Consider the following 72,089-nt stretch of genomic DNA (forward strand, 5'->3'; position numbering starts at 1 on the left):
TTATATTCTACCCAAAGGCATGTGTTGAGGAAATGTCCTTATTATTCCTCCTTGCTGTTTTCAAACCATTCTCCTTCCCTCCTCCCTAAAATCCTCTGTCTTTGAATATCATCTCATTAGATTGTATCCTCAACATGATTATCATCTAAGAGGGTCCTTGTCTCATTCTCACTGATTCCTTGATGATCCACATTTTTATTCCCTGTCACTCTTTCTGACATTACTTCTGACTTTCTTCATGTTGATTTTAAGATACACATGGATAATATTTCTAACACATTGGCCTTTTTCTTTCTAAGACTCCTCTCCTTCAGTAATGTTACCCTTCACCCTCCCTCAGTCATAACTCTGGTGGTCGTATTCTAGGATTTTTCATTGTCAATAACTGCAACCCCTCCATAATTTCAGTTTTATACATTTCTTGCTGACTACCTCCACTAACATTTCACCTGACTTCATCTGACACTTTAACAGTCTTTCAACCCTACCAGGACCTCCAATTCTTAGGTCCTCCCTCATTTTTATTCCCTAACATTCTATTTTTTTTTCTTTATTCATCTGAAATTCCATGGTCAATCACTGCAGTCACCCTTGACTCTCTCAATCCCATTCTTCTCCCTGGTTCTTGTCGGGTAAAATCTCAAAAATGACTATGTCAGACTTTCTGCCTATACCATGCCTGCCCCTATGAATGTAGCTGGAGTTAAATTCACAGCTTTATTATTCTCATTTTAAATCAGAACCAAAAACTTCAACCTGTTTTTAAAACTGACCAGTCATCATACCATATGCTCAGGAATCATACTGTATTACTGTAGTATACTTCATGCATTCTCCCACTCTCCTAAAAGATATTTCACATTTTTTTCTCTGCCTTCTGAACTTCTAACGTCTCTTCCTCTATCTCTGCTCTCAGCCGATCACTGTACCTCCTACTTTCCTTTAAAATTTGAAGTACTGGAAGAAAATTGCTACACATTGTCATCTCCACATCTATCTGCAACCTATGTCAGTAATCCTATATTCTGTTTTTAACCCATTCCACAGCTTTATTAAGCACCTCTGAATAAGCTAGGGCATAGAGACGCAAACATGAATCCAGCATGGTTCTTGCCTTCACAGAGAGCATGGTCTCAATATCTGGTCCAGCAGCCTTCAGGGAAGGTAGAATTCAATTGTCTTTCCTCTGGGGAAAAGACAACTTTATTACCTCTGCCCTGTTATTTACTGAAGGTTTAGAACTAGCAAACTCCTCTTTCAACTTTCATCCACCTGACAGCAGAGTGGATAATTAAATAGCACATAATTATTCAAATTAGCAAGTATTAAATTCAGCTTATAATAATAAAGAAAAAGAGCATGGCACTGCTGATTACTGCAAATGATTAAGACTTCTGAGTAAGCGATGAGTGCTTGTACTTAAGGGCTGGCTGGTCCCATGGTGATGGCACAGTGCCATCTGCTGGAGTGCCAGTCCTGGCTCAAAATGTGATCCAACCAGAGAACATGCTTCAAGAGTTGTGTAATTGGACTGACAATTCTGTTTCTGAAATCATGTCTAATTACAAAACTACTCAAAGATTTAACCTTCCTCAAGTCAGAAAAGAGGTTCAATCTGAGAGAAGAGACACAGTGTCCTGATATGAATCATAATGAATGTATAATTTTGAGAGCTAAAAGGGACTTTTGAGATCAGCTGGACCAAACTATTCAATTATTTTATAGATGAGAAGACCGGGGTCCAGATGTCACATATGTCTTCTCAAAGGTGATATTATAAGCATGGGATGGTGCTGGATCTAGAACTCTTAAATCAGTTATCCTTCTTCCACATGTGTATTTTGTTCCTTATTTTCTACACTCAGCCAGCTGTTTTCTGTTAGGTGCTATATTATGTATTATCTAAATTATATTTATATTTCTTAGCATTTATTTATTTATAATTTTCATTTTACTTTAAGTTCTGTGATACAGGTGCAGAACATGCAGGTTTGTTACATTGGTATACGTGTGCCACGGTGGTTTGCTGCACCTATCAACCCATCATCTAGGTTTTAAGCCCCACATGCATTAACTATTTGTCCTGACGTGCTCCCTCCCCTCCCCACCACTGACAGACCCCAGTGTGTGTTGTTCCCCTCCCTGTGTCCATGTGTTCTCAAATAAGTATGTATATTAAAAACTTAACCTCTTTATAAATGGATATGAGAGGTGTTCTCATTCAATTTCAGTTTTCATTTTACTGATGACAATTACCTAAGGAAACGTTCACATTTCCTGACTCCTAGCCAGTGCTCTTTCTCCTATTTCAGTGTTGTTTTAAAAGACTATCTGAAACACAGACATGGCTGGTTAATTACACAACAAAATAAAACGAACAAAAAGCCAACTAAATTGCATACCTTGAATTTCTGACAGCTTATAATAGCATTATTTTTAGTTTTTAAATAAAAATTATTATAGTTCTGAAAAGCTGTGCTCTCTCACAAAAGTCAGAATATTATAAATTTAGTTCTCCATTAATTCCTGGAAAAATTACTTCTTGCTGGTGCCAAAACCATGCTATAGTGACATTAAATGACAAACAGATGTTTTTGTATCGTGTTGTTCAAGAACCATGTTAATGAGATGAATATACTTGGAAATTTGGAAATATGCAATCAGATATGTTTCTATCTTACTAGATCTTACTTGTAAATGGGTTTGTGGAAATAAATTCAGATGCTATTTGAAAAGATGTGTCTCATGAGGTAATAAATATTTCTCTAGTAGAAAAGCAATATGGAAGGAGAAAAAATACATTAATGTTTTTCCCAGCCAATAATTTGTAAAACATATATTCTTCTTATTATATACCTTTCATAGGCAAACAAATCTAATTTTAAAACTAGTGATATGAATTTGTTTATTGGACAAGTGGTATTTAATTCCTATCACATGTTGGGCATCTGCCCGCAATGCTAGGTGCTGCCATCACACAAATAAAAGTGCCCAAGAACTCACGGTGTAGGGATATAACACCGTGTCAAACAAAAAAAAATCATTTGATGTTTTAAGATAATAGAAAAATCCTTCCTCATCCTGGATAAGAATCCTCTCCTGGTTTTCCTTCTGCATATCTCTGTTTTACTAAAGATATCTTTCATGAAATAGGCTGGCTCTAAACCTCCAGGACATGTTTGAGACACAAAAGGAACATAAAACGACTTTCCATTTTTCATTCAATATTTGCATATATTCATCTATCATTTATTTTTACAATTATCAGGGATTTATGATGGTTGCTTTCTCTAGATCAATCTGGACGTAAGTAATCTTTGTAATGGTTAGCTTTTCTTCCACTATTACAGCTATTTATATCTCTTGTAACATTCTTTCAAGAATCAATGTGGTGCAGTATGCTACTCATTTTATTAACAAATTAGAGGCTCTATGAATACTTTATGATGCCAGTTTCGCAAATCTATCCATGACTAGATGTGTCCCCAACCAACCTTTTGGTTAAAGTCTCTTATTAACATTTGAATGATTCTTTAAATCTGGTCCTCGTCTTGTCACCTGTCAGCTGTTCCACTGGACACATTACAGTCATAAATCTTATTTTAAAAGGTAGGCAGAGTCAGGCGTGGTGGCTCATGTCTGTAATCCCAGCACTTTGGGAGGCTGAGCTGGGTGGATCACCTGAGGTCAGGAGTTTGAGACCAGTCTGGCCAACATGGTGAAATCCTGTCTCTAGTAAAAATACAAAAAATTAGCCAGGCGTTTTGGCGCTTGCCTGTAATCCCAGCTACTCGGGAGGCTGAGGCAGGAGAATCGCTTGAACCCAGGAGGTGGAGGTTGCAGTGAGCTGAGATGGCACCAGTGCACTCCAGCCTGGGAGGCAGAGTGAGACTCCGTGTCAAAAACAACAACAACAACAACAACAACAACAACAAAAACAAAACAAAACAAAACAAAAACCCAAGTTAGGCAGCATCAAAACAAAAAAGTAAGGTAAACCATAATACTTAAATACACACGAGACCATTTTTTAACCATGAAATTGCTGAGATAATAATTTTCTAGGTAGACTTCTATATTTTGTTTTTATTGTTAAGTCAATGTAAGATTGCAATAGAATGCCTCTTGACTGGTAATGGAGATCAATATTCAAACCTAATACTTAAATCCCAAGTGACAAGAAGATGACTAAAAATAACACAGGCTGCAAAAGTCTGAGTCACATAATGTCACTGAAGAGAACAATCAGAGGTTTGGTGAAATAGTATTTTTGTGAAGCAGTCTGTTTAAAATGACCTGATGGTATTTATAATACTGAGCCGATCATCTCAAAAAATGATCCTCTAGATTGAATACAGAGAATTTATTCAATATAAGAGCCAGTGGAGTATAGACGTTAAAAACAGAGGTTCTGGAAGAAATTTCCTAGATTTGGGTGTGGGCTTTTACAACTACTGACTAGGTGATCTGGATCAAATTATTCTGTACTGAAGTTTTTCCATCAATAAAATCTCAATCACAATAATCCACACTTCATAACTTTCTTGTGAAGGCCAAATGACTTAGTATGTAGAAATCACTCACACCAATGCCTAAAATGCCCAACAGGATTATTTAATTGTATTCACCCTCAAAATTTTGCAGCAATGTGGACCTTAGCAGTAGTTAATGTTTTATGAATTCATATGATTTTTAAACATAAATAACAAACAAACAAATACACAAACATGAAACCACACAAGTAAGCCTCAGTGATCCTAAAACTGGAAAACATAGAATCTTATTCCTACCCATGTGTGTGAGCTATCTAACCTGCCTTAGTAAGATAAGTTAGATAGCTTTCAGTAAGCTATCTAACCTATCTTAGTAAAATAAGACAAAAATGTCCTTGCATTAGGGATGGTCTACGGAGAAAGTTCAGTCATAAGTATAAAATGTTAGAAAATGGATTCGTCACTATAGAACACATAAATATTATTATCAACACCATTGTTGTCTTGGTGGAAGAATGTAGAAATCTCTCACTCAAATAACAAGAAATCACTCATTTAATAGATTACTTGTAACGCTATTTAAAAACCATGTATCTTTCAGTTGAAAGTGCAGCACTGAGTCTGTCTTTATTGTTTTCCCCCAACAAATTCAATGGAAATGACAACTAAGTGTATTTGAGGAAATGCATTCATAGCGATTCTTAAAATGAGACAAAGTCATTGGTAACTCAGGGCTTTTGAAAATTTTCAGGAAGATAACAGATGAGATCTGAGTGACAATCTAAACATGAAACAAACACAGAGAGTGGCTAGGTGGCATGTGAAAGTGTTCTCCCTGCTCAGCTATGGAAAGGCTCCAAACTCTGGATAAGAAGGCACTAGGCATTTAGGGTGGAAAATGGGGATATAATCATGATTATTAATCAAAGGATTAACTACAGAAATACTGCCAAAGTCCTTGCCCTCCCCACCCCATGCACGCGCGGAGTCATTTTTGCCCAAGTTAAAAAAAAAAAAAAAAAATCACCGCAAAGCAAGTTTCTCAAACTCTGGTTGGTTAACCACTTATATCAGAGTCACATGATGGTCTCATTAATAATTCAGATACCTGATTTGATTGCAGATCTACTGAGTTGAAGTTCTAGGAGCAGAGTATTAGATTCTGTATTTCAAACAAATTTCTCAAGTTTTCTCCACTACATTTGGAGAACCATTGTGCCAAAGAAATGGAACCACCAGACTTGGATGGCAAGGTTTCCACTAGAATGTGGTAAAAGCCTAGAATAAAATTTTAATTCTGACCAAGGTGGAATGGGAAACAGAGTGACCATCCCACCTGAAAAAATAAAACATCTGACAGGTTTTTCCGAAATTGGACATCAGGCAGTGCAGCACAGTAATCACCAAGAGAAGGAAAACAGATGAGGGGAAGCCCACAGGTGCCTCAACTTCTGCCCAGCTTATTTGCTGCAGAACAGGGAGGTAGGTGGACCAAGATGGGGCCAACGATCACCCTGAGAAGAGAAGAAAGTGGGGGGCTGGGGAGGTGAAAGTGACTGGAATTCATAGGCCAGATTGCAAGAGAGGGGAGAAAAAGAGACAGAGAAAGAGGTAGAGATGATAGAGATAGAGATCGAGATTGAGACAGAGACAGAGATAGAGATAGAGACAGAGATAGAGATAGAGATAGAGATAGATAGAGATGAGAGAGAGCTAGAGAGATTTGCTCCAAGGGTTTCCCTCAATTCTTTAGCTGACTACTCATCGGCAAATGTGTGCAAAGAAATTACCTGAGGTCAGAGAAAGAAGCATCTAAAAAGAGCAAAAGGAAGGATTCCCGGAGCTCACATAGAGCCAGGAAGAATTTTTTTGTTTGTTTTCCTACCAGGAAGGAAAACATAATTTATAGGGTGCTGAGGAGAGTATTCAGAAGTTTCTTGCCTCTGTAGCAAGAAAAATTAGCCCTAGACTAAAGTTGCTCTGGTCCCACCTAGCAAGGTTTATTAGTAAGCCTCAGAAGGATTAAATAATTTTCAAGTAGCTTAAGTGCATTCTAGAACAAAGTCAACATTTTTGTAATAATTAGAAATATTTATCACCCAGTAAATTAAAATTCAAAATGCCTGGCTTTCAGTCACAACTTCCCATGAATATGAAGACAAAGGAAAGTTACAGAGTCAGTTCAGTGAGCGAAGGGAGCATTTTTTCAATAGATGGTGCAGAACAATTTTACAAGCCATATGTTAAAATATGAACCCCAACCCTTACCTCAAACCATATATAAAAATTAACCTTAAATGGGTCATTGTCCTAAAAATAATGACAAAAAGCTACATGATATTCAGAAGAAAACAGGAGGAAATTTTAGTGACCTTAAGTTTGACAAAGATTTCTTAAACATGATGCAAACTGTTTAAAAAGTCAATATATTGGACTTCATCAAAATTAAATAATTTTGTTCTTCATAGAACCCTGTTTTGAAAATTCAGAAAGCAAAGCCATCACCTAAGATAATATGTTTTGCTAATATATAGCCAAAAAGGAACTGTATCTAGAAAATACAAAAAACTTTATTATTCAACAATAAGACAAACAACCCAATTAAAATGCGCAAAAAATTTGAAGGGTGTTTCACTAAACAAGTTTATATATATATATGCATATTACCTGAAAAAGTGTTTAGCATCATTAGTTATTAGAGAAATGCAAATTCAAACCACAATAACATGCCACTGCACTCCCAGTAAATGGGTAAAATCAAGAGGTTTGTCAATATTAAGTCTTGGTGAAGATGTGGAGCAACTGGTTCTCATATACTGCTGGTGACAATGCACAATGATAAATCACTTTGGAACTTGATTTGGAAGTTCCTCAAAAAGTTAGATATTCACCTAGCATATGACCCAGCCATTCCTTTCACACACATTTAGTTTAGGGAAGAAAGCTTACATCCATACAAAAACTTACATTTGAATGTCCATGGTAGTTTTATTCATAATAAACAACAATTGAAAACAACTAAAATATCCATTGGTGAGAGAATGGATAAACAAATTATGATGTATCCACACAGTGGAATACTACTCAGCAAAAAAGGATGGATTATTGATCAACGCAACAACGTGGGTGAATCTCACCATGATTATTTTGAGTAAAACGAGCAAGACAAAAAATGTACAAACTGTGTGATTCCACTTATAGAAAATGATAGAAAATGTAACTAATTTGTGGTGTCAGAAATCATATCAATAATTGTCTGGGACTGGGGTAGGCACAAGATGGAGAAATCCATAGGGGCATGAGAAAACTCTTGAAATTAATAGATATCTTCATTACCTTGATTGTGGGAATAGTTTCTTCAGTGTATTCATATGTTAAAACTCATAAAATCTTCACTTACATAATTTTCATTCATGTTGAATGGACAATATTACATATTTATGGCTTTTTCCTGAGTTCCCCCACCCTCTATCACAATATGGTATAAGTGGATCTGCACTATGTACATTGCTAAGCTCACCAGCTCATCAGTATAGGTGATCAAGAAGTAGCATGTGTGTTGGTAAAACATGTGTGCTCCTGGAAGTGTGGAATAAACCCTACGAATATACAAGAATCTACCACATCAGTAAGGTTTTTAGGGATTCAGTTGTCTGGGACATGCCAAGATTATCTTCTTCAAAGTTATGGAAAAATAACTCTCACTCCTTTCACCATTAACAAAGAAATATAGCACTAGGCAGGCCTCCTAAGTTGTGGAGGCAGCATATTTCACCCTTTCAATGACCACTTCAATTAATTTGCCAATGATATAACAGAGATGACTTCCATCTTGGATGGATCCTAGGGCAAGAAAGGGCTTGTTAGCAGATCCAGGCTGTTGTGCAAAGTGCCGTGCTGTTTGGCTAATTCAATGCAGTAAAGTTTGTGTTATTACATGTAACTTAAATGGGGAAAAATGCCATTTGGGTTTATGGCAAGTTCCAGTAGAAGAATTACAGTGTAGCAATGTAGATCTCTTAGTTCTGGAGGAAAAAAAAGTCTTCTTATCAGGAGCAGAGAACTATATATATATATATTTTTTTTTTTTTTTTTTTTTGAGACGGAGTCTCGCTCAGTCACCCAGGCTGGAGTGCAGTGGTGCAATCTCGGCTCACTGCAAGCTCCGCCTCCCGGGTTCACGCCATTCTCCTGCCTCAGCCTCCCTAGTAGCTGGGACTACAGGCGCCCGCCACTGCGCCCGGCTAATTTTTTGTATTTTTAGTAGAGATGGGGTTTCACCGTGGTCTCGATCTCCTGACCTCGTGATCCGCCCACCTCGGCCTCCCAAAGTGCTGGGATTACAGGCGTGAGCCACCGCGCCCGGCCGAGAACTATATATATTATTTAAAAGTCAGCTTCTGTGTGGTACTGGGCCCTGGGAGCAACTGAGTTTCTGACAATGGGATGTCAAATACCCATGAAATCAGAGCTATTCTCCAGTCTACTAAATCACAAGGGGCAGCACACCCAGCAGCAATCCATTTTAAGATAGGGCACATCCGGGATTGGGCAGAAGCGGAACCAGAGTAAACAGCATAGGCAGGTGGTGCAGATGCCCCGCGACTGCAGACTGCAGTGGCCTCTACCTCAGCTCACACCTAAGGGTACATAGAGAACCTTTGCTTGACTCCTGGATGGGTCATCTTATAATGCTTACATTAGGGCACACAGGAAGACTCCTGCCAAACTTTAAGCTATGACTGCTCTCTGGTCACTTCAACCTCCTCAAACCAAAAGACCAGCAGATGAAGAAAAGGGTTACTATACTCACAGAGATCATTGACACTGATTGTCAGGAAAAGACGGGACTTTTACTTCACAATAAGAACAGGATCAGGTGCTGCATTGAATCTCCATTGATACTTCATTTTAATATTGAATGAAAACATTCAATAGCTACAGACTGAGACTGGCAATAAAAAGGGGCTCAAACCTTCTATAGCAACAGTGGTGCCAGGAAAGAGTGAGTAAAATGTAGAATGGATGGTGAAGGAAGAGGGTGATTCTCCCTTATGACCTTAAGGAACATCAACTGCAGTAGTGGAGGCTGCAGTTGTCTCACCAACATTTCTCTTGCAAAATCTGGGGGTATGAGAGTCATCAGTATCCTGTGGAATCTGTCCTCTGATGTAAGGAACTCACTATAAAAAGCAAGGATAGGTGAGAGACAGAAGTGGTTGACCTAGTGGATACTGTGGTGTCATAACTAGATCCCTTCTTCAGCGCAGACATACCTATCCCCCAAACACTTATAATATCAGGGACTGGTGGCTAACTACTGAGTGTTCACCGGAAAATTTCCAAGGGAACTGTCTTGCCCGAGATAACACCTACTCCTGAGGGCAGCCATTGGCTAATGAATGACTATTTCATATAAACAAGGTCCTCTCCTCTTGCATCAGTTTGGAACAACTCTGAAGAGCCACAGTTCTAGTCTTCCCGTAGGATCAGCCAAAGTCTCATTTGCCACTGGATTGTGAGCCAGCCCCTGTCTAAATGCAGCCATGCTCAGTTTCTCCCACCTGTATTCCCTGAGACGATTCCCCAAAGAACTGTCTGCATCTAACAGAGTTGGAGTTGGAAAAGTCTTTTTCCAAGGATCCCAATTCAAGACCTGCCTGTGCCTTTTAAAATTAATTTGTCTCCTTTCCACATACAGTTCATCAACAATCAGTTTCCCAAATCAGGAAGGAGTGGTACTGGAAAAACAGGAAAGTGGGTCATGTGACAGAAACAAAACTGGCCTGAGCTACCAATATTCATTTGCAATATTCAACCAAGGACTTCATTCAAAAACGTTATTGATACTCAAAGACTACTAGACTTTTGAAGGAATGCATCAGCACAATAAAAAGACCAAAATGAATAAACAGAATAATTATTCCTCCAGGAAAGAGAGCTAACTGGGCAAGAGAAGAGGAGGCTAAACATTTTAATTGGTATTATTGATCTAACTGTCTTTCTCCCAATTACCACTGATGTTGAGTAGCTTTTTATATTCTTATAGGCAATTTGTGTGTTGTCTGCGACTTCCTTATATATACTGTTGAATAACATGTTGGCTATGCCATCCATATCTAATTAAGCCAAAGATGATTTTGCTTGTTTGTTTTTGTCCTTTTTTTTTTCTTATTTAACTTCATAGCTCACTTGATTTCTTTCTCTCTCTTTCTGCTGTCTTGAACCAAAGTTTGTTTTTCTAAGGACTGAGTTCTTTGTGTCATCATAATATAGGAGTCATTTTTGACTGGTTTTGATGGGAAGAGTGGCTTCTGTGTTTGAGCGTCAACTAAGAACAGTTTCCCAATGGGCAGAAACACTAATTCAGGACTCTCTCACTGTAGTTCTATTAAATGTCCTCTCCTGCCTCTTCTATTTGAGGGCCTTAGTACATAACCATTATCAATATTAGTGTATATGCTTCCCATGCCCTAATACATTCTTCACTAGATACACTTGAGCCCATAAGTGGTGTTGAGAGTGTGTGTGAGAGACAGGAGAGGCATTTGTGTACAGTGCAGAGGCCCTGGATTGTTAGGCAATGTAGAAGTAGTCATTTGGGTACAAACAATGCACAAAATAGTGGTAACGATGAAATATTTTAGATCCAGTTCCGAACTAGGTAATAAGAAAAAAAATTAGTATCTCTAGAAAAGATGGTGTCTTACAGTGCACCTAATCTATATTTTTTATTCAGTATAACTGGAGAGGCCATTCATAAAATGCAGTGATGAAGAGGGCAGTCTCTGCAGGCTGTTTGTCTGTGGTTGAATCCCAGCTTTGTCCTTTGAGGAAAGTCACTTCACTTAACAGAACCTCAGTTCCTCGGTCTATGAGTAGCTACCTACTTCCTGGGGTAGAAGTTTGGATTAAATTTATAATACCCAGAACATAGAAGCCACTATGTAAGGGTACATGATTGTTATTTTCTTTAAGATTGCTAGCAAAGACTCAGACTAATATTAATAAATCAGTTTTGAAAGCCATTTAGAATAATGTTTAATTTTGTTGTAAATTAAAGGGAGTGATTTAAAATTACTAATGGTAAACTTCATGGAAATATCATTTGGTTTTATTTATTCTGTGAGTATAAAAAATGTTTTAAAAGTCTAACAATGTGGCCAGGGGCTGTGACTCACGCCTGTAATCCCAGCACTTTGGGAGGCTGAGGTGGGTGGATCACCTGAGGTCAGAAGTTCGAGACCAGCCTGGCCAACATGGCAAAATCCTGTCTCTACTAAAAGAATACAAAAATTAGCAAGGCGTGGTGGCATGTGCCTATAGTCCCAGCTACTCGAGAGGCTGAGGCAGGAGAATTGCTTGAACCCAGGAGGCGGAGGTTGCAGTGAAACGAGATCCTGCCACTGCACTCCAGCCTGGGCCACAGAGTAAGACTCTTATCTCAAAAAAAAAAAAAAAAAAATATATATATATATATATATATATATATAAAATTATATTTGCAAACTGCATCATTCCAATTGTTGTAGATAGTTAAACACATTTAAGAAATATGTTTTCTACTTCTTTTTCTTTTTTTTTTAGACATGGTCCTGTTCTGTTGCCTAGGCTGGAGTGCAGTGGTGTGATCTCTGCTCACTGCAACCTCCGCCTCCCGGGCTCAGATGATTCTCCCACACCAGCCTCCCAAGTAGCTGGGACTACAGGTGTGCACCACTGTGTTCAGCTAATCAGAAAAAAAAATTCTAGATACAGGGCGTCACTATGTTGGCCAGGCTGCTTTCAAACTCCTGGACTCATGCTATCCACCCACCTCAGCCTCCCAAAGTGCTGGGATTACAGCTGTGAGCCACAGTGCCCGACCCCAGAAATGTGTTTCCTAGTAAGATTCTTGTAGGTGGACATTTTATTAAACTGGTTAATATTGTCTTAATCCTTTAAGGTTTACTGCGGAATAGCACAACAGAGATATGTTTTTTTCTATGTTTAATAGACCATTTTAAAACAAATTTTAAATATGACTCAATGCTTGTGTTAGGTTAGATTTAAAACAAAGTCTAGATTTCAAGCTGTAGTTGTAACTATACTATTTTACCTAGTGAATTATTCCATGCTCTTTGTTTCACTTGTGAGAATTGTTTGAAGTGTTGCTTTGAATGTGTATATGTATCCTCATCTGTACTAACACACTATATAAAGTGGTTCCTTATGAGAATGGTTTGCAGTGCTGCTTTGAATGTATGTTGTGTACACTCTTCTATACTAACACACTATAAAGTAGTTCCTTGGGACATACATCTCCATTCACTTCTCATGAAGCGTTGTTGAAGCAAAATTCAAAGGTGGTAAACTGGCTATTACAGACAACTGCAGTCATAAAAATTTGAAATAATTGGAGGAAAACAACCTTTTCAATAAACCTGACCCTTTTCTCCTCTGGTTTCTGTTTTCTCTTCACTTTTCAATAAGCCCTTCTTACCAAGAGCTGCTCTTGGAAATGAAACTTCCCAAACTTCTACACATTGAGTTGTTTTAATCTTTACCTCAAAGACCACCTTGGCCACATGTCCTTTCCTTAATCATTACTACTTCTTGAGTCTTATATCAAACTCACCATCAGCTGGTGAATGAAGGAGGAAAATTTTGGTAGATCCTCAGGGTTGAGTCAGGAACTCATTATTAGCATTATGCTGAAAAAAATAAAGGTGACATTAACATAGCCTTATTTATATTGATAAAGCCTTGAATAAGAGTAAAACTGAGATACTTTTGCTGTGATAGCCAACTGAGCCTAGGGGCTAATGGAAAAAAAAGGTGAAGCTAGAGGAATGATGATAATTCTTTTCCTTGACAGCTTTGTATTAAGACATTTTCCTATAGGAGATAGCGTCTCTATCTGCCACTAGCACTGCCTACTTGATTGCTCTCCCTCTGCTCTCTGATTCCAAAGGGATTACGGTCATCGACAATATCGCTTACGTTGCCTATTCCAGTGTCTATGTGGATTAAGATATCAGTGCAGATAATGTCTATAGTTCTTTTTTTATCCCACCTAAGTAGCCGGTCAGCTAAAGTGGCCTGGTCTTGTGATAGCCTGGTCAGTGGATCGACTCTCTTTCTCTCTCCCTTGATTTCTTTATTAGATGTGGCCAATCAGAGGCTTTTAATAATATCCCAAGAATTATATGTGGGTTTTAGTGGGAAGTAAAGACCACTGAAGCTTCTGGTTCAGAGTGCATATGAAAATTATAGTTCCAGGTATTATTCCAGCAAATGATATCTTTGTGTTCTGATTTCTACTTATATTGCTTGAATAATACATTCTTCAGGAAACCCATTGGAATGACTGTTGATAGAGAATTGGGCATTCCTCTGTTTATGCTCTTTCAGATAATGAAAATAATTAACCTTATATTTCTAAGACTTTATACAAGTTTTTAAGTATGAAAATGTCTGGAATTATATCAAAAACCTTTGGTTAACGTATGTCAAATTTTATGTTTCTGTTTAAATATATGTGTGGTTGGTGATTGTGTTATTCCTTGAGGCCAGAAATGTTCATCAGTGTCTTTGTAGGAAGTAAAAGCAACCCTGCCATATGCATATATTTAGTTTCAATAGGAGAAGGAAATAATGTCTCAGTAGAATAAAATTATATTTCATGTCTTTCAGATAACCCGTAAAGCTAATTATGAAAAGAGAGCCTAGTTATGCAAGCCACTAAATGCACTTTCAAAATAGCAGAAAAGTTATTACTTATTTAAATATTGTGATTAATGTATAAATTAAATATAAACAAAGGGAATGTTTATTACCAGTAGTAGGGCAGTAGAGTACAGATTCAATAAGTAATGATTGAAAGTAGAGATTCTGAAGCTAGATTGCCTGTGTTCTCATTCCAGAGTTTTCACGTATTAGATGACTAACCCTGGGCACCTTTTTAAATTTATTTTTATTTTCACTTGTTTGTCCTTCAATTCTGTCACTTGTACAATGGGGATAATAAAACTACCTATATTACAATGTAGTTTTTAGGATTCAATGATTTAACATATCAAAGTTCTTAGAACAATACCAGGGTCATATTAACTTTGTTAAATTAAATTTGGCCTGAGACTGTCTCTATACTTTTGAGTTTCCACTTAATAAACTGCATCCTAACCTAGCGTGCAGACAAACCAAAACCTGGATAAGGAGTATATTTTTTGTTAGAGATAGCCAGATCTCAGCCAATCACAAGCAGCTGAGCTTCAGCCAATTATAGGCAACCAGCTGATCAGATGATGTCCAAATAAGGCAAATGCCTCACTGTAACCAGTCAAGCTATTCTGTACTTTACTTCTGTGTTCTGTCTATAAATATTCTCCATGTTTCAGAGTGGAGCTCTCTAAACTTCCTTTGGTTCTCAGTGCTGTTCAATTCGTGAATTGGTCTTTGCTCAAATAAACTCTGTTAAATATATTTTGTCTAAAGTTTTTCTTTTAACAACTTTAAATGAACTTAAGAAAATATCTTCTTGTTATTAATTCCAAACCTAAAAGAGACTCTTTTGTTGATGATTACCCTATTTTTACATAAAAATATAATAGAATAAATGAAAATTGAGAATTATAATTCTGGAGCTAGACTGAGCAGAAAATGATGACTCTCATGTGGCTATTGTAAAAAGAAAAAAAATCACAGACTGATCACACAGCAAGACTTTTTCAAAAATTAAACTACTTATTTTTTAAAAATTTTGAATTATTTTTAAAATACACAATCATTTACTGTTCACTATAACTTTTAATAGAAAGTGAGAAAGTGATAGAGCAACAATGAAAATTTATTCTTAATGCCAATGTACAGTTGACTACAGCTTATTCTCCCCTGGGCATTCTAATATATTTTGTGATAAGTATGGTGTCATACAATAAGCAGATTCTGTGAAAAGCTATTTTCATCATTTAGCAACATACTTTTCTCATCTTCTGTATTAATAAGCACTGACCCTCAGTGTAATCTGCAGTAGCTACATGCTATTATATCACGTCTGTTCACTGTATTTCAAATAATAGCAAGTAAAATATCTTCCTGTTGCTTTTGTTATTAGAAAGAGTTTTTTGAAGAACATACTTAACCTATGCCTTTGCACTCTCATTAGATGATTTCTTTAGGGTACATTTCTAGAAATGGACATGCAGAGTATATCTATTTTAAAGCACTTAATACGAGTTGCCAAATTGTTGTCTATTTAAATTTGCATATTTCCATCAGCAGTTATTTGAGAATGTGTGTCCAATGTGCACCTGTGACAGCTTTGGATATTATTATTCTTTTTTATATTTGCTAAATAAAATTTCATTGTCTCTTTGATGACAGAGTATATTTTAGTTTTGCTGTCTTTAATTTCTTATATTGTAAATTTCTAACATAGTGTGGATTTTTCCCTTAAAATGTTTAAAAATTTCTATGGTTTTTAGGAGGTCTTCCAAGAGAAACAGCATCATCTTTTCATTTGTTGTTTATATTGCAATTTTTTTCATTCCTGTTACTTGAACATTTTCGTTTTCAAGTACATTTTAAATCTTCCAGTTAATCTATTACTTGTACTTTAAAATTTTAGGTTTCATTCTCATGTTAAAATATTTCTCCACTCAGCAAATGTTGCTACAATTTATTGCATATACCTAGATGTACACGCACACTCACACACACATTCTCTATATTAAATGTTAAACCTACTTACAAATCTGGAAAAAATGCTACTTAGTTTGATAAAACACCTTTTTAATATACTGCTGGATTTTGTGTATTATTGTTATTTCTATATTATTATTGTGTCAAAGGTTTGTGCATCTCTGATTTGTGCAATAATTGAGCATCTTAGATTGGCATAAAATTTACTTATGGTACTTTCAGCACCTTTAGGCTGAAGGTGGGTTGAAAGTCACTGCAGAGTGGCACAAGTGAACTTTGTCGAGTGATGTAGGTGTTCTATATATTGAGGAGATAATCATCGTATGGTGTGTTAATTTGCCAGAAATGATTGGCCTGTACATTCTAAATTGGTACATTTTACTATATATAATTCTTCAATATAATTAGTTTTTAAAAATCCAAATAGAAAACATACCACTGTTTGTGACAGTAGGCAAGCAATACTGAAAATTCAGAAATCTTTAAATGACTGTCTAGTTTTGGCATCAATGTAATACTGATCTTTTATAATGAGTTGGGGAATTTTTCCAATTTTATCACATTTTAAATGCTGATTAGAGGAATTCAGATATTCAAAAGCTGATACTGAAAGGACAATTGATAAAGTGATACCCTGTTTATTGAAATTATTTACATAGTAGCAAAATTATCCTTTCTTTGGAATAAGAAGAAAAGAAAAATGACTGAGATAGAAAAGAATATTTTGTGTATAAAACTAAGAATATTTCAATACAGTGGTTTCTGCCTGACTTCCTCTGTGCAGGAGCAATATTACTGCAGAGTACTGCAGGTGTGCTGAGATTGTTGTATTAGATTAAATATTTGAAATCGGTCCACTGGACATTCAGAAAGAGAGTTTTTAGGGATAGAAAAGAGGCTGATTGCGTACTGTTGAGGCCCAGGTGACATAGGACACTTTGGGCCTCTTCTTTTATAATAAGACTTTAAAGTGCTTTCCCTTCCCTGCACTTTATACCTGGATAGATTGAGATAATCTTGGCTATTAAAAGTGGTAATATTGGCTGGGCGAGGTGACTCATGCCTGTAATCACAGTACTTTGGCAGGCTGAGGCAGGCGGATCTCTTGAGGTCAGGAATTTGAGGCCAGCCTGGCCAACATGGTGAAACCTGTCTGTACTAAAAATATGAAAATTAATTGGGCATGGTGGTGCATGCATGTAATCTCAGCTACTTCGGAGGCTGAGGTGGGAGAATCACTCGAACCAGAAGGCAGAGGTTTCAGTTAGCCAAGACTGCACCACTGCACTCCAGCCTGGGTGACAGAATGAGACTCCATCTCAAAAAATAAAAATAAAAAAGTGATATTACTTTGTCATCATTCAATCATCATGGCTTCTTAGGTGTTTACTGTGTGCCGTTTACAGCTCTAATACACTTTGCATGTATTAAATAGTTTGATCCTTACAAACCCCTCTGGTTTAGTTGGGAGTTCAATATTATTACTAATTTTGTCTCTGTATACTCTGAAATAAAATATAGTGCATATTTCTTATAAGATTTATATTAGTATTAGACAAGTTTTATAGTAATATGCAATATAATTACTAGACTTTAGGTTACATTTACTGATTTCACTAGCTATCTCTATTTTTTAATTTCTAATTTTCATTTAATCTTTGAATAAGTTATTTCATCAGTTTGAAAAAATATTTAGAGCACTCAAATGGTATTAGGGATCTAAAAAGTCATCAATGGACTGAACTCAAAAGACCATTTCACAAGTTTACCTCTCTTGTGAAATGTACAAAGGCTAAGAGTTTTTTCTGTTACAAATGGTTAAGTCAATAGGTTATAACATTATCAATAGTGAAAGCTTTAATACTCATCAATCAACAGGTTATTACATTATCAGATGCTACTAGGATTCTGCAGTCATGCTTACATTTAAAATATTTTGAACATTTTCTTTCTTAGAACTTTGCTTTAGACAAACGGTATTACAGCTGCAAAAGTCTAAACTACCTTTTGCCTACCCACAGATGCAGATTTTCATGAATGATATAAAAATGCAGAAAATAAAAATTGAAAGATACTACTATTTTGTTAGTGAATAACAGAAAAGAATGTGCTAGTTACATAAAGAGCCTGAAGGTATTTCTAGTGCTGTCAGATGACAAAATTGACAACTGGGAGCTTTGGTAGGACCTTTGTGTTACCGATGGCTTGCCTGCATATTTTGTAGTGACACATTTTTCACTGTTCTACATGGCTGTATAATTAACCTACATTAAATAAATGTACGTTTTTTGCTAGTAACAGTTGACATTGTTTATTTTGTTATCCAGTTACCCTCGATCTTATTATAGCTGCTCAGATGGGAAGAGAAAAATGATCAATGAGTCTAAGTGGAAAAGGAAAGGAGAGAGAAAAAGAATGCAAAAAAGAAAAACTTTGTGGAGTTTTGAAGAACAAAAAGTTGAGAATGCAAATGAATGAATAAATAGCCAAAGAGATGATTAATGTGTTTATGTTGTATGGTACACACTCCAAGAGAAAATGTACTTTGAAAGAAAAAGAAATCTTTCAATGATTACAAAGTTGGTTTAACAAAACACTGTTCTTATTGTCAAAATAAAAACCATACCTTCTCAGCTATGCACACCATTTGGGGTATAATAAATAGGTTCTTGGCAGAAAGAACTATTGATTTATCTTATTTTTCCCATGACTTTCATATTACACAGGGGGAAGCAATCACACAGTGGATTTCTTGTGGGCAAGTTCAATCATCAAGTGTTCTTAAACCTCCACCTTGCAAATAAAATGATAGCATATGAAGAAAAGTAACACATATCAGGAAGGCAGCATGCAGGGATTGAGCCAATGACATTTTGATTGGTTTCATTTCCTTTTAAATAAGTCTATTTTACGTATGGATGCAGTGTGAAATCACTCCCGGGTTGGCATGAGGAGGGGAGGTTTTCAGAATCAGAATATTATTGCTATTATTAAAATTCAAATGAAAGGGAGAATTGGAAAAATCATCTTCATAATCAGGAAGATTTGTAAATTTTTAAATATAATATTTTGAATCTGGTCTTAAATATTTTTCAAATAATTGTATATTTATGTTTGTTACATCATTCACAGATATTAATAGCACCATTAATTTTATGAATGAAATGTACTTTAGTGTCTAGGAAAGAGCATATGAGAATATTAAGACAATATGTACTATAATATAGACCTGGAATTCCTAGAATTTAGGGAAGAGTTACAAAGTCCTAAAAACCCTAAGACCCGGAGATATGTAAATATTAGGACACATGGGTAGGTCTAACAGCATAGTCACAGAGCATAGAAGAGTAGGGGAGGTGTTGCTCATATTAACCTGTGTTGAAAGAGACAAAGAGACCTGAAACAACTGTATGTTCAGATGGAAGATGGCCAGATAGGAGAGAAGTAAGTGGATGTGGAGGAATAGCAACACAACACCACACTGTTGACTGTACCCAGCTACCATAACTGGAATCCCACTATTCCTGGAACAGGTCAAGTGTGAATAGTTTACTGAAGTGAGAAAGGCTGGTGCAAATTGCTGGTGGTACGGAGATCAAGAGTCAATTTTGGATATGTTAGGTTTCTGAGATGTGTATTAGATAGTCAAGTGGAGATGTCAATAGAATAATTAAATATAAAAACCTGACCAAGTGTAGTAGCTCATGCCTATAATCCCAGCACTTTGGGAGTCTGAGGTGGGCAGATTGCTTGAGGCCAGGAGTTTGAGACCAGCATGGACAACATAGTGAAACCTAGCTCTACAAAAAATACTAAAGTTAGCCAAGCATGGTGTGTGTGTGGCGGAGTCCCAGCTACTTGGGAGGCTGGGGTGGGAGGATTGCTTGAGCCTGGGAGGCAGATGTTGCAGTGAGCTGAGATCATACCATTGCACTCCAGCCTGGGGGATGGACGTGAAATCCTGTCTCAAAAAACAAACAAAACAAAACAAAAACCTGGCATTCAGGGAAGATAGAACAGAAATATATGAAGTGGAATATAAGTGGAATTTAATGTCTGGCACTAGCACAGAGTAAGAGATACACACCCACTGATATGGTTTAGCTGTGTCCCCACCCAAATCTCATCTTGAATCATAGCTCCCATAATCCTACATGTTGTGGGAGATACCTGTTGTGAAATAATTGAATCATGGGGGCAGGTTTTTCCCATGCTGTCTCATGATAGTGAATAAGTCTCATGAGATCTGATGGTTTTATAAAAGGCAATTCCCCTGCACACACTGTCTTGCCTGCTACCATGTAAGATGTGCCTTTGCTCCTCCTTTCCCTTCTGCCATGATTGTGAGTCCTCCCCAGCTATGTGGGCCTGTGAGTCCATTAAACCTCTTTTTCTTTATAAATTACCCATTCTTTGGTATTTCTTCATAGCAGTATGAAAATAGACTAATACACCCACCTCAAGTGCAGAATTTAAGATGTGGACACCACAACCTCAATAATTACAATAATAATATTTTAATGCAATAATTTAAAAATAAAAATTATTATGAAATCAATAATTTTGAAACAAAAATTAATGCAAAAACTTTTGTTGAAACTATACAAAATTTTAAATTTCTCAATTGGACTGGTTTTGATTACTTGAAGAATGTGTCTAGACAGAGAAAAGAGTAAATTCTGACTACACTCTGGGGCATCTAAATGTGTTATTGTAAGGAAGATGAGGATACAACAATGCTTGGTATTGCCACTGGTTTAATTGTTGACAATTTGATGGGATAAATTGTGCTTCTTGTTATTTGAATTTGCATTTCTTTCATAAGTAATATGATAGAGCATTGTTTTCTATTAACTGACTATATATTAGTTGTGACAAAGTTTTCATTGACATACTATAAAATTAATTTTTTAATTTATAATCTGTGACCTTTAACACATGACTAGATTCATGTAACCACCACTACAATCAGGATATAGAACAATTCCATCACATTTTGCTACTCTCTGCCAGTGTAATTCTGGCACTTCCACCTCACTGAATGTGGGTAATCACATTTTCTTGCTTCTGGAACCCTCCTGGTAGCTTGAGCAGCAGGTCCTTGCAACAGTATTAAATCCTATATTCTGCAAAAATGTCCCATAGTGATAAACTTTCCTTTACCTAAACTTTTGTTCTGTTCCTTTTGGTCTAGCACACTCAGAATCTAGTCTCACCTATATTTTCCTGGCTCCTAAACATACATGTTGACTGAATCCTGAATTTTCTTCTCCTCAGAGGTCCATTTCTCCCTTAGCTTGTGCAACAAGTAATGTGACATTATTTATTTATTTCAAGAGGGGAGGTGAGGGCATAACCTTGGGGTGGGGGTGCATGGCTTCATTTAGTAGGTGAAGATCTCCGTTAACCTCCAACTATGGGGCAGCACTAAACTTCAACAGGGAGCAGTTGCCCATTTCTGCTGGCACAGAGCATTAAGAGGAATCTTGGACTTCAAGATTTTTGAGTGCATCAACCCATATGCTCCTGTGTGCCGGGGTCCTGTTTTTCAAGCCAGGGCTTTGATCTTGGCATACAGACATGACTTGTTTGGGAGCTTAACCTTTGTTGGAGCTCTTCTACTCTTGAATGCTATACCTTTTTCTAAGCTTCCTCTGCTTGCCTGGTAAAGAAAGTGAAAAAAAATTATAGGTTAAAAGAAGGCCTTCTGACTTTCTCTCTTAGTTTTTAATTGCCTACTAGTTCTCAGTCTTTAGTTATTGTTTTCCCCCTGAAAGTGTCACTTTCACTTGTCAACAAGTATCCAGTTCCATTGCTTTATGGTTACTAAATGTGTAATTTGCCAGATACATTGCACCTGCTAATGCAGTTCCTTGACCTGGAATACCAATTCCAGTTCACTATATGTGAAACTTTTAACACACGCATTGCTGCTTGATGCCAAGTTTCACATGTATTCTATTATATCTACTATCAGTGATGGCTTTTCTAGAAAATAGTGTCACCTAAGCAGGATAGGAGCTGCACTGGGCAGAATATTGTTCAGTTTCTAGGGCTGTCAGCCAAAGAAAATTGCGATGGTGATGGAAAGTATTCATTGCCTTCTGGATGACAAGGGATCCAAACCAAAATTTTATATATGCCATCTACTTTCTTGATTCACTTCTGGAACCAGCTTCTACAAGTTGATTTCTCTGGAAAATATGCAGGAAATATACTAGGAATACCTTTGAGATCATCTCTTGTGGGAGGGAAGGAAGTAAGGAAAGGACAAAGTTTAGTTCCAATGCAGTTCCAATGAAGACCCCAGTTGTTCCCAGCTGTAGTTAGAACAGCCCTCCAGAATTGAGTGAGGGGCAGGGCCTCTGTATCTCAATATCAATCAGTCATATCTAGAATACCCTGGGAAGGCGGTATGCTCTTGGACTTCACAGCTTTCTTCTGCTGAGGCTGTGCTCAAAGCAATGTGGGAATTGAGGGCTGTCTGTCTCAGTGCTCCCAGCAGGTGCATCCACATCTTGGTCATTCAGGAAGGAGGATCTGAATGGCATCATACGGTGTCCACAACCATAGCCCTCAGCTTCTTCTGTTCTGCTAAGTCTGTATGCCACTTTTTCTATTCACCCTATTGCTTTACTCTTAGTTTCTAAAGTTTGGTCTATACTTACCTCTTTTACTATTCTTTTTGTTTTTTGGGGTTTATATCTTAAAACAACAACAACAACTTTTAAGGTGTCATTTTAGAGGGGTGTCAATAGTAAAGAGAACACATGTGTTCAATCTGCTTTATGAACCTGAACTCTGAAGTAGCCTTCTGATAAGGACAGTGTGAAATATACTGTTTCTATTTCTGGCACATGTGGTCTCAGCTTCCATTTCACTTGTTCCATATCCAGGTACCTGTCCAGAAGGCTTTTCTAGAAAATAGTGTCACTTAAGCAGGATAGGAACTGCACTGGACAGAATATTGTCCAGTTTCTAGGGCCGTTGGCCAAAGAAAATTGCAATGGTGATGGAAAAAATATGGCAAGCTGAGACATGAGGAATGAATCAGACCTTAACACAAACACAATACTCTAGAAACCTCTTCCTCCTTAACTTGCTCCTCACTTCACACATACACACACACACACACACACACACATACACACACACACTTCTTAGGTGGAGAAATGGATTTCAACTTATACATGCAGAGAAACATTGTTCTGCTGTTTAATTATATCCTGATTGTTCATTTATTCTGGTAGCCTTGGGAAATATTTATTATATTCATATTCAATTAAAAAATGAAAAAGCCAAAGGAATTACCACACTGACATTTAGAAAGCATGTCCTTATCATTGTTAATTTGCCCCCAAAGTAATACAGTTATTATGAGCTACATTATTTAGAGTTTGGCCTGAAGTCTGTTATAAAAACAATTCCACTTGGATTTAGGTTGCGGTGTATCATTTTGTCAAAAATGTAGGTCTGTTGCTGCCTTCATTTGGATGAGAGCTCTTATCTAGTTTCCAATTTGGTCTAGCCCATTTCTCTATACAGCTGACACACTCACTGGGGATGATTCTCTCAGGATTTTTTGTCAGTCAAAAATCATCTGGAAATGAAGATTCCCTTAACTCTGGGAGGTTGGAGTTCATTATAGAATGAAGCTATTTGATTTTCTTCTGAAGGGAAAGAACAGATAATGATGAACATTGTCACTCAAAAATATACTATTTCAAAATTTCAATACCTTTCACTCTACAGCAGAGATCATTAAGGTTGGTAGTAAATTGGCTATTTCAACAGTATGAATGTTCTGGTGAATAAACTAAAATCAATAGGAGTTAAGCTATGTGCTTAAATTCACAAAATAGTAGAGATTGGTGCCTTATTGTTTGCTAAGTTTGATTGGATGATTGCTCACATCCTATTCATGGTTCTTGTATCACTACAGCCTTTTCTCAGCATTTTTCCCCCACAGTGTCTATCACACAGACTTGCCCATTTTCAGTTTCCGTTAAGTGTTGAAGTAGGGTGTCTTGTTTTCTTCCTAATATTCCCAATATTATGGCCCATGTAGTCTATCATGATCTTTTGGAATTTTTGTGAACTATTTTTTCCTTTTCAACTTTTATTTTAGAATCAGGGGGTGTATGTACAGGTTTGCTACAAAGGTATATTGCATGATGTTAATGTTTGGGACATGACTGAACTCAGAACCCAGATAGCGAGCACAGTACTCAATAAGTAGTTGTTTTCAAACCTTACCTTCCTCCTTCCTCCCTCTTGTATTCCCCAGTGTTTATTGACCCATCTTTATGTCCATGTATCCCCAGTGTTTTGCTCCAACTTATAAGTGAGGACTTGCAGTATTTGGCTTTCTGTTTCTGTGATATTTTGCTTAGGATAATGATTTCCAGCTGTATCCATGTTACTGCAAAGGATATAATTTCATTCTTATTTTATGTCTACATAGTATTCCATGGTGCATATGTACCAGTTTTCTTTTTCCAATCCAGAGTTGATGGGTGCCTAGGTTGATTCCATGTCTTTCCTATTGTGAATAGTGCTGCAATGAACATATGGGTGCATGTGTCTTTTTGGTAGAATGACTTATTTTCCTTTGGGTATACACCCGTAGGGAACTGCTGGGTTGAATGATAGTTCAACTCATTTCTTTGAGAAATCTCCAAACTACACTCCACAGTGGCTGAGCTGGCTTACATTCCCACCAACAGTGTATGTGTTCCCTTTCTCTTCAGTCTTGCTATACCCTGCAAAGCCACAGGGGCAGAGCTGCCCAAGGCTGTGGGAGCCCACCTCTTGCATCAGTGTGACCTGGATGTGAGACATGGAGTCAAAGGAGATCATTTTGGAGCTTTAAGATTTGACTGCCTTGCTGGGTTTCAGACTTGCATGGGGCTTGTAGCCTCTTCTGGCTGTATTTACCCAATGCCTGTATCCCCATGGTGTCTAGGAAGTAACTAACTTGCTTTTGATTTTACAGGCTCATAGGTCAAAGGGACTTGCCTTGTCTCAGATGAGACTTGGGACTGTGGACTTTTGAGTTAATGCTGAAATGAATTGAGACTTTGGGGGACGGTTGGGAAGGCATGATTGGTTTTGAAATGTGAAGATATGAGATTTGGGAGGCGCCAGGAGCAGAAAGATACGGTTTGGCTCTGTGTCCCCATCCAAATCTCATCTTGTAGCTCCCAGAATTCCCACGTATTGTGGGAGATGATTGAATTATGGGGATGGGTCTTTCCTGTGCTGTTCTCATGATAGTGAATGGGTCTAATGAGATCTGAGGGTTTTAAAAATGGGAGTTGCCCTGAACAAGCTCTTTTTTTGCCTGCTGCTATCCGTGTAAGACGTGACTTGCTCCTCCGTGCCTTCCATCATGAGCGTGAGGCCTCCCCAGTCATGTGGAACTGTGAGTCCAAATAAATGTCTTTCTTTTGTAAATTGCCCAGTCTTGGGTATGTCTTTATCAGCAGCATGAAAACACTTGCCAACATTTGTTATTTTTTTACTTTTCAACAAAAGTCATTCTGACTGGTGTGAGATGGTATCTCATTGTAGTTCTGATTTGCATTTGTCTGATGATGAACATTTTTTCATACGTGTGTTGGTCACTTATATGTCAACTTTTGAGAGGTGTCCATGTTCCTTTCTCACTTTTTCATCGAGTTATTTGTTTTTTGTTAAGTTCCTTACAGATTCAGGATGTTAGACCTTTGTCAGATCCATAGGGTGCAAATATTTTACAAACAGTAAAAGTTGCCTGTTTACTTTCTTGATAGTTTCTCTTAGTGTGCAGAAATTCTTTAATTAGGTCCCACTTGTCAATTTTTGTTTCAATTGCTTTTGAGGACTTAGCCATAAATTCTTTGCCAAGGTCAATTTCGAGAAGGGCATTTCCCGTTTTTTGTTTTGTTTTGTATTTTTTTTCTAAAATTTTTATGGTTTGAGGTCTTAAGTCTTGAATTCATCTTGAGTTTATTTTTGTACATAGTGATAGGTAGGGAACCAGTTTCCTTATGCATATGAATAGCTGGTTATCCCAGCACCATTTATTAAATAGGGAGTCTTTTCCCCATTGCTTATTTTTGTGGACCCTGTTAAAGAGCAGATGGTTGTAGGTGTGTAACTTTATTTCTGGGTTCTTTATTCTGTTCCATGGGTCTATGTGTCTGTTTTTGTATCAGTATCATGCTGTTTTGGTTACTGTAGCCTTGTAGTATAGTTTGAAGTCAAGTAATGTGATACCTCTGGCTTTGTTCTTTTTGCTTAGGATTGCTTTGGCCATTTCAACTTTTTTTGGTTCCATATGAATTTTAGAATAGTTACCTAGGTATAGCGTTGAATCTGTAAATTGATTTGGGGAGTATGGCCATTTCAATGATATTGATTTTTCCAATTCATAAGCATGGAATGTTTTTCCATTTGTTTGTACTGTCTCTGATTTATTTCAGCAGTGTTTTGTAGTTCTTGTTGTAGAGATCTTTCACCGTCTTGGTTAGCTGTATTCCTAGGTATTTTACTCATTTTGTGGCTATTGTAAATGGTATTTCATTCTTGATTTAGCTCTCAGTTTGAAAGTTATTGTCATATAGAAATGCTGTTGATTTTTGCACATTGATTTTGTACCCTGAAACTTTACTGAAGTCATTTATCAGCTCTAGCAGCCTTTCGGTGGAATCTTTAGGGTTTTCTAAGTATAGAATCTCATCATCAACAAAGATAAATAGCCTAACTTCTTCTTTTGCTATTTGGATACCTTTTCTTTCTTTCTGTTGCCTGATTATTCTGTCTGGGACTTGAGTATTATGTTGAATAGGAGTGATGAGAGTGAGCATTCTTGTCTTGTTCCAGTTCTCAAGAGGAATGCTTCAAGCTTTTGCCCAGTGACTATGATGTTTGCTGTGTTTGCCATATTATTTTCAATAATACATATTATTTTGATATATTGAACATGTTTTTAGGTTCATTGACACCCATTCTTTACTCTCACACCATTCACCAGTAATGAAATACACAGCTTCTAGTTTTTAACACCTATAACACTAGTTCAAGTCCCCATATTATGAGTTCATTGTACTCTGTGCTTTATATAACTTTTGGAACCCTTTTTTAAAATTCAACAGCACTTCTCTCAATTAATAATTATGTTTCATAACACAATTGATTTTGATTATTTGATTAATTTTATTCTTCCCATATCTAAACTGCGAATTCCATGAAGGCAGGTTTATATCTGTTTGTAAAACTGCAGTACTTTCTGTACCTAGCATATTTTAGAGTATATAGAAGGTGTGCAGTATACTTCTTTTGTATAAATGAAGGATCCACTTTGCTTTGTTTTCTTTCATATAGGTTTTGGTAACACCACTTATACTTTTGGAATTTAGACTCCAAGATTTTTTATATTCTTCATTGTTTATTATTTCTTCAGCACTTACAACTGTAATTATTTATAATTATAGCTTTATTTTTTTACTACATTTTACATTCTGTATCCTCAAATTCTTTGAGAATGTGGTTCAAGGATTAGAAGAGACAATATTCCCTTAGAAACATAACATAGATTCAATGAATATTGCCACTTTTTTGTATTGTCTGGGGTCGGAGTAGGCAAGGAAAGCAGGAACAAAATCTCTGTGGTATTGGAAGCCTGTCATCTTTTTGTATGTATATCAAAACACTAATAAGGACAACAATTTTTTAGTATGACTTCTGTGCCAAGAACTGTGCTAGTTACTTTGCATATTATGTTTTATCTAATTCAAAAATAACCCAGAGTTTGATGCTTTCACTCACATTTTACAAATGACACAATTTGTCTAAGTCCACACATCTAAGAAGTGAGATTCAGATCATGCTCTATATACCATAGTAATTCAACAATTCATTACATACCATGAAGCAATTTTCCAAAGTTATATTTATGTAAAAACTACACAAATCTCTGTGATAAAAATCAGTACAATCAGTAGGATAGTAAGTGACATCTATTTTGCCAGTATATACAAATCAAATGTTTTCCTTTTCTAGGTTTTATTTTATTTCTCGTTGCTGCTATTTCTTCCAGCTCTCTGAGGACTATGGAATATAAGGCCCAATTTAAAAAAAAAATAAAAAAAAACAAGGTTTACTATGTGAGTTTACTTACACATTTCTTCATGTCTTGGCTTTATAAACCACTTATTGTAAAAGCTTCTTCTCAAGGGAGCATGAGGATTTGTGGATTTATTTTTCAGCATTTCTACTAAAAATGTTTATTGCACAGCTAAATAAGAAAGTGAACTTTTACTTTGGCAGAGACTTTATTGCCACTCAAAAGAAAGCTTTTAGAGAGGAACTATGTTGTATTTGGGTGGATCACAGGTACTTAATATCTTTTGTTAAAGTTTTAAGAGTCTGTTCAGAAAAGAGATGAAAAATATCAAAGACAATAGAAATAAAATTATGAGACTATACCCTTACACTGAAATTCTGGACTCAGTATTTATATGTGTGTGTGTGTATATATATATATACACACACATATATATATATACACATATATACATACATATATATGTAATTGAAATTATTAAATCTTTCATTCATTCATTCAACAAGTATTTATTGTCCGCCATGTGGTAGAAACTGTCTCAGGTGATGGACATATGATGGTGACCCACACGGTCCTGTCTTCATGAAGCATCTGTTCAATTAGGAGAAGTTAACAATGAAAATGTGTATACATAGATGCATATATATACACACACATATAGTAACTAAGGCCATGAAAATTAAGTATTTGGTGATAAAGAATTATAGAAATACACCGGGTGCAGCAGCTCACTTCCTAGCTACTTGGGAAGTTAGGTGAGGAGATCGCTTGAGCCTAGGAGTTCGATGCCTAGCCTGGGCAATATAGTGAAATTCCATCTCTAAAAAACATTAAAAAAAGGAATTACAGATAGAATCTACTTGATTTAGAGTAGAAAGAGAATGCAGTTTCAGTTAAACCAGATGAAAGATGAAAAACTAATCAGGGGAGGATCTCAAAAAAATTCTGGGTATTATTAAAACAAAATAAAAAACTGGACAGTGGACACAAATGATGTATTGGAGACTGTCACCTTGCAGGAAGGCAGAGTGCGACTAGTATCTTCTGAAAAAGAGGAACAGTGGCACATGTTGGGGTTGTTAAAGTTGGTATGGTTCAAGTTCTGAGGTCTAGAATAGCAAAATAAGAATTCCATTTTTATTCAAGTACACTGTGAAGTTACTGAAGTGTTTTAAGCAAAGTAATTACATGATCTGATTTATATTTTACAAAAATTGCTCTTATTGCTAAAATGAAATGGAGAGAAAGGAGAGGAAAGCAAATACATAAAGGGCAGAACTTTCCAGTGGAATGTTGATGGATGGTGCCAGTGAAGGAGATAATTGGATGAAATGGAGTCAGGAGGAGCATAGTTCTATGAAAACAATGGACTAGATCCAAAATTACAGAATTCTAGGCAATGCAGCCTGAGTAAGTGGCATTAATGTGAAGAGATGTTACTAGTGCCTTTTAGAAAACATTAAGTAGGCTATTACTCAAGTTCTCTTTTGTTATTCTAGTGCTAATTACCCCATTAATGGTTGATACAGACAGCCTCCCCTCCCCCACTCTTTCTCTCTCTCTCTCTCTCTGTTTCTTCTTTTAACACTTTTGGTTCTGCGCCCGTGACAATTGACATTTTGAACTAAGAAGAAATAATAATTTCTATCATTCATTTTTGTAACTGTGCTTTATAGATGATTTCAGACAATGACATGGAGACAAATAAAGCTTTAATTAATAACAATTATTCTTCCTATTTCTAATTTTCATATTTAAAGAATAAAGAAAGAAATAAAAAGGCAAAAGCTAACTGTTTACATTTTAGTTATAGTGGAAGATAATGAGATACTAAGGTATTTTAGGTTGGTATTATGGAAATAGGATACATATGCACCTAAGCCTTTCTTGTTCATTTAGTATACTTTAGAATTAAAGGAAATTTGTTGTGTTTAGTTGAATTTCACATACCTTTGAATTTCACTTTGACCTAGATAGAGATATTTTAAAATAAAATATAAGCAATTAACATTTTTTTTTCTAAAATCTGTGCTTGTTTTCATAAATCTCAATTCTGCTACAGATGCTTAGTTGGTGTTTCTGGAGACTCTTTTCATGTAGAATAGGTTTAGTCTTCACTTTCTGCAATGCTATTGGCATGGCATTGCATGAAATCCAAAAAGAGTGTAGTTATAAACACATTTGGCTTTTCCATCAAAGGGTGATATTTTCCCTTCAAGAGTATGTTTTGCACTTTTTATCTGGGCCTGATTTAATGGCTATGTGGTAAATATTGTGAGATTACCTCTCCCACTTAAAAAAAAAAACAACAACAAAAACTCAATAAGATATGATACTGTTTTCAATTTTCTGCTTTATAATGCATTTTAAAAACCTGAAAGATGGGAGAGTTATGAAATGTTCATAATTCATTTTGTTGTGTTACTTAGAGAAAGTAGTAACATATCCCAGATCTGAATTCTAATGCAACAGCAGAAGTTTATTGGCTCTGACTGGTACAAAGCAATGGCCATCATTTTTGACCTATCGGCCATCATTGCAAAATGATGTTTAAGAATTCCTAATTTGTTATATGTAACTTTTGAGTCATAGTGAATTCATAAAATAGTGTTTTATAAACACTCCTAAATGACTATCTTGCTATAGATGATTACATTGGTAGAATATGAAATGTGATTTTAATCTTTTTGATTCCCAGTTAAAAGATCAAATCTGACCTTGCTGGCCAGGCATGGTGGCTCACACCTGTGATCCCAGCACTTTGGGAGGCCAAGGTAGGCAGATCACTTGAGCCCAGGAGTTCAAGACCATCTTGGGTAACATAGTTTAGACCTCGTCTCTACAAAAAATAAAAAAAAATTATCTGGGCGTGGTGGCACACATCTGTAATCACAGCCACTAGGGAGGCTGAGGTAAGAGGATCACTTGAGCTTGGGAGATTGAGGCCGCATTCATCTGTGACCACATCACTGCACTCCAGCGTGAGTGACACAGTGAGACCCTGTCTCAAAACAACAAAACAAAACAAAACAAAACACATATAACCTTGCCTAGGAATGGAAAGAATAAACATTTTGTACCTTATGGGCTTAGTTTATTATCTATGTTGAGTGGTAAAACTAAGTACTTTAAACTTTTTGCAATCAACCATCCTAACATGAATTAGATGTTATTATCTATTCACTATGTTCTATTTGGCCAGTTGATTTGCATCTGTTAATCTATCATTCCGATTTTTAGGAAACTTTGATTTTTTTCAATTAATGTCGTGTGTCATATATATATAATAGCCTATACATACATAACACATATGTTTACATTAAATAACAAAGCTAAAAGTGAACTCACCACTTAGATTAAGAATTCCACTAGGGTTTTAAATAGAATTTAACAAGTTTAATGAAAAACAAAGGGCCAAAAATAATAATAAATTGCCTAAAAAGGAAAATAGACTGAGAGGTATTAGCCATCATAGATAACAATATATTTTGTAAAAGTATAATGACTAAGACAAAGTGGTATGGAAACAATAAAAGACCATGTTATCTTCTACTCTTAGTTTAAAAGTTTAATACATTTAGAATTTTATCAAGTGTTTTGTATAATGAAATGATTGTACACATATAAATATACAATTAGTAATAATATGGTGAATTAATACACTTCCAACTGCTGAATCAATTTTGCATTCCTGGAATAATTTGAATTTGATAGTGATTCATTAACTTGAAAACATTGTTGGATTTTATTTGCTAATATTATAGATTTCTTATTATTTTGCATTTGTGTTTGAAATGGTGTTACCATTTCTAGCACCATTAGTCTGGTTGTGGTATAAATATTACATTAACCTTGTGATTGGAAAATCCTTTATCTTTTCTATTCTCTGAAAGATTTGCATGAGATTTTTTTTCCCCTGAATATTTGGTAGAAATTACCTATAAAACTCTTGGTACCCACGTTCATATGCTCCAGGATCTCTGGGACCTTGAACATCATTTGGGTTCTTCTTGGTTCCTCGGTGACACTTGCCTGCCACACACTCAGCCTCACAAACGTCCTTCATGGAAAAGTTTATGAAGGCAGGTACGCATCAAAGGGCTGTATCTCCCCCAGAGAACACAGGAGATAGCAAAGACCAAGAAATGCTGCAAGAGGAAACAGATGTCGTAGAAAAGTGAGTCATCTCTCAGAGGAAAGACAGGACGGCTGCCGTGATTCCACGAGAGAAAGTGCTGTTTTCTAATACAAAGCAATCTCTATCACTCCTCCGGAGAATGTAGCTGTTGCTCCTGGCAAAAAGACAGAATCCTCATTTGCAACGAGGCCATTCTAGCCCAAATCACTTTCTCTCTAATCCCTTTTTATCTTTTTTGTTTGTTTGTTTCATTTCCTTCATTTCTATCTTTTATGTCTCTTACTATGCTTTCCTGGAATAACTATTCCCACAAGAGCACCTTGTAATTTAGCTTTCATTCGGAGATGTTTTGTCTTTTTCTTTAGTTCTTTCATGAGTTCTGCTAGTTTCCATTGTATATTATCTAACTGTTGAGTTATAGCTCCAAGTGTTTTAGCCATATTTTCTAAGTGCTTTCTTATTTTTGCTTTGTGATGTCTCCTTGTAGATGCTGTGGTTCTGCACCTGTTTAATATATACTATTGGAAGTGTTTGGAAATATGCATAAACCCATAATACCATCACCATAATCAAGATGAAAAACATACTCATCACCTCAATTTTCTTGTGTCTATTCGTGTCTTGTGTGCGTGTGCATGTGTGTGTAAGAACACTTTACATGAGATGTACCCTCTTAAATTGTAAAGTGTGCAATGCCATACTGTTAACTAGAGGCACTGTGTTGTACAGCAGATCTCTTTTAAATTTAGACTGAAATGTGACATTACAGTCTTCTGTTTGTGATGACATTTTTAGGGTGAGTCTTCTTTGGCTCTTAAGCTTTGCTGTATTTTTTTTCAGTAAAGTGTCTTTGTACAATTGGTATAGTTTTATTTATTTGTTTTTTGTTATCAACGTTTTAGTGAATTGGATTTTCTAGACTAGCTGTTAGCAGAAGGATCTCTGTAAGGCAGGGAGGAGTTAAAGCACTGTACTTGTCTCCTAGGGCTGTCGTAACAAAGTACCGCAAACTTGGTGGCCTCAAACAGCAGAAATGTGTTGTCTCACAGTTCTACAGGCTAAAAGTCAGAAGTCAAGGTGTCAGCAGTGCCATCTTCTCTCTGAGTATTCTAGGGGAGGAATTCTTCCCTGCCTCTTCTATTCTGATAGTTGCCATTAATCTGTGGCATTCCTTGGCCAGTGTATGTATCACTCCCATCTCTGCCTCCACCATCTTCACATGTGGCCTTCTCTACTGCTTGACTCTGTCTCTATGTTCAAAATTCCCTCTTATATGGAGACTAGTCAGATTGGATTTCGGGACCATTCTAATTCAGTATGACCTCATCTTAACTTGATGACATCTGCAAGACTCTTTTTAAAAATAAAGTCAGATTCACATTTCTGGGCAGTTACGACTTCAGAATAGTTAGGCAAGGACTGGGGAGAGTGTGGTACAGTTTAACCCACAGCAAGTTCTTTCCTGGTTCCTCTGCTCAAGGGATACTTCTTCCATTGATAAAGTGATTAACAATTACTTTAATATTTGTTGCCTTTTGTGGGCAGATTTCCTCTGATTCTACAGTCTTATGTTGCTTCAGGGGGTGCTTCTACCAATTGTTTTTATCTTTGACTACTGCACCTTACAGATATTGCCTGTGTATTCCAAGGCAAGTTCTTCTCTGTTAGAACAGATGGTCTTTTATCTGTCACCTTGTCCTCTGTGTACTTTCCATGTTTTGTTTTCCCCAATGTCCTAAGGCTTCTTCCTATCCTCATTGTTTCCAGATCTCAAATGGTATTGAGAGAGGGAGACTTTTTTTTTGGTAGGGGCGGGTTGGGGGTCGTTTTTGCGGATGTTTTGTGATTTTCTCAATAGGATAACTCAGAATTCCTAGTTCTTTTGTTGTTGTGATTGTGTCTGCTCCCTTGCTACCCCCCTTTGAGCTTTCCCATGACATTTCTGCTGCTTTTTGTTGTTTACCATTAATTTGCACATAAAGTATTTTTCTATCTAGTTTCATTGAATTTATTATATATAGGTAGATATTTATTAAGTTCCCATAGTTTTCTGTACAGATTTGCTTTCTCCCCCACCCCCACCCTCCGGCCAGTTTTTGCTTTGAGAAATCATCTATTGGCCTAATCATTGTCCTACTTCCTTTTTGTTTTGGTCATATTTAAGTACAATCTAGTGATCTATATTTTTACCAAATGCATGTAGGTGTTTATCTATCAATCATTTTAATTTGGGGAGAGATTTATTGAATTTTGTGTCTAAGAACTCAGGTCTTTTATCAGTTCTCAAAAGTTCTTAGCCACTATTCCTTTAGACACTAAGGGATTAGAAGAAAGAACCTGGGGTAATCACAAAGTACAACTCACACCCATTTTATTCATGCTCTTTTACTGTTCCTTTGATTGAGTATTAGACTTTCTTACTCTCTCCTCTGTGTTTCTTAACTCCCCCTTTTTCCATAATTTCTATTTGTGACACATTCTGGGTTATTCCTTCAGCTTGATCTTCTACTTTACGAATTCTCTCCTTGGCCTCTTTGAATCTACTACTAAATATCTTCATTCAGTATCAAATTGCAACTGTTTTATATTTTATTCCCAAAATTATATAGGTTTTATTCAAATATTTATGGTCAAATTTTGCAGTTTTCTGTTCTTTTCTTATTTATTTAATTTTCCAATGTAATGTTTTAACATCATAAACATTATTTTACATTATTTGTGTGATACAAAATTATTAATTACAAAATCTGCTATATTTTGAGGGTTAAGTTATAATGTTTGTTATTTTTCCTAATATTTCAAGGTATATTTTCTGTTTAGTGTTTTGTGGTTTCTCATTATGAGCTAATGTGCCTTTAAATATTATAAAATTCTGGATGACTATTTGAAATCTATGTTTAAATTACAGTTTTATCAAAGAGTAATTTTATTTGCTTTTTCCAGATGCCCAGGTACACATTTTTGGCTATGTTTTTGCTGGTGGTGATCATGGAGGTGGCTTTTGTTTTTTTCAGCCATAAGGCTAGTAAGAATTTTTTCTCCTAATTAAAGTAAAGCTGGAGGCATCATGCTACCTGACTTCAAACTATACTACAAGGCTACAGTAACCAAAACAGCATGGTACTGGTACCAAAACAGAGATATAGATCAGTGGAACAGAACAGAGCCCTCAGAAATAACGCCGCATATCTACAACTATCTGATCTTTGACAAACCTGAGAAAAACAAGCAATGGGGAAAGGATTCCCTATTTAATAAATGGTGCTGGGAAAACTGGCTAGCCATATGTAGAAAGCTGAAACTGGATCCCTTCCTTACACCTTATACAAAAATTAATTCAAGATGGATTAAAGACTTAAACATTAGACCTAAAACCATAAAAACCCTAGAAGAAAACCTAGGCATTACCATTCAGGACATAGGCATGGGCAAGGACTTCATGTCTAAAACACCAAAAGCAATGGCAACAAAAGACAAAATTGACAAATGGGATCTAATTAAACTAAAGAGCTTCTGCACAGCAAAAGAAACTACCATCAGAGTGAACAGGCAACCTACAAAATGGGAGAAAATTTTCGCAACCTACTCATCTGACAAAGGGCTAATATCCAGAATCTACAATGAACTCAAACAAATTTACAAGAAAAAAACAAACAACCCCATCAAAAAGTGGGCGAAAGACATGAACAGACACTTCTCAAAAGAAGACATTTATGCAGCCAAAAAGCACACGAAAAAATGCTCACCATCACTGGCCATCAGAGAAATGCAAATCAAAACCACGATGAGATACCATCTCACACCAGTTAGAATGGCAATCATTAACAGGAAACAACAGGTGCTGGAGAGGATATGGAGAAATAGGAACACTTTTACACTGTTGGTGGGACTGTAAACTAGTTCAACCATTGTGGAAGTCAGTGTGGCGATTCCTCAGGGATCTAGAATAGAAATACCATTTGACCCAGCCATCCCATTACTGGGTATATATACCCAAAGGACTATAAATCATGCTGCTATAAAGACACATGCACACGTATGTTTATTGTGGCATTATTCACAATAGCAAAGACTTAGAACCAACCCAAATGTCCCACAATGATAGACTGGATTAAGAAAATGTGGCACATATACACCATGGAATACTATGCAGCCATAAAAAATGATGAGTTGGTGTCCTTTGTAGGGACATGGATGAAATTGGAAATCATCATTCTCAGTAAACTATCGCAAGAACAAAAAAACCAAACACCGCATATTCTCACTCATAGGTGGGAATTGAACAATGAGAGCACATGGACACAGGAAGGGGAACATTACACTCTGGGGACTTGTGGGGTGGGGGGAGGGGGGAGGGATAGCTTTAGGAGATATACCTAATGCTAAATGACGAGTTACTGGGTGTAGCACACCAGCATGGCACATGTATGCATAGGTAACTAACCTGCACATTGTGCACATGTACCCTAAAACTTAAAGTATAACAAAAAAAATTTTTTTTAAAAGTTGGGCTTGTGTTTAAGGATTCTTGGGGAAAAATTATTTTTAAGTCTCTCTCCAGAGCCAATGCTGATGGTTTGCAATATCCTCATAATCTTCTGCCAAAAAGTGGATTTTTCCTAGTTTATCCACTAAGTTTGTCACCTTTAGTTATCCTGCTTTATGTACTGGTTCATGGATCAAAGATTTAAATTTGGACTTACCCTAGGCTTTTTCTTCTGATCCCCTTAAATGACCCATGAAAAGCTGTTATGGACTGAATTGGGTCCCCCTCAAACTCATGTGTTGAAACCCCCAATGTGAGTGTATTTGGAGATCAGTAGGCCTTCAAAGAGGTAATTAAGGTTCAATGAGATCATAAGTCCTAATGCAATGGGATTGATATCCTTTTAAAGAGGAAGAGATACCAGAGATCCTAATCTGTTTCTTTGCACATGTGCACAAAGGGAAGACCGTCGGATGACATAGCAAGAAGACGCTGTCTATAAGCCAATAAGGGAAGCCTCACCAGAAACCAACCCCACCAGGACCTTGATCTTGGACTTCTGCCTTCCAAAACTGTGAGAAATAAAATTCTCTTTTTTAAGCCACCCAGTCTGTGGTATTCTGTTATGGCAGCCTGAGCAGGCTAATACAAAGCTCAAGCTCTAGGCATTTATGACTGTGTAGATGTTCCAGGGAAACATCAAGAATCTAGGATGGTGAATAAAATCTTCTCTAGATTCATTCTTCTCCTATTTTTTTCCATGGTGCAGAAGATTTATTTGACTATGGCACTAATCTAACCTTATGTTTTGAAATATTTTAAAAATATTTTGTTCAGCAGTTTTGTTCAGTAAGTGTTCTATACTTCAAGGGTTTCTTTGAATAGAAATGTCACCCTACTGCTGGAAAATAAATTCCATTTCATTTATTTTTATTTACATACTATCATTTTAATTTTGGCACTTCAAAAAACTTATTATTATTATTATTTTGGTGAAATGAAGGCTGTGTAAAATGTGTAAAACATCATGTTCAAGCCATGCTTCTTCACTTACATTTTATATGTTCTCTTTAAGAAACTTTAAATACATAATGGAAAAAGATGGGACACATTATGGGAGGCCGAGGTGGGCAGATCACTTGAGGTCAGGAGTTTGAGACCAGCCTGGCCAACGTGAGGAAATCCTGTCTCCACTAAAAATACACAAATTTTGTATTGTATTGAGTGCTTGTAATCCAAGCTACTCAGGAGGCTGAGGCAGGAGAATTGCTTGAACCCTGGAGGTGGAGGTTGTGGTGAGCCAAGGTTGCGCCACTGCACACTCCAGCCTTGGCAATAAAGCAAGACTCCATCTCAAAAAAAAAAAAAAGTGGGATAGGTGTTACACCCATATTGTAAGTAAGAATATGGGAGAGTAAGAAAGAAAGCAACTAGATCAAAGATTCATAGCAAATCACTTGGTGGTGGTAAAATTATAAATTTCTGCTCTTCCCACTGCTATATGAGTGTCCTGTCATCTCACTATGGACAATTTTAAGGCTGATTCATTCTGTATGGACTTTGTATCTGACATTTTTTCTGTATCAGATATTGCAGCAAAACTTTTCTGCTATTCAAAACCATCTACAAAACCTACTCTGTGCTTCTAGGAGTTTCATTATTTCAGAGACCTAGCACTGAGGTGGGTGTGTTCTAATGTCTGGGGGGAAAGCAAGAAGTTTGATAATTGCTGTCAGCTTTCTTATTTCCTGTCTTAGAAATTGAGAATACTGATTTGTTTGGGATTTTTGCCCGCATCAAGTTTCTTTCTGCATCCTTTTCTTTCTTGTTCTCATTTTTTATATACTTTTGCTCAAGATGAATCTGTTGTAAACAGTACTAATTTTTTAACTATGAGTTCAGAGGTTATATTTAAACTATTTTAATAATGTATTATACATAATTTCACATATAAAGTGATATAAAACAAATACTGATCTATTAAATAGCCATCTAAAGAAATTAAACATCAAAATACAAAAGAGAAATCGAAGAGAACTGAATTCTGCTCTAATTGACACTAAAATAAAGATAACTAAATAAAAAATTCACCATGACCTTTGAGAGTATGGCAGAAAGACAGTGGGAAATAAGTCACTTTAGTTTCCAGCCCAAATTAAAGGGTCACAGAACACTGGAATTCGCTGTGGTCATTAAACCGCTGCAAATTATGGCTCTTCAAGGAAAGCACACATCAAAGTCATCTTCTCATGCTTTTAAAGAAATGCTGGTTTATGAACTATTATTAACATTAAATGGCAAGTCAGTGTAGGTCACAGCAAGGTACAGAACTATAAAACCTCAAACGGCCGTTTTCTGTTTTGTGTTTTTAAAGTATTTGACTGTTACTTTATGGATTGGTGCTTTAAGCAGCTTTTATGCCTACATAGATTTAAAAGGGAGGTTATGGAAAGAGCATATGTGACTGTGACATTCAAAGTGAATATATATCAGAGACATAGAGACGCCCAAAGCTCTTGTCATAGGGCGTATAGAGAACATGCATCAAAGGGCCCTATGTACATCCATGCAAAAGGCCAAGTTAATTTTTACACTTAAAGGCAGGTTCTAAGGCTAATAGCACTTCCAAGGATACTAAGATTTTGCCTTCCTCTTGCATTTTCCTTTGCCTTGGAAAATGGAAAGATAACTTCAAATTAATTTATTTCTTTACTTTGCTTATTTATGATACCTTTCCTTAAATTTTGAAGGTCTTTTGTCTATAGTATCAGTCTTAGCATGATTCCCAGCACTGTCTTTATGCAACTAGGTTTCTGGTTGGTTTTAGTTGCTGTACTTTAAAAAACCCAGGAATTTTAGAAGAAATCTTTGGTACTTAATTAAAAAAAACAAAGGGGGCTCTTTTTGTCAAAATTCTCCTCATTTATCTCTCTGCCATTACTCTCAATCCTGTTGAAACCATTCTCCACGTCACCATAACTATGGATTTGATTATGTTATCCATTTTTAAAAAAACTATTATTTACTGTCACGATAAGATAAAGTATCTGTTTATTTCTTTTTCTGTAAACCACTTCCTTCAGATATGATTGACATACACAAAGCTGTACATTTTTAATCTGTAGACCTCAGTGAGCATGGAGGTGAGTGTACACCCATGGAACCGTTACCACAATCTATATTATAAACCTATCCATCACCTCCAAAAGTTGCCTCTCACCCTCTTATTATTATTTAATGATAAGGACAGTTGATATAAAGAATGACCCTCATAGCAAGTTTTTAAGTATACAAAACAGTATTATTAACTATAGCCACTATGCTGTACTGCAGATCTCTAGGTCCTATTTATCTCATATAATAAGAAACTGTATCATCTAACTAATATCTCCTCGTGTCCCTTTCTCCTCTGCCACTGGCAAACACCATTTCACTCTATTTCTATGAGACTGACTATTTTAGATTTATCACGTAAGTGGTATCATGTAGTATTTATCCTTTTGTGTCTCCCTTATTTCATTTGGCACAATGTCCTCCAGGTTCATCTATGTTGTCACAAATGGCAGAATATGCTTATTTTTCAAGGCTGAATAATTTCCATTGCACATATATGCCATATTTTCTTTATATATTCATGCAACAGTGAGAACTTAGGTTGCTTACATTCATTTCTTTGGTGACCAAAGCTTCACATGATCAGATTCTAACATTTAGTTGCCCTTCTGTTTCCATGGGTTCTGCATCTATGGATTCAACCAAGAGTGGATAAAAATATTTGGGAAAAAAAGGATAGTTGCATCTACACTGAACATGCACAGACTATTTTTCTTATCATTATTTTCTAAATAATACTGTAAAACAACTATTTACATAACATTAATGTTATATTAGGTATTGTAAGTAATCTAGAAATGATTTAAAGTATACAAGAGGATATGCATAGGTTACATGCGAAGACTACACCATTTTATATAAAAGACTTGAGCATCTGTGGATTTTAGTATCATGATCTCAGAGGGGAGGTATTTCATGGTGTGTCCTGGAAGCAATCTCCCATGGATACTGAGGAATGAGTGCTTACAGGAGGGTTCTTCAAAAAGTATATGGAAGATGCTTATTATGAAATATCCATGCATAAATTTCAACTTTTTTGCACCAAAATTTGCACTAACTTGTTATAACATGTATGAACAGGATGTAGTTTGAGGCATTAAGAAGGATAAGACATCAGTTTGAAAAGAGACCTTATCAGAGCAGCATGAATTTTGCTAAAATTGAAGCAAAAAAAATCATCAAATTTATGGTGAAGCTTGGGTGGAGGAATGGTGAAATCATTGATGTTTTATGAAAAGTTAATAGGGACAAAGCCCCAAAGAAATCAGCAGCTTACAAATAGATAACTCATTTTAAGAAGAGATGAGATGATGTTGAAGATGAAGCCCATAGCAGCAGACTATCCACATCAATTTTTGAGGACAAAAATTAACGTCATTAGTGTCCTAAATGAAGAGAACAAATGATTAACAGCAGAAACAATAGCCAACACCATCAACATCTCAATGTGTTCAGCTTACACAATTTTTATGGAAAAATTAAAGGTGAGGAAACTTTCCACTCGATGGTGACAAAACCATTCTGCCCAGATCAACTGCAGACAAGAGCAGAGCTTTCAATGGAAATTTTAAACAAGTGAGATCAAGATTCTGAAGCATTTTTTCAAAGAATTGTAACTGGAGATAAAACTCCCACTGACTTTACCAGTATGATCCTGAAAACAAAGCACCCTCAAAGCAATGGTAAGTAATGTGACAGCCAGATGGGAGGAGATCCCTGACAAAAGTCCAACTGACTTGGACACTGGGAAGAGTGCACATGGGATGCAGCCACAGAAGTCCGTGCCATTTGCAGCAGGGAGGAGCCTGGCCCTCCTCTTCCTGTGCAAAACCAGAGATTCAAACTGCAAGGCAGGAAGCACTATAGCAGGAACTCTGTCCTTTTGGAGAGTCCCTGTTTCCCCCTTGTATTCCTTTTCACCCAATAAAACCCTGCTTTACTCATCCTTCAAACTGTCTGCAAGCCTAAACTTTCATGGCTGTGGAACAAGGACCCCGTCTTTAGCTGAACTAAGGAAAAGTTCTGTAACATTTTTGGCACCCAACATGAGGCTCAAGAAGTGGTGAGTGAAATGGGGACGCAAAACTCCTCACTGTGGTTTCTAACCCTTTTCATCCTCAGACTTCTGATCTTATGGGAAACTACACTCAAACCCCCCATCACTCCCAGAAGTTGGGGGCCTTTTCATGCCCTTTTCTTTCCTTTTTTGAAATGGACTGGTGAGCAGCTGCTCACCACTTCCTCCTCCCTGGCGGGGTTGGGACGCATGGCCCAAGGGTCCTGCACAGCTGGCTAGCTGGTTCCCAGCCATGCGCCACTGCATCCTCCCTCTTTCCCTGCCAAGGGTTTCAGCTTCATGTGATAGTAATTAAACTTTTTTCCCTGGTGTAAGAACCAGTTGCATAAGAATAATAGGTTCTTCTCTCAGGAATCCTTTTCCTTACCCCATCAGCAGGTAACTTAAAGTTCTTTCCTTTTAGAAAATGCTTTACTAGAACAGGCACCCCTAACTATCACTGTTTATATTTTCTGCAAAGTTTTGGTTGTGAAATCAGGCCATCTTGTTTACATCCTGGGGGCATGGCTTGTAACTCTGGTGGCAAGGTTTTGTTTAGCAATCCTGCCTTAGAGAATAGGTTCCTTTCTGGTTTGATAGCTGCATGTTTTCCTAGACCTGTCTCCTAAAGAACCCCACCAGGAGATTGGGTTTTCTCCTGCGTGTGTGTGTGTGTGTGTGTGTGTGTGTGTGTGTGTGTGTGTGTGTGTGTGTGTGTGTGTGTGTGATGTTGTAAAAAGGACTCTAATTAATTTGGCCGAAAGAAAAACAACTACTTGGATTAAATATTTTTAAGGGAAGACAAAAGCTTTTGTACCTTTCAGTTCGCATGAGTTTAATATTTAAGAAATAAAAACAACCTTAAAAGTTATTGGTAAAAGGCAAGTGTCATTAAAATGTAAATAGGTGGGATGAACAATGCAGGTCAGATGCAAGATTTACTAAATGTTTTAAGGTTAAAAACTGCTTTTTGGGTTTTGAAAGCTATTTGACTTCACAATTGGTAAGACCTGGGGACATATGGAACTGACCACACCCTTAATTAAGAAGGCAAATTTTGGCCGCAGTTAGCATACAATTAAAGCAACTTACCAGGTTTTACCTTAGAGTTAACAATTGCTACGAGTTACCATTACAATGTGTAGTTAAAACTACTGAAATTAGATTTACATGCAAGGTGTGTAAGAACAGTAAAATGTGTTTTCTTTTTTTTTTTTTTTTGTAAAAGGTTATAAGAAGGCATGGAAATGTAAATTTTCGCCTAGGGTTAAACAATTATTTTAAACTAGATAAGATAAACCTGAAGGTTCAAACTAGTGGTAGGAGGATTGTGGAGGTTAATCTTGAAGAAGAGGTTCTCTGTGTGAACATATTGACTAAATTCAAAAAGGCATTATGTAGTTTTTCTGTAAATTGAGCATTAAAATAAAAACACAACAAGGTTTTCTTAAGGTTGTTAAGTTATTGTTAACCATGGAGATAACCAAACTTCTTTGTCAATCGTGTTTCTAACTGTAACTATGCTGGACATTTTGCTATTTATGGACAATTGTTTTCTTAGTTTTAATCCTTTTCAAAAGATGGTTTATAATGAGCTATAGGACTCTGACAGGTGCTCTTAAATACAATTTCTGATTGTATATGGGACAATCAGGTTTTTGATAACCTTAGAGATTGTAATATTGGAATAAAGGAAAATGTACAGGACTCATAAAGAGCTAAAATGTCCATGAATTTCAAGCAAAACAAGAGTTAACTAAATGGACTGAACCCAGAAAGCTGAAGCAAACTTTTTGACTTTTGTTCAGAATATTGCTGATCCTTGTTTTGTTTTTCAGAGTCAAGGAAACTTTATTTTGAACTATTTACAGCTTTTAATAATTAAGCAAGGTATACTCCTGTAATCAAAATTTGGAGTATGTTTGTTTCTCTCTGCCTGGTTCCTCTAGAATTTGGGAACTATTTGTGAGTATTCTTAACTTATGGCAATATAGTTATTTGCATAATTGCAGTAAGAATCCATTTTTCTTTTGCAACAGGACACAGTTGGAAAAAATGGTTATTTTACCAAGGCCTTGACTGGAAGGCTATGCTTCCCTTTAGGAAATCAAGCTCAACTTGCAGAGACAATAAAAGCCCAGTGGGGAGACTGGCCTCATACCCTTGCCTACACAGTCCCTATACAGGGTTTCTGACCTATGGTGAGTAAAGAATGTCACTTTCTAACAGGTCCAGGATCTTAAAGTTTATCTTGGGACTTTAAGAGGAAAGGATCACCCACCTCACAGGTATTTGAGGATACAAACCCATGGCCAGGCTTGGCTTTAAAAGGTCTTATCTAAGACTCCTTGTGGAACAAACTTCCATAAAAGCCAATCCAAAAGGCCTATGTAGAAATAATTATTCTTGCTGTACTTTATGCAAATAATTAGGCCAAGTATAAGACTAAAGTCTCTTTTACAAACAATTCAGTCCTATCATTTTTTTTTTTTTTTTTTTTTTTTACAAAAATGAGGACTGGAGAGAGAGAAATTATGTTTCAAAACTTCATCAGTTGTTTTTATTTTTATGTTTTTGCCTACATCTTAGTCTAACCCTGCTTGTTCCTGTGAACCAACCAGCAATTTCCAGCTGCAGTCCAGAAAAAACAAGAGGGGTGGGTAATGTAAAAAATTTTGATCGATAGTCTAGTTCTGAGTAATTATCCTGTGAATCCTGCCAGGTGATGGGAATAAATAGGATGCCCATCACTCAGAGGTTTCCTTTTGGGAAAGTAAGACCAAGGGAGCTAACCAAAGCCAAGCACCATGCACCCAAATCCTAGCAAGCATGACTATAGCCACCAGTTATCTGGGTGTGTCACAAGACATCTTCCCGTTTTGGAGGAGGACTCAATTCAACAGTTTCACCTTAGCATTTGCCTTATGATAAGGAGTCCATGCAACCCCCCGAGACACATTTTTGTCCCAAACTCAATTCCAAGCTTCGGGTAAAAGCCCTAGGAAGGAAAGCTGGATCAAAGGGATCCAGAGGCAGCCAACAGAAGTTAAAAGGCACAGCGCAGGTGAACATGGCTAATTCCTGCCAATTAAGCCAAGCCCAAGCTTCCTGTTTTAGGGATAAATGCCATGCTAGTATCCATGGCATAAATGAGTTCTAGGGAATTCAAGGCTACTGACAACAGGGGAGATAGGGCGTACATGGGTAAGAGCAGATGATTCCTACCCCCATACCTCCCTGATTCATCGGTGTAAGCCACTTTGACACTCAAGGGGGGACATGCCAAGGTCACCGGAACTCGAGGATGGAAGGATGGAAGAGGGAAAGAGGACACTCTTCCTTCTCTCCCTCACATTTCCAGGTTATCTACTAGGAAGAAATGAGAAACTGGGATGCCTGCTCTCCTCTTTCTAGATGGGTAGCCATTCATCTTCAGTCTCCACCCATTTCAAATGCATCCTGAACCCCTGGAGCTCCTTTGAAAAACACCTTCTTTTTCCTCTGTCCTCCTGTCCTCTCTCCTCCTGTCCTCTCTTCACTGATAGGTAATTGTGTCTCCATACTACAGGTTACTCCACTCAGATGTATCCTTCAAACTGGAAAGAACTAATTTCCCAAACCTTAAACTGGTTGGTTTAAGACTGGGTTCAGAGGGGCTGGGCATGGTGGCTCATGCCTGTAATCCCAGCACTTTGGGAGGCCGAGGCAGGTGGATCGCGAGGTCAGGAGTTCAAGACCAGCCTGGCCAACATGGTAAAACCCTGTCTCTACTAAAGATACAAAAATTAGCTGATCATGGTGGTACATGCTTGTAATCCCAGCTATTCAGGAGGCTGAAGCAGAAGAACCGCTTGCACCCAGGAGTTGGAGGTAGCAGTGAGCCAAGATCGCACCATTGCACTCCAGCCTGGGTGACAGGGCGAAACTCCATCTCAAAAAAAAAAAAAAAAAAAAAGAAAGAAAAGAAAAGAAAAAAGGAAAGAAAAAAAGAAAAAAAAAAGATTGGGCTCAGGGGAAGGGAATCCAGAAGCCCAACATGCCAGCAAAAGAGTAAAGTTATTTTGCCTGTCGGGTTTTGGCCTCCCTTTCCCTGTGCAAACTGGTAAAAGGCCTCAGGATTTTTGAGCTGCCATTACCCTTTCCCGTTTGACACATGTTTTGACACGTTTCCTAATAACGCGGTTTGTCTGTTCTTGCCTTCAGGCCATCAAACTCCAATGGTCATGCAACTGGAGACTCTGACAATGGCCTCTCCTGCTGGGAACCCTTAGACAGACCTCTGAGGGAGCTCTGGCTGCCGTTTCTCCAAAACACGTCTACTGTCAGCAAGAAGCAGTTGAGATCAGTCTTCATCCTTATCCTTATTCTAGTGGCCAATTAGATGTACTTCGTTAGAGTGGGGAATGAGACAGCCACGTGGGAGGGATCCCTGGCAAAACTCCAACTGACTTCCACACTGGGAAGAGTATGCACACTGGGGTGGAACCGTAGAAGTTCCTGCCGATTGCAGCAGAAAGGAGCTGCAATCATGTGTGGGGCGTGGGATTCCAACTGCGAGGCAGGAAGCACTCTAGCAGGGACTCTGTCCTTTTGTAGAGTCCCTGTTTCCCCCTGTTCTTCCTTTTCACCCAGTGAAACCCTGCTTTTCAAGCTCTTCACACCACCTGCGAGCCTAAACTTTCGTGGCTGTGGGACAAGGAGCCCATCTTTAGCTAAACTCAGGAAAAGCCCTGCAACATTAAGAGGTGGAAGTGGTCCTGTGAAAGCAGAAGTGGACCAGTCAAGAGCAAAGATCGAGGCAAGTTTTTTGAGGGATTTTTTGAGGGTTGCTCAAGACATTTTGCTTGTCAACTTTCTGAAGGACCAAGAATGATAACATCTGCTTATTGTGAGAGTGTTTTGAGAAAGCCAAACCTTTAGCAGAAAAATTGGGAAAGCTTCACTAGCGAGTTTTTTGCTTGTTTGTTTGGTTTTTTTTGAGATCGAGTCTCACTCTGTCACCCAGGCTGGAGTATAATCACCCCATTTCCGCTCACTGCAACCCCTGCATCCCAGGTTCAAGCCATTCTCCTGCCTCACCCTCCTGATTAGCTGGGATTACAGACGTGTGCCACCATGCCTGGCTAGTTTTTGTCTTTTTGTAGAGACGAGTTTCACCATGTTGGCCAGGCTGGTCTGGAACTCCTGACTTCAGGTGATTCACCCACCTCGGCCTCCCAAAGTGCTGAGATTACAGGCATGAGCCACTGTGTCTGGCCAAGAGAGTCCTTTACCACAACAATGCTCCTGCTCATTCCTCTCATCAAACAAAGGCAATTTTAAGAGCATTTTGATGGGAAATTGTTACGCATTTATCTTACAGTTGTGATGTGGCTCCTTGTGACTTCTTTTTGTTTCCTAATCTTAAAATAGCCTGTAAGTGGCATCAATTTTACTTCAGTTAAAAATTTAAAAGGACTGCATTGACATGGTGAAATTCCCAGGACCCTCAGTTCCTTAGGTAAGGACTACATGGCTGGCATCATCACTTACAAATTCACACATGTCTTGAACTTGATGAAGCTTATGTTGAGAAGTAAAGCTTATATTTTTATGTTTTAATTCAATTTTTCCACAAACTTTTTGAAGTCCTCTTGTATTTCTAGCGTGTCCCCTTTTCCTTCTCACATCTTTCTCTCCCATATTATAGCAACTTTGAGCTTCCTATCATCTCTGAATTAAGAGTTCTTATTAGGGAGCTATGCTACTTCTGTTATTTGGAGGACCTTTCCTTAATCCCTCTTTGCTTAGAAAACTCTTACTCATCCATTCATATAGCTTTACTGTGAAAACTTTTATGATTCTCCAGTATGGGGAATTAGAGAACACTGTGCACTTTGCTTCCCTACAATGCTTTCTTCAAAACATCATAATTGGTCTTTTCCTGGTTTTATATTATGTATTACCTGCCACTTTGCTTGTCTCATTTGCCATCTTATAAATGCCCTTAAGACAGGACTCACATCTTTTTTTTTTTTTTTTTGAGAAGGACTCACATGTTAATTACATTTTCTAGCATACTCTTCAGCACACACTAGCAACACAATGCATGCTTGATGACTGAATTATAATCATTGATTACTTCACCCCATAAAATAACAGATGAAGAAATATAGAAAGACAGCTGTACACATATAGAGCAATCAAATCAATTATATATTTATTCATTAGAAGATTCTGTTGTTAACTATTAATAATCATTTTCACCAGTCAATTGGAAAGTCTGTGTCAGCAGAACTAACAGAAATGTTACTTTTTAATTCTCAGCTATCTTCCTCCTAGTCAATTTAGTCATTTAGCAAATGTCAAGACCTTTTTTTAAATATTCACCATTTTTAGGGTTAAGCAATTTGGCATCTATGCAGTCCTTTTTCCCATAACCTTGTTACCAAGTGATAAATTACAATGAGAGAGAGCCCTCAATCTAATTCTGCCATACCAAAAATGTGTTACTATAATATGTTAATAAGTGGGCACAAACACAGTCAGACACTGAAGTATAGGGAAATTCCATTCTGTGCCTCAGGCATTCCAACTAATCCCTTGCACAGAAAGTGCAGGAAGGTAGGCATGACTACTGTCTAGTGGCCAGAGAGGCCATACTTATAAATGAATCTGACGATTGGACCTCCATCGATTGGAGGGATGCAGGGACTCTGAATGTAGAAGGCTACAAACGATGGTCTTAAAACCTCCATGCTTGCTGGACTTTTATTTCATTCCATGGGTGAAAAGTAATCATGCCTGACAGTGTTAATTTCCGCTGAAAGCAAACTTTATGCTATTTAACACTCCTACTCTCTGGAGTTTCTGATTGGGCTTCTTCAAATATTAACTGACATTTGCAGCCAAACACCACACCATTTATCCAGAAGTATTATTAAAATAAACTATTTCACAAACAAAATAAGGACAGTTTTTATTATCACTATTTTAACCCTGTGTTATTCTCCTATCCATCTGCACCTCACTTTAATTCATGAACAAAAAGAATCTTTGGTATCAAGGATAATATTAAAATTAGAAAGAAAGCCACTTGGTCTTTGTCCTTATGTTGTTTACAGAATGCTCCGCGTTGGGGTACTATTTTGAAAACCTGGCATTTTTTGATTACATGTAATCTGACTTGTTGAGGATCTAGAGTGCAGAAATATTTTATGTGTGTAAATGGTGAAAGGAAGAGGTTTTTGTTTCCTTGGCAATTCATCCCCATTATCAGTCTACCTAAAAATTGTCTCCCGCCATTACATAGAAGCACTTTGTACTTTGTAAAATAAACTATTGCAGATGTTATTAAAATAAACTGTTATGCAGACCATATGAGGATATTATTTGCTGCATTATCAAGTTCTCAACTTGGAATTAGTGACTGAAATCATCAAAGTGGTTTATTCCATCTCTTTCTGGCATTGCTATTATTATTATTTGCATTTATTGGTCATTTATATAAATATTATGAAAACAGAATATGTTTATTTGAAAAACAAAGTATTTATTCTCCATTTATTTGGTAAATATTTATAAACAGAGGATATGTTAAAAGAACATCCAACAAGTTAAATGCTTTTTAAAAGAGAAAACATTTTCTACTTCAGATTTGCTGGAGAAAATGAAATACTGTGTTTTAAACTCATCAGTATTTTTGAGCATAGAAATCACTCTATAAATCTCTCTTTGAAAAAGGAAAATATAAAATCAGAAATGTTAGTCAGCTTTAAAGCAAATAAACAGATTTAATGAAGAGGAAATTTTGAAACAAATCTCACAAACTTAAAATATCTTTGTTTATTCAGATGCGTTGCACATAACTTCTGTTAACAAAACAAACAGATTAAATGTCCACGTTGCTAGGCAAAGTATGTCTGTTAAATAAAGGTATTGAAGTAATCTGTTAAATGTTAAGTTTAACTCTGAAAGATTAAATAGTAGGTTGCTTAGGTCGGAAATTCAATAAAAAATTCTCTAAGCATTCTCTTACTATCAAATTGCTTTATTTATGTCATGGAGGTTTAATCTTTAGAGCTATGATATTTCCAAAAAATATATACTTTGCTTTGTTTGAGAAAAAATTGCATCGTGCCATAACATGATTTTCATAAAAGTTTAAACAATGTCTTGAAAAAGTAAAGCTAAAAGTTTATTAAGCCCAAATATAACCATGTATTTTATTTATACTTTGACAGGTGCCTACAGAATTCAAAGTCTAAATAGGTAATAGGTACAGCAGGACTTTGAATAACATTGTTTCATCCAGCGTTTTTTCACTAGAATGTGAATTAGATAAAAAAAAACAAAAAACAAAAAACAAACAAACAAAAAACATCACTTTCCAGCCAGGGCCGCTGTCTGTGTGGGGTCTGCATGCTTTCCCCAGGCCTGCCTGGGTTTGCTCCAGGTCCTCTGATTTCCTCCCACATCCAGAAGATGTGCCTGTTAGGTTCATCAGCACATCTACCTGGTCCCAGTGTGAGTGAGAGTGGTGTGGGTGTGAGTGTGCCCTATGATGGGATGGCATCCTGTCTGGGGTATTTTCCTGCCTGGCATCCTGAGCTGCAGGGATGGGCTCTGGCCACCTGCAACCCTGAACTGGAATAATTGGGTAAATCATGATCTTACTTGTTTTTATTAATCATTCTTAAATGTATGTATAGTTCACATTTGTTTCAATGTTAGAAGTGTTTTGGGTCTTTATTTAGAAGTTTGGTGATGTTTTTGCAACCAGAAATATGCCATAGGAATTTCACTTTTGTTTGGATCAAATAGCCTGTGGTCAAATTGGTTTCCTTATAGTTATTTTGCTTAAAGGAACAGTTTCCAAGAACCTGTAGACAACATTCAGTGAGGACATACTGTAGTTGGTACAGTGTATCAGATGCTTCCAAGGGAAACCATGGTTGGACATACAGATTTTGGAGTTATCTGAACTGAGTAAATAAGTGACTGAATTTGTCAAGTCAAAAAGTGTAGCAGAGAAGAGTCCATGGCCAAGGAGGAAATTTTATTGCTATTTCTTCCTTCCCAGATAGTATATGGTTGCATCATATTATAAATTTAAACATATTCAATTAATAAGTAGTTTCTTTAAGACGAATTTGGAGCTACTGAAAACCAGTTTGGAGTATATAGATTCTATAGTCATACAACCGTGCTACAAATACTTTAAACTGAAAGTATAGTCACAATGATACAATGACACACAGAAAGGTTGCAAGCCTATTAAGAGTCAGATGAGAGTCTGAAGTTGTGAAAGTATGTAAATGATATGTGTATTTAAGTTAACAGCAAAGGGGTGGATTTTGATTATGAAGGCGAGGTTATCCTGAGACCTCTCATCCTGCAGGGAGGGCTCCAGGAGAGTGAAAGTGTCCAAGTCCTTTTAAGGCCTAGGCTTGAAACTGGCATACTGCCACTTCCACAGCATTTGATTGGCCAAAGCAAGTCTGATTCAAGAGGTCGGGAAACAGATTCTATCTGTTGATGGGAGGAGCTGCAAAGTCACATTTCAAAGAATATTTGTATAAACAGGGATGAAAATTTTGGCCAATTTCACGTACATCTACAACATGAAGATCCTATTAAAGAAAAAAAATAAAAACAGATGAAAAACACATTGATTAGTGTCTCCCAAATTTTAATATGAAAAAGAACTATTTTGGATATTTATTAAAATTCAAATCCCTGGGCCATATCCCATAATATGATAGTAGGTCTAGTTTTCTAGAATCTTAAACAAAGCTATTCATCTCCCTAGTGATTTTGATAGAGATGGTCTAATGACTCTCCAGTGATGGAGAGAAAGAAATTTTATACTGGAGTAATGAAGAGTGAATTATTACAGGAAAAAAATAGTTAAGCAGGTGAAAACTGTTCAAAGGTTATCCCCTTCATTCGTTACTACAGATTGAGTATTCCTTATCTGAAATGCTTAACACCAGAAATGTTTTTGGACTCCAGATGTTTTTGGATTTGGGCATACAAAAATACTTGTGAAGCCATCCTACCATCAAGATAATTGAAGTATTGTCACCTAAAGAGTTCCTTCTCACACTTTTCTAACTGCTTCCCCCAGCTCTTCTTGGATCCACTGATCTACTTTCTATCACTACAGATGAGTCTGCTTTTTCTAGAAGTTTACATATGTATGTAATCAATGGTATGTATTCTTTACTCTCTGGCTTCTTTAATGTATGATTATTTTGAGGCTTATGCATGTTTTTGTATGTATCAATAGTTCATTCCTCTTTATTACTGTGTAGTATCTCATTGTGTGGATATACCACAATTGATGTATCCATTCACCTTTTGATGGATATTTGTTTTATTTAAAGTTTTTGGCTTCTATAAATATTCACATACAGGTTTTTGTGCAAAGAAGTTCTCATTTACCTTGGTTTAACACCTAAGAGTAAGATTGCTGGGCCATCTGGTCATATGGTATGCTTACCTTTCTAAGAAACCACCAAACTGTTTTCCAAAGTGGTTGCACCATTCTACATTTTCATCATCTGGGTATGAGAGTCCCAAGTGCTGCACATCCTTGTCAACATTTGGTATGGTCAGTCTTTTTAATTTCATGCATTCTGCTCAGTGTATCTTCTCATTGTGGCTTTAGTATACATTTCGCTGATAATTAATGATGATGAACACCTTTTAAGGTCCAGAATTTCCAGATATATATTTTATTTGGTTAAGCACTTATTCAGATCTTTTGCCCATTTTTTAAAATTAGGTATGCTTTTAAATTTTGTTTCATTTTTTAGATTTTTAAGTATTCTTTATATATTCTAGATATAAGGTTTTTTTTCAGATATGTGGGGTTTTTTTGTTTGTTTGAGACAGAGTCTTGCTCTGTCACCCAGGCTGGAGTGCAGTGGTGTGATTTTGGCTCTTTCTGTTATTGCAAAATAACAAATATTAATTTTGATGAAGTCCAATTTATCATCTCTTAAAATTTTATGGCTCATGATTTTGATATCATATCTCAGAAATATTTGCTTAATCTGAGAACATGAAGTTTCTGTCTTTGCTTCCAAAAGTTTTATATTTTCAAGTAGTATATTTTAAGTCTATATTTCATTTTAAGTTAATATTTGTATATGGTGTGAGGTGTGTATCAAAGTTTTTGTCATTGCATTGTTTTGTTTTGTTTTGTGTTATGGTTTGAGTGTGTCCCTCAAATTTCATGTTTTAGAAACATAATCCCCAAATTTCTGTGTTGATTGTGGGTGAGGCCATTGGGAGGTAATTAGGATTGCATAAGGTCATGAAGGTGGGGCCCCCATGATGGGACTGGTGGCTTTACAAAAAGAGGGAGACCTGAGCTGATACACACTCTCGCTCTCATGCCTTGTGTGATGCCCTCTGCCATGTTATCATGCACTAAGAAGACCCTCACCAGTTGCCAGTGCCATACTTTTGAACCTCGCAGATTCCATAAATGTAAAAAACAATATTTTGAAATAGATACTCACTATGGTATTTTGTTGGAGCAACAGGATACAAAGTAAGACATTTTACTTTGTTTTTTTGTTTTCTTTTGGCATAATTTTATTCACTCGTTTAGTACTATTTGTTGAAAGATTATCCTTTATCCACAAAATTGCTTTTGTACCGTTGTTGAAAATCACTCGGCATATGTGAAAACCTGTTTTTGAGTTCTGTACCATTAACTGATTTGTGTATCTTTATGCCAATACCTCACTATTTTGATTAATATAGTTTCTAGTTTGCTGAGAGTTTAAATTGGAAATGACTATGAGATTTCATCCAGTGCTTTTTATGAATATTTGCAGGGTATATACATTTTTTTAAATTTAAACTCTTGTTATGGTACAATGCATTAATTGATTTTCAAATTTTGAACCATTGTACTCTGGAGAAAAGAATGCAAATGATATTCTTCCGTTAGCAAAGAATTACTTTAGTGAAATATGGTTAATTGTGTTCATATACCTGAAGCTCAGCAGGGTGTGTGCCTACCTTATACTATTTAAAATAAATTTGAGAGCATTTTGAATACTTTTGACTTTGCTTTATTATTTATAGCAACCAAGTACTAAAAATGCAGATCAACATGGTTAACAAGTTTGCTATCTGAAACAACAATTTCGAATAGATGTATATGTATTCTATTCAATCTAGTTAAAACTATTGTTGTTGTTTTACACCCTACAGAGAATTTCGTTAATTATCCCTAAAATTTTTGTAACACAGATTCAATGTAGGCAATATGTTTCATAGTTCTGCTGTTCTGCTAAAGACAAATATAGAAATTATAATCAGAAGGCTTAATCAACTGTGGCAAAGTACAAATGAGGCAAAACCATAGTACATTTATTTCATTATCTAAATTTGCAAACTTTGCCTCAACGTTTAAAGAAAAACAACCCAATTAAATCAGATGAAGGATAAACAGACTTCTCAGCAGAGATACTTCCACTGAGCTAGTATAATATGCTGCCCATTATAAAGTAGTCTCTTACAGATATTGATTGCATTGTTCTTTTCTACTGTTGTAACTGAGTTAGAAAAATATAATTCAGCATCTTATACTCTCTGTAAAGAAATATTTTTTCATTCCATTTGTGTCCTCCAGATAATGCAATAGTGTGTCTGAGTATTTTATTATTTTTGTTATTTCTTTTTTAAAAAGACCTCATCAATTAATAGTTAATCATAATTGATTTATACATCTGAGAAAACAGAATAGGTTAATTGGAATGTTGGCATATGGCACAACAAAGTTTTACTATCATTTATGTAGCCATTATAAAGTGATTTTTCGATTGTTAGACTTACAAATTTAAAAAGTGCAATCGATGAGTGTGAGAATGGTAAAATGAGGGTTTCATTAAAAAATTAGTGTAAGTTATTTTAATGAATTATCCTTCTCTTGAGAAAGATTTTCATACACCTTATTAAGTAGTTGAATCAGGAAATATGATTACTGAGCAGCTGCAATTCAGAAAATTAGGTGAGTGCTCAGGTTCTTGAACCAGTGTGTGATGGGTTAGGGCAGATGAATTGAAAACTTCTCAGAATCAGGGTCCTGACTCAGGAGAAGGGGAAAGCAGGAAGCAGAAAGAAGGGGCAGGCCCTGTGCATCCTACACCCTTGGCTGAGACATGTTTTCATCTCATTCCTTCCAGGCCTGCTAAACTGTTAACCTACCACCCAACAGAGCTCTTTTGTAGACTAGTAATTCTATCTAAGCTCTCACTGGTAATTAAATGCAGAATTAGAATAGAGAAGAAAAAGTCAATATTTACAAAGAATAGCAGCGATATGCTAATTAATATTGGGTCATATCTGAGGATATTTACGGGAATGAGTTTTGAGGTGGCTCAACTAAGGAAATGTGAACATGTTTTAGATGAGAATTAAGTGCTTCCATAAGTGTTTTAATCATAGAGGCTACATTCAATGTGTTAGTTCTAATGAGCATGAATTATAACAATGGTCTAGGTTGTTGTGCAAACTTAAACCTATTATTGAACCATGTGAAAGCAGATTATCCATCAGAAATCTACTGGTATGATATAGAAGCAGGAATTCAAAGACTTCAGGGCATGGAAAGACAGAACAGGTCTCATTTTGAGTATGGCATGCATCTCCTAATTATGACCACTGAGAGGATTCCAAAGAACTTCCTCTTACCAAAAATTTAAGAAATCATTTATTTGTTAAAAGAAATACATCCTCTTTCCAATGGAAGTGCAGACGGGAGACAAATTACTTAAAGAAAGCTCTCTGGTCTCCAAAAGAACAGGACCCTTCTGAGCATTCTACTAAATGCCCTGTGAAGTGTAAGGTGTTTCCTCCGGCTGGTGGGAATGGAAACTAATCTGGATACTGTTGGCTCAAATCTTTTTGCCTGTTTCCTTCCCCAGCCTCAGGTAGCTTCCTCATATACCTGTGCTGAACAGTGCTGTCCTGAACACTCGTGAGGGCTCTTCTGCAGGTCTAGGGAGCTGTTTCTCCATGCAGCTCTCTCCTCTCCTATCCGCTGCCCTGGGAACTCTAGCAGATCTGGTCTCTACGGACTCTCCACAAAATCTCCATCCCTTCCACTTGTGCTCTCCGTTCCTGCCCTGTGGTCTGGAAACTCTCAAAGCGATAAACGAGAGCACTCAAAGGACACACCTCATTTGCTTCTCATTTCTAAGAGCTCACATTCCTTCATTGCCTGATGTGCAGTGTCTTGAAACCTGTTTCATATATTTTATCAAGTTTTTTTTTAGTTGTTTCAGGTGGGAGAGTAAATTGGTCCCTATCACTCTCTCAGAAGCCAAAGTCTCCATAGTTTACTTAAAGTGTGTAAACTTCCAAATATATGGAATTGTCCAGATACCTTTCTATTATTGGTTCCTAGTTTAATTACCTTTTGGTCTCTGAACACCTTCTGTGGTTTCCTTTATTTTAAATTGCTAAGGTTTAAAAGTTTGTTTTGTGGCCCACTTTATGGAATATTGTCTATCTTGGTGAACTTTCCATGTACATTGCAAAGAATGTATATTCTGCTGTTGTTGGCTGGACTGTTCTGTAAATCTCAGCGTATTAGTCAGGGTTATCCAGAGAAACAGAACCAATAGGAGATATTTATATACATAGTTGGATCACATAATTGTGGGGCTGACATGTCTGAAATTCACAGGGAAGGCTGCAGGCTGGAAGTTCTGGCAAGAGCTGATATTGTAGTTTGGGAGGCACAATTCCTACCAGTTCCAGGGGCTTTCAACTAATTGGATAGGGCCCATCTACATTACGGAAGATAATTTGCTTTACCCAAAGTCTACTGGCTTAAATGTTAATCAATGTAAGATCTACCTTCATAGCAATATCTACACTGGTATTTGACCAACATCTGGGTATCATCACCTAGCCGAATAGACACATAAAATTAACCATCACTGTTAGCGGTGGAAGAGATCCAAGTTATCCAAAGTTACCTGTGGTGCATCTGTGTGAGTTGGCAGCAACTCCAGTCCTTGCCTCCTCAGAAGAAAGAATTCGACTGAGGGGCATAAAGCAGAAGAAGAGACTGCCGCAAGTTTCAGGGCAGGAATGAAAATTTATTAAAAGGCTTTAGAACAGTAAGGAAAGAAAAGAAGGAAAGTACAACTTGAAAGTACAAGAGGTCAAGCTGTGCACTTGGTTTCTCAAGGGCCAGGCAGGCAACTTGAGAAGTCAGGTGCATAGCCTGACCTCTTGACTTGGGGTTCTATAGGTTGGCACAACTCCGGGATCTTATTGGGAAGCTGCTGATCAGTTTCGGGTGTTTTCTATCTATTAGGAGACTGCCTTTCTCTGGTGCCAGCCATGACCAATTATTACTTTAGAGAAACGGTTAACAACCACCTGACCATCACCTGATGGTTGCCCAACACTCCTGGTGTGTGTGTTGTGGGGAGCCCTCTCCTGCCTTGCTCCAGGCTACCTACTGTAACATCACAGTCAGGTCCAGTTGGCTTATGATGTTCATGACTGCTAAATGCTTGCTAATTTTGTCTTTTTGTCCTACCAATTACTGATAGAGAAGAGTCTCCAAATATAATTGTGCTTTGAATATTTCTTCTTCAGCTTTATTAATTTTACCTCATGTTTTTTGAACTTGTGTTTTAGGGACGTTCACTGAGGACATTTATGGTTTTTGGTGAGCTTATTCTTTCATGATTTTATAATGCTCCACCCTCGTAATTTTCCTTATTCTGAAATTTACTTTGATCTTAAAATTACGGTAGCAGTTTTCTTATAATTTGTGTTTGTATCGTGTATCTTTTTATATCCTTTTATTTTTAACCTATTCAAATCATTGTATTTAAAGTGATTGTACTGGAGATAGCATATAATTGATTTTTGCCCCAGTCTGATAATTCCTGTATTTTAATAGGAGTTATTTTTGATGTAGTTAGATTTATGCCTACCATTTTATTGTTGGTTTTATGTTTGTCTGCTCTGTTTTTTTGCTTTGTTTTGACTTTCTGTTGAATTATTGAATATATTCATGACATTATAATTTATATATTGTTTTTGCCTCTTTCTCTTCGTACTATTTTTAATGGTGTCTTTGTGATGATCATCCCCTTTCACAGTGGAATAAAAGCTAATATTTTACCACCTTTAAGAAAAACCACAGGACCTCCCAGTTGGGGTCTCCAGCTACCCCTGCTGGTATTCTCCCTGACGGAGGCTTCAAACCTCCCTGGGACAGAGCTTCCACAGGGAGGGGCAGACCACCACCGTCTTTGCTATTCCAGAAACCTACCCATTCTGGCCTTTGGGCTTTGGAGTGTTCAAGGTGACCTATGGGCTGAAGAGGACCCTCAGCACAGACAGTTGTTCTATAAAAACATGGCAAGACTGCTTTTTAAAATGGGTCCCTGCTTTTTAAAATAGGTCCCATTTCTCCTCACTGGGTGGGACTCCCAACCAGAGTCTCTAGGTACCTCCTACAGGTGCATTCAGGCTGGCAACAGGTCTGTACTTCCCTGGGACAGAGCTTCCAGAGGGAGGGGGCAGGCTGCCATCTTTGTTGTTTCACAGCCTCCACCATTGATACTTCCAGGTACTGGAAAACTTGAGGTGATTAGGGACTGGAGGGGGGCCCCAGCATACCACAGCAGCCCTACAGAAAAGTGAACCGACTGTTAAATGGATGCCTGTTCCCCTATCTCCTTACTGGGCAGGTTCTCCCGCCCTGGGCCTGTAGTCACCCCCCTCCCAGAGCTATTGAGCTAGTAGCAGCTCGGCAACTCTCTAGACAGAGCCCCCAGGGTCAGCTGAAAGCTTGTCTATCACTGCCTCTGTAGTGGCATTGCCCTTGCCACCCTTGGACTAATGAAGAAGCCAAGACCCTAAGGGTCTTATCCACATTGCCAACAAGCGGCAATTTACCCAAGGAGAGGAGGCCAGTCCATCTCCCATGGGACTCCCACATACCTCACTGCTTGTTATTAGACAGGAAACCCTTGGTTTGGGCCCATAGCAAAGGCCCTCCATTCTGGGCTGATTGCACTGAGCAAATGTGGACCTGCGTCTCTCTGGGGTGGAGCCCCCAGAAGGCAGACAAAAGACCCTTGGCCACAACTACTAATAGGGTACCTTCCTCTATGCCTGCCTCTGTTCCTTGGGGAAGAAATATAAACACTGAGATTGCCCCAGAGCTGCAGTGGGCAGCCCTGAAGTGCCAAGCCATGATCTAAAGCCAGCACTCAAGGGGGAGAGGAACCCACATTTTCAGAACATTGAGAGGGAACACGGCTGCAACTGTGAGGAAACAGGGGAGCCACAGAATTAAGCAAGAGTCTAACAACCAACCAACACACCTAAGTATTACCAGTGGACAACACCCTAAAGCTCAACACCAAAAATACCTGGCTAAGATGGCCCCTCTGAAACCAAAGACAAAAAGCTCCAAATAAAGACCCTGCACAAAGCCTGGGCCCTGTAAAAAATATCAAGAAAAGAAGTCTATTGACTGTAATCAATCTACATAGCAGTTAAAGGAATACCCACATGCAGAAATGAGAAAGAACCAACACAAAAACTCCAGCAACTCAAATGGCCAGAGTGCCACATGTCTGCCAAACAACTGCACTAGTTCTCCAACAAGTGTTCTTAACCAGCCTGACTGGGCTGAAATGAAAGAAATAGAATTCAGAATTTGGATAGGAAAGATCATCGAGATTCAGGAGAATAACAAAACCCAATGCAAGGAAACTACAATCACAGTAACACAATACAGGAGCTGAAGGATGAAATAGCTGATATCAAAAAGAACCCAACAGATCTGACAGAGCTAAATAACACAAGAGTTTTACAATGCAATAACAAGCATTAACAGCAGAATAAACCAAGCTGAGGAAAGAATCTCGGAACTTGAAGACTGGCTCTCTGAAATAAGACAGTCAGAAAAAAAAGAAAAAAGAATAAAAAGGAATGAACAAAATCTCCAAGAAGTATGGGATTACGAAAAGAGGCCAAATCTTTCCATTATTGGTATCCCTGCAAGGGATGGGAAGAAAGCAAAGAATTTGGAAAACATATTTCAGGATATTCCATGAAAACTTTCCTAACCTTTCTAGAGAGGCCCACAGTCAAATTCAGGGAGTACAGAGAACCCCTGCAAATTATCCCCAAGACAAATAATCATCAGATTTTCCAAGGTCAAAATGAAAGAAAGAATGTTAAAGGCAGCCAGAGAGAAAGGGTATGTCACCTACAAAGGGAACCCAATCAGGCTAACAGAGGACCTCTCAGCTGAAACCCTACAAGCCAGAAGATATTAGGGGCTTATATTCAACATTCCTAAAGAAAAATATCTTCAACCAAAAATTTCATATCTAGTGTGCCAGGCATGGTGGCTCACACCTGTAATCCCAGCACTTGGGAATTGTGGTGGACCACTTGAGATCAGGAGTTTGAGACCAGCCTGGCCAACATAGTGAAACCTTGTCTCTACTAAAACTACAAAAAATAGCCAGGCATGGTGGTGGGTGCCTGTAATCCCAACAACTCGGGAGGCTGAGGCAGGAGAATCCCTTGAACCCAGGAGACAGAAGTTGAAGTGAGCTGAGATCATGCCACTGCACTCCAGGCTGGGTTACAGAGGGACACTCCATCTCAAAAAAAAAAAAAAAAAAAAAAAAATCATATCCAGCCAAACTAAGCTTTCTAAGTGAAGGAGAAATAAGACTCATTTCAGATAAGCATTTGTTGAAGGAGTTTATTACCACCAGACCTACCTTACAAGAGATCTTGAAAGGAGCACTAAATATAGAAAGGGAAGACTGCTACCAGCTAATACAAAAACACACTTAAACACACAGTGCCACTGTAAAGCAACCACACAAACAAGCTAATATAATAACCAGCTAACAACAAAATGACAGGATCAAATCTGCACATATCAATACTAACCTTGAATATAAATGGCGTAAATGTCCCACTTAAAAGTCACAGAGTAGCAAGCTGGATAAAAAAAACAAGACCCAGGCTGGGTGGTGGCTCATGCCTGTAATCCCGGCACTTTGGGAGGCCTAGGTGGGTGGATCACCTGAGGTCAGGAGTTCGAGACCAGCCTGGCCAACAAGGCAAAACCCCGTCTCTTCTGAAAACACAAAAATTAGCTGGGTGTGGTGGCAGACGCCTGTAATCCCAACTACTTCGGAGGCTGACACAAGAGAATTGCTTGAACCGGGGAGGCAGAGGTTGCAGTGAGCTGAGATTGCACCACTGCACTCCAGCATGGGCAACAGAGTGAGACTCTGTCTCAAAAAAGAAGAAAAAGAAAAGAAAAGAATTATCTAGAAGCATCAACTATAAGAAAAGACTAGAGGTGAGTGGAGCAACAAGACTCCTGTAATAGTGAAAATGGAAATTATGACAATTAAAGAGTAGTTGCAGCATCACTGCAAGCAGGAGGGAAAGACCCACTTGATAATTTAGGAGGGATTTAGGAGGAATCAAAGACACATGCAAAATAGTGAATCTGGGTGACTTACAGAATAAAGAAGCCATTAATTGCTTTGAAAGATGAGGGAGACATGAGAGGTTCACTTTGAATATATTGCTTGACAGCTGGCAGGTTATGTCACTCCATGTGTTCCACAGACATTAGACAAAGCATACCTTATCCGGAGACAAGATTTGACTGGATAAATATGAAGGGTCCATCTGTGTAATAGAACTATTTTAGAATGTAGGAATAGATAAAGTATCAAAGGAATATATGGAGATTAAAAAAATGGCTCCTGGAATCAGTAATGTGCTGGTTTTCAGGAGTTAAAAAATTATTGACTCGGGTATATCCTAGTGAACTGACAAAGATACATTGTTTTAAATATATAAAAACTATTAAGAAACTATATTCTTAATGCCAAAAGCAGTAATGCAGATACTAATTAGCATTGTATTTAGGACAACCACTCATGCATTTAAGACTAAAATTCTAATCTGTTACATCAACATACATGCCTTTCTAAAGCTCTCCTGGTTTTTTTTCTCCCCAGGAGAATCTTTCTGCCTAGGCATATTCAATCCTCAGTTGTATCCAAGATTCCTGTGTCAGAAAAAAACAACAGCTCACCATCTTCAGCTCACTTAGGAAGGGTCTGCCCTTCTCAGCTATGTTATTTTATGTAGTTATTGATTCCAAAATTTCCTGATTTCTTAAATATATGTTTTATATATATATGTATATATGTGTGTGTGTGTGTGTATATATATATATATATATATATATATATATATATATATATATACACATCCCACCCAGTTGTCTTAAAAGTAACTAGATCATCTATACTCCACCTGGAAGGTGCCTTTAATTTTGAAAACTATATTCCATAGATCAGGGTGACTGATGAAATGCTTTTCAGCCACAGGTTAGGCTTCAATTTATATCATACACAAAAATAAAGCAAAAAAACCTATATGAAGTAATGGTTTTGAGGCACATTGTGACCTTTCAGATAAGGGAAACACACAGCCAGCTGCATAATCACCCCAGGTCTTGACTGGGAGCCCTTTTCAGAGAACAGCATAGGAAGAAAGTCACTGAACTGGACAAAACAATCTCATTGAGCCAATGAAGGAAAGATCAGAATTCCTGGCTGCTTACTTGATTGGAATTTTCCAGAAACAAGGCCCTGTAGAGACGTGGCACCCGGAAGGCTGCATATGGATCCCTCATGATTCATCTGCCGCAGGTTCTGAGACTGCACATGTGCAGTGTGTGACTCTGTGAGGCCTACAATAAACTGCTGGAGATGAAAGTTCTGCAGAGGCAGCAGAGGTCTTCAGAGCCAGGGAACAAGGAGGTTCCGGCTTACCCCAAGCGAAGAGACCTCCATGATTCCCTTGGACATGCCACTAAGATTGCAGAATACTCCCATATTAGGAGTCAAGACCATGACCTAGAGTAAAAGACAGACCTTAGGACAAAAGACTAAACTTAAGTAAACTAGACCTAAAAGAAGTAACTCCAAACCTGACAGAATCGAGTAGATCAATACATAATTTAAATTCCAGGAAAAAAAATTAACAAATCTTTACAAAGAAGTAAACATCATCCAGAACTGATACAACATATCATTCACAGTATCTAGAAAGCAATCATACAACTGCCAGACTTGTGAGAAAGAGTGAAAATATGAGTCATCATCAAGAAATATAGTAGTCAACAGCAGCCACAAGATAACCCACATAGTAAAATTGTCAGTGACAGAATTTACATATATATGTAAATTCTCTCTATATATTCTCTCTATATATAAATTCTATATGTATATATTCTATATATGTAAATTCTCTATATTCTGTATATGTAAATATATACATATTATATATGTATATGTATAATATCTGAAATGAAAAGTTCATAATGGACTTAAGCAGAATTCGAAGGCTGCTAAATAAAGAGTGAATTATTTCTACGATAGGTAAATATAAATCATTCAATCTGAAGAAAAATGTCGAAAAAACACACATTTCTACATTAGCTTTTGGAACAGTGTTAAGAATTCCATACACAAGTAATTGGAATCCTTATAGGAGAGTAGAGGAAAAGTACTGAAGAAACAATATTAGAAGAAATATGGATGAAAATATTCTAATTTCGTTAAAAAAACCCATCAACATGCAGACCCAAGGGCTCAGCAAAACTCAAGCAGGTTAAATACAAAGCAAGCCATGCCTACATCCAAATCAAACTGCTGAAAATCAAACAACAAGAGCAAATCTTAAAAGCAGACAGAAAAAGACACTTCACACAGGACGATACTGATAATAATTTCCCTGGTGTGGCTTTGGAAATAAAGACCTCCAGAAGGAGTGAAGTAATATGTTTAAAGTGTTAGAAGGAAAGAAAATGTAAATCCCATATTCTACATCCAGCAGAAGAATCCTTTAAAAATCATGAAAGAAACAAAAGTAGAGAGTTTTCATTCCCAATTTACCTGTACTATAGAGAATGTTAATAGGAGCTCTTCTTGAGATGAAATGACACCAGATAGCAACTCAGGTACATAGGAAGGAATAAGAAACAGCATATAAATTAAGTACATGGATAAATGTGAAAGACAGCTTTTTCTTTTTAATTTCTTTAATTGCCAATTAACTGTAAAAAGATAATTATGTAATTTTGTTGTGGAATTTATAATACTTCTAGATGTAAAACATATGACAATAACATAAAGGGCAGGATACATGTGAGAGAAATTTTGCTATTACATACTTATCATATAATATTAATTCCAAGTAGTTTACAAGAAGTGATAATGAATTGTTTAACCCTTAGGGTGAGAATTAGAGAATAGTTCAAAAGATCAGAAGCAATTAGGAAATAAATTGAAACATTAAAATATATTCAATTAGCCAAAGGGACTACAGAAAACAGATGAGATATGCAGGAAACAAACAGCAAGGTAGTAGATTTAAACCCAACTATACATAATTTATTACATCAAATGCAAACCTACTAAAAATTACATACGAAAGGAGATTGGCTGGATAAATATCAAAACTCAGTTATATACAATCTAACAGAAGAACACACTAAATGTAAAGACATGTTGCAAGTAAAGGGATAAATATGAATATATACACGTTAAACTCATAATTATAATGTGCCTTCTAATATCAGACAAAGTAGTCTATAAGACAAGGAATAATACCACAGATAAAATGAGAAAAGAAGGCCAGGTGCAGTGGCTCACACCTGTAATCACAGCACTTTGGGAACCCAAAGTGGGTCACTTGAGCCTGGGAGTTTAAGACCAACCTGGGCAACATGGTGAGACACCGTCTCTACAAGAAATAAAAATTAGCTGGGCATTGTGGCACATGCCTATGGGCCCAGCTACTCCAAAGGCTGAGGTGGGAGGATGGCTTGACCCCGGAAGGTTGAGGCTGCAGTGAGCCATGATTGTGCCACTGCTCTCCAGCCTGGGTGACAGGGAGACCTCCATCTCAAAAAAATAAATAAATAAATAAGGGAAAATAAGATGTTTTATAAGGACAAAAGGGTCAATTCATCAGGATATCATAAGAATTTTTAGTGTGTATGAAGACAGCTCTTCAGAATGTAAATTGAAACAAAAATAAAAATTTAAAAAAAGAATAAAACGGAGAAATATACAAAACGAAATCTCTCCTGGATATTTTAAATTTCTACATCTATAATTGCTGGAACACATATATGAAATAAATCACAGAAATACAAAAGATTTGAGCAATGCTACTAATCAAATTGATCTAACTTTCAAATATAAAATATGATTCAAAATGACTGAAGTATACATATTCTCTTGCTGTACACATAAAAAAACACTGAAATAGATTGCATGGTGATCTATAAAATAAATTTCAATACATTTTAAAATGAAATTGTATGCAAAATGTTCTTTGATCACAATTTACTTGTTAAAAATCAATAGCAATAAGGTATGTAGAAAATCTACAAATATTTGATCAATTTAAACAACACCCTTCTGAATGACACATGCCTAGTTTGCTCTCTGATATCTTCAAATTGTTTTTTTCTGCCAAATTTTATTTAGCTTTTATAGTTGTTTTCAGATAGAAGACTCATCTAATAGAAAATATTTCACCATATGAATATGTTCATTGGCTTGATTTAATCATTCTACATTGTATATATGTATCAAAACATCATGTGGTATCCCATATTATTATTATTATTATTATTATTTCAATTAATTTATTTGTTGAGACGGAATTTCGCTCTTGTTGCCCAGGCTGGAGTGCAATGGTGCAATCTCAGCTCATCGCAACTTCTGCCTCCTGGGTTCAAGTGATTCTCCTGCTTCAGCCTCCCTAGTAGCTGGGATTACAGGCATGCGCCACCACACCTGGCTAATTTTTTGTATTTTAGTAGTGGCAGGGTTTCTCCATGTTGGTCAGGCTGGTCTCGAACTCTCGACCTCAGGTGATCTGCCAGCCTAGGGCTCTCAAAGTGCTGGGATTACAAGCATGAGCCATCGCGCCCAGCCTATTATTTTTAATTAGCAAACTGTGATTTGCTATTTAAAATAGATAAAATAAAACAAAACACTAATTGTCTACCCTAAACTAAACCACACATGTAAAACACTACTTTGTCTGCGATTTATCATAGACCCGCACTCATACTTCATAGATGGTAAATTATTCCTATTTATCTAAATCACTTGGAGTGGTGGCCTGGCCTTCACCAAAGGAAACAGAAGGCAGAGAAAGAACAAACTTGTAGGACACAACGATTTTCACAAAAGTCACCATAAAAGGATAGTGATTTCTACTACAACCTGCCCTTAGTATGTCCCCATGCATGGATGCCCACCCTGGGAAAATGTGGATTCAGGAGAATGTTTAGGTTATCACACCAGCTACAATCATCTAAGAGAGAGTTCATAGTACTTATGAAATTTCAAGTTCATAGACTTAATAAAATCTCTATTCTTTACAATCCAGTTCCATTCCCTTTGGATCTCATCCCTGACCCACTATTAAAATCTATTCCAAATCTCTCTCTAGAAATTTGTCCAAGGAGGAGATAATAGTAAATCATCGATTTTCTATTATCATTAGCATAAGGAGGAGGCCTAATAGAGGCAATTGGCAATGTCGCTTTATGCAGTTCAGTCTCAGACCCTCTACACTGACTCTTCAGTGCATGAAAGGCAAGCCCACTGCAGTCTCCCCACCTTATCTTATTTGCTTGTCCTAGTGTAGCCCTTGACTTGATGGGTGCAGCATACTTTATCTTTATTAACTAAATCTAATATCTTTCCCTTCTTCAGTATATAGAGTTTCCTTCTCATCAATACCACCAAAGAGGAACCATATTTTGTAAGTCTTTGCATCCCACACAGAGACCTAGCACATAGTGGATGGTCTTTCCTAAAATCACTTTTGAACATTTACTATACTGGGTTTTTGAACAGAAATTTTCACCAAAGCTCAGAATACCTGTATACATATAAAATAAAATGATTGATGCAAACACAAAAATACTCCATCATAAACAGAATCAGGAAGTCCAGCATATTTTCTAAAATCCTAAAATTGTAAAACCGTAGAATGATTTAGATGCTTAAACCATATAAAGAATGATGACTATATTTAATTGCATGTTTGTTTCTCCTATGTTTTCCTTTGTGAAATCACTAAGTTCTAAAAACTATAGAAAAGTGATTTCAGCTTTATATTTACATTGGTAACTCAAGGTTAAAAATGCATTTCCACATTTGTAATATCCACAGAACCTATGACTATATATAGCTACTGCCTCCTCTAATAATAAATAAAAGTCATATATTGAGTAGTATCTGTCAGATTGCAATTGTAAGACAGCCTCCTTGAAACTGACTTATTCTCATGGACATCTGATTAATTTATTTACTTCTATTTCTTCTGCAATACTATTGAATACTATCTTTAGTGTTTAATAATTCATTACCAGCTGCTCAGAAGCTATTGATTAAAAATTGGATTTGGAGGTTACCCCATGAAAAGCAAAGGTATGTTCAGATATCTTAATATGTAAAATAATATATGTTCATAAATTCTAGACTCTTTAAATTGGCTATTCTGTTTCTTGAAGCAAAAGTATACTGATATAATGTTAATTATGATTATTATAATTATGACTAAATGTGAGAAAAAGATGAGCTAAATTGTTGTTATATCTACACAACAGACCAAAGAGAATCAATTAATTAACACATTTCAAAATAAATTGGGGAAATTATTATAACTTGTAGAAGCATATTGCAAAGTTTTACACATTCACATGTAATGTTACTCACTACATGTGTATGTGTAATTATGAGGATAGAAATCGTATGTTTTTTGTTAATCATTAAATACCCAGCCACCCTGGACAACAAAGCTGGAAAACACTTAGAAATATTTGTTGGATGAATGAATGAATGAGCAGCAAAGCTTTAGAGCTGTTTGAATGCTCAGCCAGAGAAAGTCTGGACACTGAGACCCTGTACCTTTATGCTTGCAGAGGGGCCCACATTTCCCCGGAAAGTGATGGCACTTCAGCTGTGCTGAGAGACTGCAAAGCTCCCCAATCCTGCACCAGGCAACAGATGCCCCCATAAGAGCTGTCTCTACCCCTGCTTCTCACTGCCAGGCCAATAACAAGAGTTCAATCCCAACATAACTGAGGAAGGTTCTGAGCCTGATAAAAAGGGTGGAGATTATACATCTCAAGGGCTGCAAGATTATCCAGCATGCGCTGGTAGGAGCCAAACTCCTGTGATTGGAATTTGAGTGTGCCTGATCAGAGGTCAGACTATAAGACAGATAAGCAACAATACATTGACACAGAGATCCTGTTTTCAGAGCGCATGATTTAATATACTGGTAAGAAGCCCAAGAAATGAAGCAAACGCACTGTTAGAGTTACCTATACAAGTCTGGAATAAATGGCGGCCAACTCCCAGTGAAGTACAAATGCTTGAGTTGCCCCAACAGACAGTAGAGGATGAGTAAAGAGGCAGAGGGAAATGTGCATGCTGGAATGGATATATATATAGTACACAAGGCCAGAAGGTCCACCAGAGGTTTATGTTCTAAGGAAAGGTCCAAAAGACACACCATTCACCAAGGCCATAGGGAAGGCACTGGAAACAGGGGAATCAGGTGCATTAAATTCAGAGGGAGCTTACCTGTGCAAGCTGAAGATAAGACACATGAGGCAATCACAGGGCTGGGCTCATTAATATCCAGAGGCAGGTGAGGTCTCAAAGAAATAGAAGCCAGGTGGTGATGACACTTACCTACTGGGAGCTAAGAGTTCTCAATTACCACAGTGAATGGCAAGTTCTGGAGGTGCAGCCAAAGGGCTTGGCCCACAAAGAGCTGTGGTGGTTCATAGAGAATGGTGTTCCTTAGGGAAGAATAGATCAGCAGCTAACAAGGAAGAACAGAGCAGCAAAAGGCTGAAGGTGGTCACTACATAAGCTCTGCTTCTAAGACCCCTAGACGCTGCATGAATGGGCTTCAGTACCTCTCTAACCTACTCTTCAATTTTATTCAAGCATTATATGTCAGCATACACTTAGAAGGGTTAAGGCATGAGGGCCCCTTATGAGGTTGTATCAAAGACATACCTAACCATAAAAATGAGCAGTGGTTAATGAATATTTCACTAACAAACCTAATACTGAAAATAATGCTAATGCTAATAAGCTAATACTGAAAATAATGCTAATGCTAATAAGCTAATACTGAAAAACTGGAATTTTTCTAATTTTGTCCCTTACTCCAAAAAATAACACAAGGTTATGTTTGGCTATTAATATTGATTAATGCTTTTCTGGAGGTGCTAGTCAAGAAATTGAAAATACAACTTAAAAGAGGAATAACTATGTTTTATAAATAAGAGACAAACGTAATACAGGTGACAGAAGAAGTATTATTATTTGAAGACGATGCAATTATCTATCTGAAATATTCAAGAGAATTAACTGGTAGAAACAATGAGAAGGTTTAGTAAGTTAGCCAGATAATATACACTTGCTCTTTATAGACTTTATATTTTTAACATGGCTACTTTTCTAATTCAGATCACCTCAACTCAAATAAACACATTTGTTAGAATTATTATATGTCTTTCACCTGTTATGACTTTCTAACTTGCTATTTAACTTTTTTTTTTTTTTTTTTTTTTTGCAACAGAGATTCGCTCTTATTGCCCAGGCTGGAGTGCAGTGGCGTAATCTCAGCTCACTACAACCTCCGCCTCCTGGGTTCAAGGGATTCTCCTGCCTCAGCCTCCCTAGCAGCTGGGAATACAGGCACCTGCCACCACGTCCAGCTAATTTTTTGTATTTTTAGTAGAGATGGGGTTTCACCATGTTGGCCAGGCTGATCTTGAACTTCTGACCTCAGGTGATCTGCCCACCTCGGCCTCCCAAAGTGCTGGGATTACAGAAGTAAGCCACCATGCCTAGCCTATTTAACTTTTTATTCTGGGTAAATATAACATTAATAAATACCACTTTGGTATGTATTAAGTTAATCAAATGTAACAGTATATTTGTTCTCCTTTGAATTTGTATTATAAATACCATATGATGATCAATTTGTGAATTCCTAGAATAAATTAATTGGATTAATTTGGAATAAATTAATTATTCAATTTATTGCTGGTTCTACTTATTTTAAGTAAGGGTGAGTTGAAATATTCTTCATCTTAACTATATTTTTCAGATTTCAGTATCATTATGATGATGATTACGTAAAACAATTTGCTGTTTTTAATTTTTTCTTTTGGCCAATTTTTTTTTTTTTTTTTTTTTGAGATGGAGTCTTGCTCTCTCACTCAGGCTGGAGTGCAGGGGTGAGATCTCGGCTTACTGCAACCTCTGCCCCCACCAGGCTCAAGCAATTCTCTTGCCTTAGCCTCCCAAGTAGCTGGGATTATATAAGCACCCACCACCACAACCAGCTAATTCTTGTATTTGTAGTAGAGACAGGGTTTTGTCATGTTGGCCAGGCTGGTTTCGAACTCCCGACCTCAAGTGAACTGCCCGCCTTAGCCTCCCAAAGTGCTGGGATTACAGGTGTGAGCCATCATGCCCAGCCCTCTTGGCTAAATTTTAACGTGCATCAGATTCACATAGAATGCTTGTCAAGAATGTAGATTTCAATACCCAGAAACTTTATGTTAGTAGGTCTTACCTGAGCCATAGGAATCTACACTTTTAGTCAACAAACTAGCAAATTTGATGTAGGTAAGTCAGAGACCACATTTAGAGAGACAGCAAATGGTGTGATACAATTTAAGGAATGTTTTAAATTTAAGTTGGAGAGTTTTCTTTGAGGCTGTTTAGGTATGAGAGTTCTCTAAAAGGTGTCAGAACAATAACTCCATATCTCTCTTACTCATATGTGTGTCTTCACAAGGCAATTTTGGTAAATTTTAATAATAATTCTTTAATTCATTCAGGCATTCAATTATACTAACATAGAGGTATGCAGTATTCTCTCATGCTTCTACTTATGTCTACGACTAGCTTTCCCCTGATGGTCCTAAGTTTGTGCATATGTACTTTTTCTCTCTTTTACCATAGGCTAGTTAGTGGTTTAATAATGTCAATGGTTCTTTTTACTTAAAAAAAAAAAAACTACTACATATATTTATCCTTTCTTCAGTTACTTCAGATAATGCTATGATCTGGTTAAAAATCATGCTATATTTTTCCTTTACCTGATGTATAATGAGAAAAGCTAAAACAGGAACATTTTGAATTAAATTTATTGTATATCCCTATTCATCTCTAACATATGTGACTTATACCAATAAAGCATATTAAAATATTGACAAAACATTTCAATGTTACAGTCTAAACAAATAGCTGAAAAAAACCCAGAAACAATGATTTCTCTAATACTGGACTCCAATTTAAACAAACAGGGTTATATTTAATTTTTCCTCCATGACAATAGAAGCATAATCTCTATGGTGCTAAATTCTATTACCTTTATTTATATATTTCAGACTATTATTCAATATCTCATTTTGAAATTGTAAAAATGGATTTATTTTTAGCAAACTATTTTTCATCTTTGTCAGTAAACAATAGTTCAAATTTTTTAAATTTGCCATAATTGTGTGTAACTTGTTGGGATTTGTACTTATATGAAATGTAGTCTAATTTGATATAGGTATTTGACAAAGAAAACTTTCTACAGAACATTAAGGTTGAAAAGTGCTCACGGGAGACAGTGATCCAGAACATAACTGCTTACAACCTGCAATAAAAATCACAACTTCACATTAAGTAATCAGGAGTCAGTGAACAGCTTTCAACATTTAAAGAGTGCCCAAACTGATTATCACATGTTAGGAAGAGAGGTGAATAAACAAGGGGCCTGAGGACAGAGGTTCAAGTTTCCTTCTCTTCTGTGAACTAAGCTGCAATAAGGCACTTGTATTATACTATCAATGAATT

The 72,089-nt window shown here is 37.0% G+C and overlaps 1 long non-coding RNA gene across 1 annotated transcript; it reads left to right on the forward strand.

Moving 5' to 3' along the window:
* Positions 1 to 41,848: 41,848 nt before the first annotated feature.
* LOC134758687 (uncharacterized) lies at positions 41,849 to 50,086 on the forward strand. The gene is made up of 2 exons (XR_010134132.1): positions 41,849 to 42,084; positions 46,282 to 50,086. It is a non-coding gene; the product is annotated as an uncharacterized lncRNA (long non-coding RNA).
* Positions 50,087 to 72,089: the final 22,003 nt, after the last annotated feature.

Source organism: Gorilla gorilla, chromosome 5 (genome assembly GCF_029281585.2).
Source record: "Gorilla gorilla gorilla isolate KB3781 chromosome 5, NHGRI_mGorGor1-v2.1_pri, whole genome shotgun sequence".
Taxonomy (NCBI): domain Eukaryota; kingdom Metazoa; phylum Chordata; class Mammalia; order Primates; family Hominidae; genus Gorilla; species Gorilla gorilla.